The sequence below is a fragment of the Mya arenaria genome, chromosome 10 (genome assembly GCF_026914265.1).
Source record: "Mya arenaria isolate MELC-2E11 chromosome 10, ASM2691426v1".
Classification (NCBI taxonomy): domain Eukaryota; kingdom Metazoa; phylum Mollusca; class Bivalvia; order Myida; family Myidae; genus Mya; species Mya arenaria.
Window position 1 is genome coordinate 33929727 of NC_069131.1, and position 72089 is coordinate 34001815.

General features: G+C 34.6%; 4 protein-coding genes across 5 annotated transcripts; all 4 read right to left on the reverse strand.

Moving 5' to 3' along the window:
* Positions 1-13226: 13226 nt before the first annotated feature.
* Positions 13227-20985, reverse strand: LOC128205792 (multiple epidermal growth factor-like domains protein 11). 2 transcript variants are annotated; one of them, XM_052907753.1, is made up of 6 exons: positions 20828-20985; positions 18441-18480; positions 15654-17435; positions 15394-15505; positions 15048-15124; positions 13227-14211 (listed from the first exon to the last, which is right to left on the reverse strand). In XM_052907753.1, exons 1-6 carry the CDS (start codon positions 20840-20842, stop codon positions 14093-14095), a joined length of 2145 nt encoding a protein of 714 aa, XP_052763713.1. In that variant the 5' UTR covers positions 20843-20985; the 3' UTR covers positions 13227-14092. The 2 variants fall into 2 exon arrangements, with proteins under 2 accessions (XP_052763713.1, XP_052763714.1); XM_052907754.1 differs by lacking the exon at positions 15654-17435.
* A 5818-nt stretch (positions 20986-26803) lies between these two features.
* Positions 26804-29683, reverse strand: LOC128204620 (multiple epidermal growth factor-like domains protein 10; the record flags this gene model as incomplete). The annotated part of the gene is made up of 4 exons (XM_052906022.1): positions 26804-27139; positions 27458-27535; positions 27840-27896; positions 28045-29683. Coding segments are annotated over 4 exons (1932 nt in total), but the record flags the coding sequence as incomplete, so codon positions are not given.
* On the reverse strand, positions 29562-35535 carry LOC128205797 (scavenger receptor class F member 2-like). The gene is made up of 3 exons (XM_052907760.1): positions 35409-35535; positions 30561-30618; positions 29562-30024 (listed from the first exon to the last, which is right to left on the reverse strand). The coding sequence occupies exons 1-3, from the start codon at positions 35421-35423 to the stop codon at positions 29690-29692; spliced, it is 408 nt and encodes a 135-aa protein (XP_052763720.1). The 5' UTR covers positions 35424-35535; the 3' UTR covers positions 29562-29689.
* A 20312-nt stretch (positions 35536-55847) lies between these two features.
* LOC128205795 (multiple epidermal growth factor-like domains protein 11) lies at positions 55848-59802 on the reverse strand. Its single transcript, XM_052907758.1, has 4 exons — positions 59051-59802; positions 58173-58293; positions 57935-58032; positions 55848-56525 (listed from the first exon to the last, which is right to left on the reverse strand). The coding sequence occupies exons 1-4, from the start codon at positions 59718-59720 to the stop codon at positions 56323-56325; spliced, it is 1092 nt and encodes a 363-aa protein (XP_052763718.1). The 5' UTR covers positions 59721-59802; the 3' UTR covers positions 55848-56322.
* Between the last annotated feature and the right edge of the window lie 12287 nt (positions 59803-72089).

The following is a 72089-nucleotide window of genomic DNA, read 5'->3' on the forward strand; positions in this document are numbered from 1 at the left end:
GCCAAGAATGTGAAACTGTTGCAGAACAAATATTGACACAAATAAAGTTTTGTAAATTCACGAGCTCGTCTAGAGACGATGCATAGATAGCATTGTGTCAATGATTAAGTGCCAAAGTTTTCCTCGAATTCAGTCGCCTTAAACCGGATGAGCAATGGATCGAACAGTTTACTGGTTTTCCGCTGCTATCCCTAGAGGACACATTTTGAGTCAAGGCTTTTAAAGTGGCACTGAAGTACATTAAGATCATGTATGAATGCAGATACAACAAATTAATAACTCCCGTGAATAGGACCTAGACCTTCCCATTTCGTCGTTATGGTTCTTTTTTACTAACACGGTATAAATTCAAAAGTTGAACATGAAATAGCATATATGTAAAAAATAAATAACAATAAAGAAAGGTAAATGAAATTATAAAACTTTGTTTCATTCAATATATATAAATTTATTTATAGATGCATAGTTATAATAGAATTTTATTCATTGTGTTATATTTAAGTTATATTATCCTTGTTACCTGATATATTAGTTTGATGTTTAAGATTCATGTAAAGTTTTGTTATATATGTCTCTTTGTATTATGTTCTCATTATAATGTATCATGTCTCTTCATATCGGAAGAAGTACAAAACCTCTCTTCCTCTCCATATTACTTGTTTAAATGTTATCGACAAAAGCACGAGTTCTCATAAAGGTCGAAAATACAATGAAGTGTTGCCTCTACCTATAAAACATGTGTAAAGGCTACGTCATTTGTAAAGGTAATAAGATGCAACCCACACATGCATTTAAAAACAAATTTGATTCTTACAGGGTGCGCCTTCAGTTCGAGTTCTTCAATTTTCTTTGAAACGTAACAGATATCCATACTGGTACATAATTGTTTAGACTAACGACGCGGATTTTGTCATTAAGTGTTTTTGGCATTAACACAAAAACAACAAAATAATAATTTTGTCTTAACTCAGTTTGGGACAATTGATTGTCTCTAAAAGAATGTCTTTTAAGAAGAAAAGTTCGTCAGTGCTTTGTTTTACGGAGATTTACAGTAAAGATAATTTAGACTATGCCGCCTTGTATTTCTGTTAAGCGTGCACCTAGGATTTAAGCTCTATGTGCACAGAGAAGCACAACTGGAGTAACCTAAAAAATACGGTATTTGTTCAACCGTCGATGCTTTTTGAAAATCAAAAACCACCAGATGTTTAAATTACAATGGTCGAACTCTTCGGGTATGTTTTATCAATACCGTTGTCAAACAGACGTCTAATACCTTAATTAGGATTAATGCGGCAATTGTTCTAGAGCGAAATGAATATTAAGATAATCTAGAAAGTGATACTATTCTGACCAGCAACATAGTCAGGGTTGTTCGTGAAAAAAGGGAATAATCTTATTCTAATAAACACTGTTAAAATCTTACAATTAACAATACCACCAACTTGGTACACTGCGAATATTCTACAACAACTCGCAATAAATTGATTACCAGTGTGTGAATCAAAGCGAGTCCTTTTGCCTCTTGTTGTAACACAGGCCTACTTGACCTTGGCCTCATCGGCCTCACCCTCGTTGGTCAGATGTCGAGTGCAATGTAAATCCAAGGTCTTCCATTTCAGCATTACAAATGAAAAAGAATTCCATTATTTTTTTCCTCATCCGCATGTATTAATTGACAATCTCAATCTGACCAAGACAAGTAGATTGCTGTATTGCAGTTTCATGTACAAAACTTTTTTGCGTGCGTTTATATCCTATTTTTGGCTAACCGTCAATTCGTTACGTAGAAACAGAATTTATAAGAAACACTCCTAAACGATATAATGACATGCCAAATTACTGTAATACAACAGGAATGACGGCATAATAATCAGCCGTATATAAATGGGTTTTTGTCTCATTTGAAAAGCCGTTCTGTTGTTCCAATGCATTCGCTCTGCCACAAACAGCGTTTGGCATATGGCACCTGTATGTTGGCGAATTGATGACAGTCTAAAAAATCAATGATGTGAGTGACATCATTAGGAACATCCTTATGAGGTCAACAAATATAAGCGACAATTTCCTTTGCTCAGAGTCATTATACAAAATTAAACAGGGAACTTAAGCATACTTGTGTAAACTATGTGTACTGTCTAAGGTCACAAATTATAATAGTTTTTGTTTTGTACATTGGTAACGTGACGTTTAGTGCCTGCAGTAACTGTAGATTTGATGTAAGTTCACCATAACGTATAATAATATCTGCTGGTTTTCAGTTTTATTCATAAAATATATGAGTTGTTAAACTTTAAATCATTCTGATAGAACGGAAAAAAAAGGTAAGGAAATCTGAATACTCAAATTCAGTACTTGACGTATATACCTTAATTAATATGAATAATCACTTTGTAAACTCTGAAAAGGACTGCTCGGTTTCGCTTTGCCTTTTCCATACAATTTATATATCATGGAATCTCATATTTCGGATTCTGTAGGATAGTTCTCCTACATGATTTTATAGCATATTACAACAAAGGTTATCACTTAATGTAGCCATAAACAGAATATTAACGAAATTGAAGGGATATACGATAAAAAACATATCGTAACAGGAAAGTAATAGATACTATAACAAAACATGTTAACCATAATATAGTAGCTCATTATCCAACTAAGTGTGTTACCATGACACTATGTTTAACATTTTCCACCCATATCATTCTCCACAAAATGCGAACATATCCAAGTTGTTTTCGACATGTGTTCTGTGTTAAAATGTTTCAACTTTAAATGTCTTAAAACCGTTTTAAACAATCCATTTTGACCAAAGGTAATCAGGAACAGTAAAAAGCTGGTACGCATATTACTTATTGTAATGCTGATAATTATGTCTATTTCAATAAAGTGTTTACTTAAAAGTTTGAACATTTAGAATATGTCAAGTTGAAATTTGTTCACTCGTTTCGAGAAATCGCATTGAGAGAAATTAGTATTTGTACAGTCCAGACTCGCCTTTCCACGTCGGATATGTCGGTTTTCCGGTTGTGTCGACTTTTCTTCCGGTCCCGAATTTATTCCTTATTATTCTATATAAAATAAATCTGTTTGTGTCGATTTGTTTATCTCGACTTTTTCGCTATGTCGACCTCGTTTTTCAGTCCCTGTGGTCGAATTTCACACATTTCCTATGTTCTTTATGTCGAACTGTAGATCGAGTTGTAGGTGTGAAAATATTCATGACGGTTTGCGGCATGTCGCAAAATACCATGCGTGTCAATATAACAAACTGTCATAATTGGAGGATACAAAAAAGTAATTGGTAAATGCGAATAATTAAAGTTGTCTGTTTATGTTTTTGATTAAAGATACATTTATTGCTCAAGCTCTTTTTAGTAGTGTATAAAACACAGTCACTTGATTGCTTTTTGAGAATGTGCTATATTGCTGTGTCGATAATAAACGAAACACGAATGTGCTATTTTATAAAAGTTCTTGTCATATGTCCAATACCTGTACAAGTTAATGCGATTGTGGTTTTATATATGTACGTTTGTGTGAACCATAAACGTAAAAGAAATAAATTTGACACAAATAATTCTTCTTTTGTTTCACTTTATTATTCAATAATAAGTTTGCTGTTTTCACGACGGAAATATGTAACAAGACCGTTCAATTGTGGATGTAAACATCGGACATCAATCTAATTTAAACGTGTTGGGATTAGTGATATTGTTTTGTAATTCGGATGAGTCGACTTTTCGTTATCTCGACTTTTTCACTAGGTACCGAAAAAGTCGACCTAAGGAGTTTCGACTGTATTTGTATTTTATGAATTATAATGAAACAGCTTGCATTGACAGTTATGTGGATAGGATATCATATCCCCACCTAAGGTAGCAATGCATGCATTTCGTTTATTACAGCTCTAAAAAGAACGCAGAGATTGAAAGAGAAGTATAAACATATTCAATTACTGAAGTTACCTGTTTTAACATTGAACGAGATTGCGCATGGTTGAATAAGGAAGTTATGTTTCATTCAGATTATACATCAGGAGGTTAAACTGAATGGACGTTTTTGTTTGAACAGACTTATTTACATCAATGTAGCTAGCGTTGATACAATCGGCTTGCCCAACTTTTATTTTTAACCTCGTTTTAACATCTGAAATAACACAATGAAGGATTATAATAAATTTTGACAATTCAACATAGTAAACTTACAAATAAAACAACGTTCATTTTATTCTTATCAATATACTAGTGGTTCCCAAAAATATCAGGGAGTCTATTCTTATGACCCTACTGATCAATGCATATATTCGGTTTGTCGTCTGCATCATAATTCAGTGTTAACTCACCTGTTTCTTTAAAATGGTACTACCCCTGATAATCTACTTATTTTACACATGAATCTTGATAACCTTTTGTTAAACATGTATTATAATAGCCGCTTACCATACTGTTTCACATGCCCCTGGTATGGAAGTTAAACCCTTGATCTTAATAACTAAGAGTAAATTAAGTTCATGATCAAAATCAAATACCCATATTAAGCTTAACAAAATAATGTAACTGAATTTAACTGGGGTCAATTAATTTGCTTCTCAATAATTCGGTTGTTGACCGCCAAGGAAGGACTGTCCGAGTCCTTATGGAACTTCTTATTAATAAAAAGCTTCAATAAAAGATATGACCAGATGTACCAAATGATGACTGCATTAACGATTGGACACAAATGATAAACTAATCATTATTAATATTAAAAGAATGGTTTACTGCCATGGCATTAAACCATTGTAAATAACAGTATCATTAAGTAGGGATTATAAACACTGTACCTTGTTTTATGAATCGTTTTATTTCTCTGGTATTGGTTTAGTTTTCGGCTTCTCTTGCTTTTTATCATATTTCTGTCTAGGCGGTAATATATCTGCCGTTTCTTATTGAAAGCATTAATCTTTGGTGTAGCAATAAGTAAAGCATTTCGTACGAAGAGCTTGGGTGTTGAGTGAGTGAGTATGTGAGTGAGTGAATGAGTGAGTGAGTGGGTGGGTGAGTAGGTTGGGTTGGGTCGGTTGAGTGAGTGAGTGAGTGAGTGAGTGAGTGAGTGAGTGAGTGAGTGAGTGAGTGAGTGAGTGAGTGAGTGAGTGAGTGAGTGAGTGAGTGAGTGAGTGAGTGAGTGAGTGAGTGAGTGAGTGAGTGAGTGAGTGAGTGAGTGAGTGAGTGAGTGAGTGAGTGAGTGAGTGAGTGAGTGAGTGAGTGAGTGAGTGAGTGAGTGAGTGAGTGAGTGAGTGAGTGAGTGAGTGAGTGAGTGAGTGAGTGAGTGAGTGAGTGAGTGAGTGAGTGAGTGAGTGAGTGAGTGAGTGAGTGAGTGAGTGAGTGAGTGAGTGAGTGAGTGAGTGAGTGAGTGAGTGAGTGAGTGAGTGAGTGAGTGAGTGAGTGAGTGAGTGAGTGAGTGAGTGAGTGAGTGAGTGAGTGAGTGAGTGAGTGAGTGAGTGAGTGAGTGAGTGAGTGAGTGAGTGAGTGAGTGAGTGAGTGAGCGAGTGAGCGAGTGAGTTTTGGGTGAGGGAGCGGACAAGTTTGACCTTATGACTATAGTAGCTAGTTTATGTCGTCACTGTTTTCATATACCTATTTTGGGCGGTACTACTGTTTGTCTTGTATGTAATGTGTTCTGCTGTATTAATTCTTTGTTTGTTGCTTTTAACTTGTACTGCTACAAAAATTGTGTTAATGATGGGACAAGTACGTTGTTCATTTTACTAGTTTAAGCCCGTGTCTTGTGTCCTCATGTTTTACTGATCGTTCCAAATAAAAATAATGACCGACATTAACTTTCATTTCTTTACGATTTAGGATTTGCTGTATATTTATTTATGACTTGAATATCTTTGATACAAAAATGTTATCCCCAGTACCTTCATTCAATGGACTTCATACTTCGCACAATTGTTCAAAGCTATAACACAATTTGGTTGTATAAATCCATAATATCCTAAATATAAATTATGGCCATTAATTGACTTAGGACATATTGTTTTTAAAATTCACCATCATTGATTAATTTATTTCTAAGGAAAAGCGGCGAATAGTTGAATAAGAAAACCTTTACTATTGTTTTTTTTAAGTATGTCAAGGCCACACGTTTCCGGGCGCAAACTACATTTACAGTGCATTTTGTTTTATTGATGTCCAGCCAAGATTGATAACTCGGTGTGATATGCAAAATAAAAGTATGCTTGCAACAACCCTATCTTCTAATGCGCTGAATAAAGACTTTTCTTTCGTGCAACAATAACACTTAACTTGAGTTGTTTCTGTAGCTTTTCGCATAAATATTAAGAGCAACAACAACAACAACACTGTTCATTAACGTTCCACAACAAAGTCCTTAAGTCTTCGAGGAACTATTCAAAACGTTTGTATCGGTTTACATTTACTGTCATTCAATACCATTCGCTTTTAACCCTCGTGAAACTACGAAGCAATTTTAAGTAATTACCGTTTAAATGTGCGCAATTTCAAAAGCGTTTTGCACAGATTTTTGTGAAAGGCATCATGGTGTTCCAATATCTTAAGTTGTATTCAAGTACAAAAATGACATAGTAGACTGATATGTTAAGAGATTAGCTTTCATTCTATTAAAATTTAATTCTCATATGTTAATTAAGAATACTTATATTGCCTCTGCCAGATTAACCATGATATTTAAGCTAATGTTTGATCAAAACGTTAAATAGTATGCCCTACATTAGGCAGTGTTAACAAAGGCAAAATAACGATGAACATGTGTAACGGCGATAACCAAGACTAACAGTCAGCAAACTATGTGTGTTCCTGTTATATCGTACAGCATATTCTGCTATCGGGGAACCTTTATTAAGGATAGTATATCATAAGCGTACCCGAAAACCTAAAATCTTTAACTAATTCGTACATAAGATTTCGTTATTTCAGCATTGGTTAGCCATTTTGTTTGTATGCTACGTGAACGGAGTTTTGCCGATTCCTTCGTTATCAATTTGAATACATCAGGTGAAATCACAAACAAGGATATTTTTCAACATCTAGCTGAATGTATTAACGGTAGAATAGTAGTTGCTAGAGGTGACTGTCGACCAATCGTTTAATATAATAAAAAACAAATACTACGAAGAAGCTGTCAAAATAGTATTTCTTTTCGATTTTTAGACAAACACATATTTTTTCGTAGATCCGTCCTAATCTTTATAACGTAACATGACCAATGAAAACAATAATACACGTCTTTTGAGGCATATATCTCACAACATGAGAAGAAACAAAAATATTTAATTGTTTATACATTACTTATCAATAATATTACAAACTGTACAATCATTTCAATCTTAATTTCATCATTAAAAGCAGAGGGATAAACTTGTTTTAACATTGACTATAAATGATGACTATAGTTGAAGACTGTATCTATGATCTGTATGACATTGACTATAAATGATGACTATAGTTGAAGACTGTATCTATATGATCTGTTTGACATTGACTATAAATGATGACTATAGTTGAAGACTATATCTATATGATTTGTATGATCTAATACCAATGTTATAAAGCCAAATGGCCATGCAAGACTTATTTGAAATCTGGTCCTTTGATTAAAACATGTTGTTTATACTTTTGGTTTGTTTATGAATTTATGATGATAACTATATGTTTAAAGGGACTGTGTCACAGATTGGCACCACAAATCCTTTTTTTCTGCAACGAATCTCAGGACAATAATGTAATAGAATGTGTTACGCTTTGATATCATAATTGTAAAAAAGTACCAAAATGTAAAAAAAAAATGTGTCGGAGACCGGGTTCGAACCCGCGTCGCCAAAATTCAAGTCAAGCGTCAAACTCACTGAGCTACATAGGCTAACCGGGTGACATAATTAAGCTATACACCTACCTCGGTAATATCACGTGATAACACCGCCTAGTCAATCACGCATAAGGAATGAATTCTACCTGTTAGACATACCCAGTAATCTTTTTTAATTGAAAAATACGAAATAACTGCTAATCTTAAATAAAATTTAATTAAGTGGTACGTCAGTTAGTAAGTTTCAATGCATTGTACACATCGATGCCAAGTTTATGTCCGTTTTCGACAATTTTCTTTTTTTCGCTATTTTATCATACGTGAGACAGCCCCTTTAATGTTTAATTGCATAATTTTAGTACTATTGGCAACCTCTATTAAATCTCATTGGCTTCTGCAGATTAATCCGGTTAATATTAAGAAACAATAAAAGATAAAAATTGAGTATGAGGTCTGTGTTTGTTGTCGTTGGAGTAGATTTAAGGATGTTACACTGATTGTGCACTTCCCTTAGATGTATTTAATAGTACAGCCCTGAAATGAATGATACATAAAACGCCGAATAAGATATCTTACGTCTAAGGATTTCAGCTGAAATTTGATATTTCTTTTCTTTTCATTTAGTTTTATGTACCCTGCAGTCGCGTGTATGTATTTCATTGTCCTTGGAGTTAATAAGGCTACGCCCTTGGTGGGTTTATTGCAATTATCAGTCAATAAACTTTGGACACTATAAAATACAATGTCATTCTATAGACACAAATTGAAGATGCGTCTACGCTTTGGATAAAAACAGTCAACTGTTAGAAAATGTATTTACAACTTTTAGTACTCAGTTCATAAACAAGAAGCATAAAATAATCAAAATGATACATATGATCATGCATTTAAAGTTAGCAACAGGAAAGTTTGTCGCATTCAGTTATCCACTCGCTCGTAATTCATGTTGCTTGTTTGAAGTTCAGTGTACGTTTCTTCTTGTACTCCAGCCGTCTTATTTTGTCGGTCGCTCAATTGTTGATAGTGCCGTTCCTGCTCTGAAATACACAGAATACATGAATCATTATTGTTGATTGAAATAAAACTTTAATTCGATGTTATCACAATCAGTAAAAGTGTACATATCAATATAATTCATGCTGTAGCATATAATTGACTCTATTATTCAATGATATTTATTCATTTAGCATAATTGGATATCATAGAAATCAGTTTGATACTCAGACGCTTATTGAAACACAGTAAATGTATTTCAATCCAGTTTGTGTAGTTTCACATAATCAGGGATACACCTTTGCTGTTCGCGTTAATTCAGTAAGATAAACATAAACAAAGTCAAAGTTTAGCATTATAATTGAACATGCTTTAAAATGTTCAGATTATTATACAATTAAACACTAAGTCTTTATTTCACTTTTACCTTCTATTATAAACGGATTAGGGTTACGGAATCGAATTTGGCTGCCACTTTCAGATTGTTTCTTTGTTTTTTTCTCCTTTCATGCAAAGAAAATGGAAGTATGTCATTTCATAACATTCCTTTTAAATATTAATGTACTTCTCCTGGACTTGTTCACTTAACTATTAAGTACAGTGATTTCATGTAAAAAACAAACATATACAAAAAGTACGAAACGTATAAAACATCAAACATCTTTACTGAATCCTTAACAGTATACTGAATAGACCTTTGTATGCACAGAACAATTCCGATAATCACAACTACTGTGCTCGCACCACCGACAGCTCCTCCAATTATCCCAGCAGCCGATGAATCGCATGTATTCGTCGTTGTTGCTAAAATTACGATGTGATATTTTAGTAAACGTATCAGGTAGTTCTGTGTGAATGTAAACATCTTATAAAGCATCTAAATAACTTTAAAATCGCACACATTCAAAGTGACAAGTTTAAAAAACAGTTGCACGTTAAACTCAACTGTCAACATGCGTTTACCATTTACACAGATGACCCCGTTGTATCCTTCAATGCACCCATGTAAACATCTACCATAAATGTCACATCTTGTATTGTTTGGTACGGATGCGCATGTGGAGGGGCATACTAAATCGCATTTGTCGGCGTAAAAGTTGCGAATACAACCTTGAAGGCACCGACCTGATTTAGCATCACACTTTCTGTTGACACAGGTTTCACAACATTGCACTGCACATACACCATCTGTGTTTGGGAAGAGCCCGCCTTTACATTGCATACATAAATGCTCATTCTGACTACATTTTGAACATTCGTTATCGTAATCTGTACATAAATCAGCACAGTCTATACCGGTATATCCGTCCTCACAGCCATTCAAGCACTGGTTTTCTGACGAGCATTGTTTATTTTTACAAAGTGTGTAACATTCACAACATGCACCATTAAAAGTGTAGAACGTGTCATTCTGACATGCCGTACAAGACGAGCTATCAATGCAGTACTTAATGTTACATTTACAATCTTTGCTTCGCAATGCAAATCCATTTGTGCACTCATTACACACTCCATTGTTTAGTTCACAACGGCAGTTTGGAATACATTTACAACCATGCCCGCTAAATCCACCGAAACAGGATGTGCAGTGTGAAGAATTTAGCTGAGAGCATGTTTTACAAATACCATCATATATCTCATTGCAAGCGGGGGCGGTAAATCCATCCATACAACCATCCGTACAAAAGCCATTATATTTTTCACAACGTGACCCAAAACAATTAGCCGAGCAGTTGTTTGAGCAGTCTAAACCAAAATAACCTTCTTTACACGCTAAACAGTTTTCTATTGAAGAGCAAGTATAACAACGATCCGGACAAAATGAGTTGCAATAAATTCCAAAGTAGCCGTCGTTGGTGGGTGGGTGGGTGGGTGGGTGGGTGGTCGAGTGAGTGAGTGAGTGAGTGAGTGAGTGAGTGAGTGAGTGAGTGAGTGAGTGAGTGAGTGAGTGAGTGAGTGAGTGAGTGAGTGAGTGAGTGAGTGAGTGAGTGAGTGAGTGAGTGAGTGAGTGAGTGAGTGAGTGAGTGAGTGAGTGAGTGAGTGAGTGAGTGAGTGAGTGAGTGAGTGAGTGAGTGAGTGAGTGAGTGAGTGAGTGAGTGAGTGAGTGAGTGAGTGAGTGAGTGAGTGAGTGAGTGAGTGAGTGAGTGAGTGAGTGAGTGAGTGAGTGAGTGAGTGAGTGAGTGAGTGAGTGAGTGAGTGAGTGAGTGAGTGAGTGAGTGAGTGAGTGAGTGAGTGAGTGAGTGAGTGAGTGAGTGAGTGAGTGAGTGAGTGAGTGAGTGAGTGAGTGAGTGAGTGAGTGAGTGAGTGAGTGAGTGAGTGAGTGAGTGAGTGAGTGAGTGAGTGAGTGAGTGAGTGAGTGAGTGAGTGAGTGAGTGAGTGAGTGAGTGAGTGAGTGAGTGAGTGAGTGAGTGAGTGAGTGAGTGAGTGAGTGAGTGAGTGAGTGAGTGAGTGAGTGAGGAAAAGAGTGAGGGAAAGAGTGAGGGAAAGAGTGAGGGAAAAAGTGAGGGAGCAAGCAAGATCGAGCTGATGGCTTTAGTAGCTAGTATAATCCGTCAGTGTTTTCATATACCGTTTTAAGATGGTACCGATAAATCTATCCAAAGGCTGGTTGGTTATCTTGTATGTGATGTGTTTTGCTGTATTAATTCTTTTTTTGTGGCTTTAAACTTGTACTGCTACCAAGTTTGTGTTAATGATGGGACAAGTGCGATTTTATACCCATTTTACTAGTTTAAGCCCAAGCAGACTCGTGTTCCAGTGACCTCAAGTTTTACTGACCGTTCCAAATACAAGTCATGGCCGACATTAACTTACATTTTCTTACGATTTAGGGCCTGCTGTATATTAACTTATGCCACTAATAATCAATACAAGTTAATGCTATACTCCACACAATTGTTCACAGTTATAGTTCAATTGCGTCACATAGTTCCATAGATACCCGATATCAAAATTACTGCTCTTGTTCGATTAAGCAAGTTTTGCTAAAGGGCAAATGAGTGTTATACTCATATCTCCAGTACCATCCATTCAATGGACTTCATACTTCACACATTTGTTCAAAGCTATAAGACAATAAGGTTGTATAACTCCTTAGTATCCTTAATATAAATTATGGCCCTTGATTGACTTAGGAAATATCTTTTTAAATTCACCATCATTGATTCATTTTTTTCTAAGGAAAGGCAGCGAAAAGTTGAATAAGACAACCTTTTTCATTATTATTGGTTTGCATTTTTATTATTGGTGTTTTGTTGAGGCCCCCAATTCCGATCTTAAACTACACTTCCAGTGTATTTATTTGATTGATGTCCAGCCAAGATTTATTACTCGGTTGATGATACGCTTGCAACAACCATATCTTTTAATGGAATAAAGACATTTGTTTCGTGCAACAACAAAAACACTTCACTTGAGAGCAACAACAACAACAACAACAACACTGTTCATTTGCGTGTCACAGCAAAGTCACATAGTCTTCTAGGGACTATTTAAAACGTTTGTATCTGTTTACATTTCCTTTCATTTAATACCATTCCCTTTTATCCGTCGATAAAGAACGAAGCAAATTTTAGTAATTACCGTTTAATTGTGCGCAATTTCGAAAGCCTTTTGCACAACGTTTAGTGAACGGCAACATATTGTTTCAATATCTTAAGTTGTATTAAAGTACAAAAATGACATACTACACTGATATTTAAAGAGATTAGCTTTTATTCTAATAATATGCAGTTCTCATATGGTAATTAAGAATATAATGTTACTAATACACTAATGAGCTGATTTCATATTGGCCCAGTCTTTGTCCGAGGTTAGCTGTATTTGGATGAGCTCCACATTAGGCACTATTAAAAAAGAGCAAAATAACGACGGACATGTGTAACGGCAATAACCGCCAAAAATGCTCTGCGTTCGTTTAAGACAAACAGTCTGCGAACTATGCGTGTTCCTGTGATATCGTAGAGCATATACTGCTATCGGGGAATCTAATCTAAAACTTCTTTTAAACAGAGTAAGTTATCAGCGTACATACATCCTTAAAACATGAACTTATACGTAATTAAGGTATCGTTCAATTTTCATTGGTGAGCCGTTTTGTAAGTATGCTACGTGAAAGGATTTTTGTGATTCCTTTATAATCATTTTGAATACATCAACACTGTGTTGTAAGTTGTTACTTTGCTAAAATAAAGGTGGAATTACGAACTGGGATCTTTGACAACATCTAGTTGAATGTATCAAAAGGACTCAACAGTTTATCACCTTATTTTTATTTGTAATAATGTACACACACACGTCTACCTAAGAACGGCTCACTTGTCAGTTTAACGGTATCACCGTCGTTGCGGTAGGTGTCCGTCGACCGATCTTTAGATATAGTCAACAACAAATACTACGCCGAAACTGTCAAAATTATTTTTTGATTTTTATCAAAACACTTATACGCGTAGGACTTTCTTAATCTGTATAACCTGACATGACCAATAAAAACAATAATACACTTATGTTTATTGAGGCATATATCTCACAACATGAAAAGAAACATATATATTGTTTGTTTATACATTACTTAGCGGAGGGATACATTTCTTTTAATATAACTCATTCACTCACTCACTAAAATACATATATAATATAAACCCAATGACATGTCAGAATGATTCAAAATCGATGAAACACTTTTTTAAAAACATATGATAATAACATGTTTTATTTGATTTTGTATCGAGACGTAACGTTTCACGTAATTAAATCAAGAAATACATAAGGAACACATATCAATGTTGTTTATTCTATTACTTTGTTAAGGATGTTATGATACGAACTTAATGCTAAATGTTCAATTGTAATGTTTTCATTAAATTATCAACCTCTATTGGATATCATTCTACAGATTAATCCGCTGAATTTTTAGAAACGATGAAATTAAAATTGCGTATTATGCATGCGTTTGTTGTCGTTGGAGTCGAGTTAAGAATTTAATATTAATTGACAACGTCTTATTGATGCATTGAATAGTACAAATTGCATTAATTGATATAAAAAAAAACGCCAAATAAGAATTCTTAAGTCTAATGGTTACAGTTGAAATTTGATATGTATGTTTTGTTTTCCTCGATTTGCAAATAAAACTATAAAAACAGTCAAATGTTAGAAAATGTAATTACAACTTTTAGGACTCAGTTCATACACACGAAACATAAAATATTCAAACAAAACATATGATCATTAACTAAAGGTTAGCAACGAGGGAATGTTGTCACGTTTAGCTATCCACCTGCTCGTATTCCGTGTTGTTTGTTTCAAGTTCAGTGTACGTTTCTTCTTGTGATCCTGCCGTCTTATATGGTCGTTCGCTCAATTGTTGATAGTGCCTTTCCTGCTCTGAAATACACAGAAAACATGAATCAATGTTCTTGATTTAAAGATAACTTTTATATGATGTGAACACAATCAGTATAATTTTATGTTTTGTTAGGTTTTAAGATAGTGATCATGTTTGGATTCAAATTCACACCTTCTTTTGAGCGATTCTCTATTTAACAGGTCATTTGTTTAAGCTAGAGTTACGACTACAAAGAAATCTATAAGCCTTGATTAAATGTAATGAGGGCTAGGAGGCGGTATTTGAAGATAGTCCGAGTAAATTGAGTTTTAGTGGTCATTTAGTCATTCAGCTTCGGACAATCAAACTGATCAAAAGTAGATGTTTTATAGATATTGTACAAGTCTAGAGTGTTTTTCTTTATTTAAATATTTTTTAAACATGGTCCAGATGAAATGTTATTGGTTATTTGTGGACGCAATAAACACAACCTTACAATATATAAAAGATTGATTAATATTGGACATGCTATTGCCTATAATTGACTGTATTGTGTAATGATATTTATTTGTAAGAATAATGGGATATCATATAAATCAGTTTGATTATTAGACACTTATTCAAACACAGTAAATGTATTTCAAATAAGTTTGTGTACTTTTGTAAGTCAAGGTTATAATATCTTTAAGATAAGTAAATAAAGTGGCAATAAAGACACCACACTAATCAACTCTTAAATATAAGTTAAGTGTTATAACTTCACATTATCATGGAAACACTTTTATTGTTCGCATTAATAAAGTAACTTAGGTTTACATAAACAAAACCAACTCTAATAAACATGCTTTAAAATGATCATATTATAATACTATTAAACACTTTATTACACTTATACCTTCTATAATGAACGGATGAGGGTCACGGAATTGAAGTTGGCTTCCACTTTCAGATTGTTTCTTTTGTTCTTTTCTCCTTCCATGCAAAGAAAATGAAAGTATGTAATTCAGTAACATTCCTTTGAAATAATCATGTACTTTTAATGATCTTATTTTCGTCAATAATCCGGATACAATCTAAAGTGCGCTACAATACAGACTAATTAATATCATAAAGATGCTCTTGAAATGACATTTTACATAAAGTTCAATGCTTTCTTGTTTAAATGAAGCATATACAAAAAGTATCAAGCGTTTTAGATATCAAACATCTATACTGTTTACTTAACACTATATTGAACAGACCTTTGTATGTACAGAACAATTCCAATAATCACAAATATAATTGTGCTTGCACCACCGACAGCTCCTCCGGTTATCCAAGCAGCAGATGAATTGCCTGTATTCGCCTTTGTGGCTGAAATTACGATGTGTTATTTGAATTAACAAGCAGATAGTTCTGTTTTTAACATTTTAAAATGCATCAAAATAACTTTAACACTGCAGGTATTCAAAAAGATATGTCGGACAAACAGTTTTAAACAAAACCAATATCATTCATTTACAATTAATACAAGTCACCCCTTTGTATCCTTCAATACACCCATGTAAACATCTTCCATAGTTGTCACATCTTGTTTTGTTTGGTACGGATGCGCATGTCGAGGGGCATATTATATCGCATTTGTCGGCGTAAAAGTTGCGAATACAACCTTGAAGGCACATGCCTGTTTTAGCATCACACACTTTGTTGACACAGGTTTCACTACATGGTCTCGCACATACACCATCTGTGTTTGGGGTGAGCCCGCTTTTACACTGGACACAGAAATTCTCAGTCTGACTACATTTTGTACAATCGGTATCGTAATCTGTACATAAATCTGCACAGTCTACACCGGTATATCCATCCTCACAGCCGTTCAAGCAGTGGTTCTCTGACATGCACTGTTTACTTTTGCAATGTGTGCTACATTCACAACATGTACCCTCAAATGAATACAACGTGTTATTCTGGCACGATGTACAAAGAGAGCTGTTCAAACAGTAATTCTTATTACATTTACATTCTTTGCCTTCCACTTCAAATCCATTTATGCACTCATTACAGACTTCACTGTTGACTTCACATTTACAGTTCGGAATACATTTACAACCAGGTCCGCTAAATCCACCGAAGCATGATGTGCAGTGTGTAGAATTTGCCTGGGAGCATGTTTTACAAATGTCATCACATCTGTCATTGCAAGTGGCGGCTGTAAATCCATTCAAACAACCTTCTGTACAAAAACCATCACCTTTTTCGCAACGAGATTTTAAACAACTAGCCGAGCACTGGTATGAGCAGTTTAAACCATAAAACCCTTCTTTGCATGCGAAACAGTTTTCAATAGAAGAACAGTTATAACAGCTATCCGGGCATGGCAAGTTGCAACTACTTCCGAAATAACCATCCTCACACATATTGCATAGTGATCCTTTGTAACTGAATTCACAATCGCATGTGCCATAATTTCTGTCACAGGTGTTGTTTATACAACCTCCTCCACACTGATTTTGACATAATTCGCCATAATGTCCTACAACACAAGTTTCACATTTGCTTCCAGAAAAGTTTTGAATACACTGGCAGGTTCCATCTTTCATGCAAGTAGTATCGATACAACCATTTGAACACGGGGTGGTGCAGTCATAACCATAATGACCAAATTTACATTCTTCGCAGGTGTTTCCAGAATACTCCGGGATACACGTACAAACGCCGTTATTTTCACAATTGTCCCTACAACCCACGGAACACCGTTTTGAACAAAAAGTACTGAAGTCAAAATATCCAGGTTTGCAAGAAATACAATCCGTTGCATTTTTGCATCCGCATTTCTCGTGAACGCAGTTTTTTTCACACAATGCCCCGTATTTCCCGTGAACGCAGACATCACATGTATCCCCTTCAAAATAAGCTATACAATTTAAGCATGACCCGTCGTTATTGCATGTACCTCCATAACAACCTTTTGAACAGGCTAAAGTGCAGAACTGATCTTTTTGGTAAAATCCATCGAGGCAAAAATCGCAATCTGTTTGTCCACACGCGCAGTTTGGGTAAATGCAATTACTCAAACAATTGTTTTGAATTCCATGAAATCCAGGTTTACATGTAAGGCATTCACCATCAGCTTGCTTGCAAGTCTGACAGTTTTGAGGACATGTGTTCATACAACGAGCTTGATGGTACCCGTCCTTGCATCCATCCAGGCATACATTATACCAGCCGTTTACTCCAACTTCAACCCCAATGCCACAATTATCGTGTAAACAGCACTTGCAATACCCAGAGCAGCCATTTCCTGAAGGCAATCATACCAACTATTTTCTGTTATGGTCAAATAATGATATACTAATGGAGTATTGTTACATAAACTGGCGGTAAATATAAACTGTGCACGAGGAACAACACCGACTGATCTCACATGCATTAACATATAATTGTTCAATAATTGTTGGGTTTCAACGTCTTGGAGCGTTCATGGAAACAGGATCGTACGATGGGTTTTAAACTAATTGATAAATACTAAACCTCACACATGTCCTTATATTTATCGAAACGATGTATACATTTTTATATATATATGTAATTAAATTGCAGCAAACAAAGACCTCACAAACAACAAACACTGAAGGCAAGGGAAAACCCGTGTTTAAATAAGTACAAATGTGATAAGCTGTCCATTGATAGATATACGTATACGGCGAGAAACAGTCATTTAAAACATTCAGGACTTACCTTAGGTGCTAAAACTAGTTTATTTTTTCTCATATCCCTTAATATATTACCAGTATTATATATTAATTTATCTTAAATTCAAGACAGTTTGCATTGAATTATTGACACTTTAGCCAAAGGCAAATTTGAAATTCTTAGGTAACGTCTTGGAACAGTAATTGAAAACTAAAATTCAACTGGGTGCTTAAACTAGTTTATTAGTTCTCCAAATTAGCTCCAAAAATGTTGTCAGTTATATTATTTACGATGAGTTGACAGTCATTGAATTATTGAAAATTGCCAAATGCAAATTTGATATCCTTATGTACCGCCTTTAAACGGTATTTGAAATACTGTATATATAACGGGGTGCTTAAAATATTATTAGTCTCAAATTTAAAAAGAAGGTATTGCCAGTTATATAAATTACGATGAATTGACCTCAGTTTTCATTGAATTTATAAGACTTGAGTTAAATGCAATATCCATTTACTTATGGCTGCAAACCAGATTGAAGTGTCACTATCACTAAATCGTTGCAAGGTGGAAATATCGAAAGCGACAGTGAAACAACATATTTTACTAGTACCTTCCCAAATTTGACACAGGACGAGGAACGTGAGAGTCGTCTGAAAACATAAAACAACATGTTATTCTACGCTCTTCCACTATATTAATTATTTCGCAAGGGGGTGGAGAAAGTAAAATCATTTCCAACTATTGACACGATGTGTTTAAGATTAACCTTGGCGATGGTAAAACAAGTATTTCCTGCATGTTTTGGCAAGTTAAATAGATAAGCAAAGTTTACTAAGAGAGATCATATCAGTGCTTTGTTAAAACTTTATTTTTGATGTTGCAGCAAAATGTTTCATTTCGTTAATATGTATTTTCTGTTCATGGCGCTAAAATTTAAAATAAGGATCTATAAGATTGTTCAATTTTTCTTGGTGAAGACATATATTTTAATATTACAGTCTACAGATTTAAATCATTTCGTTACTCAGGCTTTAACTGAAACCTAGCTCACGAAACACGCACTTCAGTGGACTTGTTGTACCCCTGGTTTCATGCCCCATATAGAAGAGATCGACCCATTGATCCACATAGTGGTATAATCTTTTTTGTGAACTCCGACATATTTTAAATAAAACGATTGGGTCTCAAATTCATTGACGTAGATTCAAATTGGTTTGAACAAGGTATAAGCAACGTTTAACGCATAAGCTTCTTCAATTTGGCACATGTTTAAAATGTCCAGACATGAACACTGCTGTGTTTACTGAATAAATAGGTCTTTGTCAACAAGTGATTAACTATGTGACCTTTGTATTGATTGCAAGGCTATTTGGTTTTTTGACTCTCGACCCAAATATAGCTAAAACATCTGAAGCTTAAAAAGGGCTGTACTCCGTATGATAAAATAGCGAAAAAAGGTCGAAAACTGACATAAACTTGGCATCGATGTGTACAATGCATTGAAACTCACTAACTGAAGTACCACATAGTTACTATTTTTTTTAAGTTGAGCAGTTATTTCGTATTTTTCCATTAAACAAGATTACTGGGTACGTCTACCAGGTAGAATTCATTACTTATACGTGATTGGCTTGTCGGTGTTATCACGTGATATTACCGAGGTAGGTGTATAGCTCAATTATGTCACCCCAAAAGAGTAAGCCCAGTGGATACGACGCTGGACTGCAATTTTGGCGACACGGTTCGAACCCGGTCTCCGAAACAATTTCATTTTTACATTTTGGTACTTTTTTACAATTATGATATCAAAGCGTAACACATTCTATCAGGTAATTGTCCTGTGATTTGTTACAGGTGCCAATCCGGTGTACAATAATGCTCGAATTGCGATATTTGTGATTTGTAACTGCCTTAACTGACAGGCATTTACGCGATTCCTCTACTAAAATGCGTTATAGCATAGCATTTTTGGCTTTTTTTTATCCCAAAAGGAATCTGCAAAGCCCCGGGCTCTTCTAATCTTAACAAATAAAAAGAATTTCATTCAATACAGTTGGAATGATAATACATCTACGTCTACAAACAGATCTGATGTCAGGCAATACATCTTTGAAGTGCATTCTATATAAAAATGCAAGCAGAAAAAATTGCCAATCAGGGATAAGTTTTGAAAAGGTAAACACTTTATGCTGAGGGAGGGTTATGTAAGAAACTTAATAAAGGGTTTTTCAACGGTAGAAGTCGTTTGAACTATGTTGCTTAAGATATCTGACGGACGGACAACAGGCCGCAAAATGACCGCACAAAAGCTAAGCATGAACATTTTGTGTTCCGATGAGCTTATTTGTTTTAAGATAATGTTATAACTTTTTGGCAAAGAGATATAAGCGAGAAAATGAGAGAAAAATGTGCTTGGGTTGATAATTTCGTTTTTTGACCGTTTTCTGTCGTAGGTATCGAATTTTAAACATACCCATTATATGTTTCACTAACAAAGATGATTTGATAATTATGAAGACCAATAACGCGCTAAAAATTGTTGTGAATATTTAAACAAATGATTTAATTACAAACGGCACTGTACATTTGCAAACTAGAAATTAACGAAATGAAACGCTACAGCATGGCAACTTCGTGCTATTTTAAACACTCAAGAATAAATGTAAAACCCTAAATAAAGAAATTCGTATTGCCTATGAAGTGAGATACACAAAGTCAAGTACACGGAAGTATAGACAATTTCAGTAACATGTGCTATTAATTTAAGTTTGCTTATCGAATATCGTTGCATACATGATCATATTTAGTATTTGTTTCGTCAGACGGAAATTTTGCTACCAAAAGAGGTATTTGTAGATCAGTCGTGAATGTTATAATGATCCTGCTGAAGCAACGTTCGAAGAACGTATGAAATCAAACTTATCGTGAATATCACTTTCACAATAATAAATCAAAATTTATTGAATATAGTGTATTTAACAAAGTAATGTTACATACCAAAGTAAATTCCATTTTTGTAAATTATGTATCAAGCTTTCCATAAAACAGCAGCTTATTGCGTGACGAGGAAATTAAACTTGAAACAAAATACCGTTGCTTCACAAGTGGCAAAATCGAATTTTGAAGCTGTACTTTGTATTCAGGAAGTTTATGAGGATAACATTCATACCCGGGCGTTATAAATTGAAGTTTAAATTGAAATATATGCTCGTTGTATACCTGGGTATGGTTTGCATTGTCAAAGGGCATCTAATAAAGTACATTCGCTACCACATTAGCTTACTTACTCAATATTAGTTCATGTAGAGTTTATACTTAAAAATATAGGCAAACTGTCTATGTTACTTAGATTATTCCATCATCAATTATCTCATTTTTAGTTTGCAAATGCACCCGTAATAACCAAAACATCTCAAATATAGATACATGTAGTACGTTTTGAAAATGTACATACATATTTCAAACTATGCAACACATTTTGATTATTAAATGCAAATTTCTTAAATGAATGCACTTATTTTGGGACCAATGCACATTAAGTGTTATTCATATGCTTACCTTTTCATACCACATGTAATGTCAAGTCTTTCACTTCGTAGAAGGTAAATTAACTTAAAAAGTATATATTTCTGTTTATTTTATTTAAATTTAAAGTTTTGATGGGAGTTGAACCTACGATGAAGTGATTAGGATTCCAGTGCGCTAAACTGTATAACCATTCCTGCTTTAAACGTTTTATGACTTCATTTGGCATGGATTTTAACAACAAAGATATTTTGGCAAAGTCGTTTTGTTTTTTGGTTAAGTGTCTGCCTATGTGGATTTATCTGCCTGCTTGTGTCATGTAGATTGTAAGATAAGGAAATAAACACCTGTGCACATATTAACGTGAAATGACCCAGTATATCAATAACAGAATAAGATTATGAAGGCAGAGAGTTCAGGACATGAGTACATGTATTTGTCATCTCAGTTAAAAGATATAAAACATTGCATTCTTTCTTTATAACTACACATATGAAGGGATAAACTTTTTTGCAATTATTTGAAGAACTAATGATATAGAGATGTATGAGATCTTATCCAAAAGCTAATAAGCCAAGTCTTGAGTGTCCATAGGAAGTGCTTGTGTGTCAGTATGTACTAATAATGTGCTTTGAGTAGTCTTTGTACCCTGAGTATTCTTGTGAAGTCCTACTAATTTTGAGGTAGGCTTTGGAAATTTTGGAATAGTCTGCGGTGTTCTTTAGTAGTACTGGAGTGTCACTGAGTAGATGTGTAACGTTATTGGGAAGTTCTTGAATGACCCTGTGTAGTCATGGGATGTCATTGAGCAGACAGGGTTTTCCTTGAGTAGTCCTGGAGTGACCTTGGGTTGTTTAAGGTGTTCTTGGGTAGTTCTGGAGGGCCCTTTGGTATATCTTGTGTGTCATTGTGTACCTTTAAGGTATTTTTGAGAATTCTTCGGGTGCCTTTGAGTATTCACAAGTCCTTGGGTAGTCCTGGTGGGGCATTTGGTAGTTTTAAAGTGTTTTGGGGTGGCTTTGTTTAGTTCTATAGCTTATTTGTGTTCTTAAGATGTGCATTTTTTGTAGCCCATGTGTGTCTTTGTGTACTCTTGGAGTATTTTTGTCCCTGGTCGTCCTAGGTTGTCTTTGGGTAGTTCTGCGGTGTCTTTGCGTTGCTGTTGGATGTATTTGTGTAGTTTTAGAGGGTCTTAGTGCACTTTTTAAAGGTTTTGTTCGATTCCTTTGGGTATCCTTTGGGTAATCCTGGGTTGCCCTTTTGTAGTAATGGGGGTTCTTTGGAAGTCACGGATTGTCCTTGTGTAATTGTCATGTTTTTATTGGTAGTCCTAGGGTTTACTTTGGTGGTAATGGGTTTTCCTTCGGTAATCATGGAGTGTATTTTGGCAGTTGTTAGGTGTCATTGTTCAATTTTAATGTGTTCTTGGATAGTTTTTGTGTGTCCTTTAAGAAGTGTTACTTGAATACGCATCTGCGTCATTTTATAGACATATTTCTCTTTCTGCAAACACCACTTGGCCGTTTCAGACAAGTTTTAAAATAACTAAAAAATGATCTCATTTTTCTTATTGTAATAGAGATCCATTAACTCTTACGCCAATATCTCTCTTGATAAAATTTTATTTTAGATGGCAATTATTTATAAATTTGTTTCATTTGAATATACTATTTTTTTTATAACGCCATACCAAACAAAGTATGGTGAAACTAATAATATATATGGCAACTGTGATTATATTCTTTTAGTGTCAAACGGACAGTACCGAGTAACATCCCATCTGCAACATCTTCAGCCATATTTCGTTCGATAAGAGTAACCACGCTATCCACGAATTATATACTTAACATGCCGATAGTGTCACCATAAGTCATGTATCGGTGGTTTAGTTATGTGACTATCCATTAAGATGGCTGCAAAGATTCGATTCCCATATCAACACTTCTAACCTTATTCAGGACGGTTGTTAAATTGTGTTCACTTGTGTCATTGTTATTCTCGAACGTGTAAGAACCATAGGTAGCTTTTACCGGAGGTACATCCTGTCTGTCCCTCAAACAAATAAGAATGAACCTTCGCTACTGATTGAAAATCTAGTGAGATTAGTTGTGCTTCCAAATGGATGCCATAATATCATAAATTCATAATGAAACTTGTCATAAATATTTCAATATAAGTGTTCTCAAATGAACTAAATCGTGGCGAAATCTAGAAATTAAGTATAATATACGATAATTATGTTTCATGTATGTTTCAATATGCTGTATGTGCATAATATAGACTCAAGCTTGGTTTTGAAACATGTCTGATAAAATAATTCCGTATCTTATTGGATATTTTATTGTCAAAAGAAAAGAATCTACCGATGCCTTAGGAGATATTGAACTATAATGCAAGATCAAGAAATGCAGTCACAAACTCGGAGATGTGAAGGTAGAAGGAAACTTGGTCATGATCTTTTTTCAAATATTTCTATCAGGTTTTCATTTCGTTTGTTTCTGGATTGAACTATATATAAGTGTCCATTCTTTTTTACATCTTAATATTAAGGTATATTGATTACGATTAAATACATAGTATAATATATATTCCTTTGACTGTGTGCACGTTAGGGTCATATTCAAGTGTTTTTGACACATGGTTTTGTGAAGGCAGCATAGTACATTATATACTGAATATAAGAATTTCGTTAGGGTCATATTCAAGTGTCTTTGGCACGTGATTTTGTGAAGGCAGCATGGTACATTATATACTGAATACAAGAATTTCCCTTTTTTCTGTCAAAACGATAATACTGAAATACTCAAATCGTAACTATTTTACACCTTGTCAATGGATCATGCAATTTAAATCAATGTTTCATTGAACCCGTAACTTAAAATAGCATGACCAACGTTTCGCATTTAACAAAGGAACAAAATGAATGGACAAGGTATTACTCATAACGACGCACAAGTTCAGTTTCTGCTTAGTATGCCACAAGCAAAGTTTTAATTTATACTCATCCCGACTCAAAATAAAAATATTATTTGTCCAATTTTTAGACAATCAAAAAACAAGGACAAATAAATGACATAAAAGACTACAATCGCAATCAATCAAATGAGTGCATACATACTTTGAGCATCAATATAAATTAATGTAAAAATTATTCAGTTTAAAAAAAACACACAAACAAACCAAACGCAAGCCGTTTCATATCGTACGTACCGTGGCACAGAGGTTACATGTGTAAATTTTATTTATCTCGTGCGCACGAGATACTAAGTTGTGAGCACGAGATACTAAGTCGTGAGCACGAAATACTAAGTCGTGCGCACGAGTTACAAAGTCGTGAGCACGAGATACTAAGTCGTAAGCACGAAATACCCAAGTCGTGCGCACGAGATACTATGTCGTGCGTAAGAGTTACAAAGTCGCACGCACGAGATAATTAAGTCGTTCGCACGACATAATTAGCCAATCAGAATACAATTTTCACAGGTATGTTTTTTTGAAAACGGCTGATTGCTGAAACGATATTATTCTACTTTATTTCAATGCAGGGTTGACGTTTAGAGAAATTCGGCTAGGCGATCAGCATAATATACACATATCACATTTACATAGAGCATTACGGGGATGAATGTTGCGACGACGAATCTATGGTGACCCTCTGTACTGTGGTTGACTTTATTAGCAATGCAATTGATCATTCTGGACCTCTGCATGGATACTGAGTCATGCGTCAACGTTGCATTGTCAATGATTTACGGGCTCGGGCCAACGATGATGGTACTATCCTTCGTATATACGACCCTCGGGGTGAATTAAATTTGACAGTATAAAGCTAACACCTCTAAAATTTTACCATAAAGTTTCCGAAACATATATTGAAATTACTATTAGCTTCTGACGTGTAATGGTGGTGGTGGTGGCCGGTTTGCTCATTTGGGCGTGTGGAGGACGTATACATATTATGATTTGAAATCAAACATAGAGCGTATACATTGTATTTCATTTCAAGGCCAGTGATTTCATTAAACAATGATGCGAAATCTAGTGTTGGATATTTACACAATATAGGTGTGATCAGAGATTAACAGAACTTCCCCTATTAATGTGCTGATTAGTCAGCAACACCACTTCTATCGTTAAAATACCTTTCATTTGATCCTCCGGAGAGTCGCACACTAATCAAGTTGTGTATATGTTTAATTCATCATGCCAAATATCTTAATAGGTGACACCATGCTGACAACACAACTTGATTACTGTGCGACTTATTATCTTGTAAATAGCATTTTGATTGGCTAATTATATCGTGCGCAAGACTTAATTACTCGTGCGCACGACTTGGTAACTCGTGCGCACGACTTAAGTATCTCGTGCGAACGGCATACTGAGTCGTGCGCACGAGATAAACAAAAACATACGAATGTCATCTTTATGCAACCGTACGTACGGGATGAAATATTATGTCTAGTTTAAACATGATTTTTGCGATAACCATTCGAAATTAATCGAATATATATCGAGGAGGGTTATTTTAGGATAGTATACAGCAGCTATTGATCTAGTCGTTAGTGTCTATATATTCAATTGTCGGCAGTTTACGAATTGTGTGCAATAGTTACAGTTTGTGAATGGATTACATTGCACGTTGATAATTGTTAGTTTCTATTTGAAAAAAAACACACCTTTTATTGTAAAAATTCTTATCAGGTATACTAATTTTTTAAGTAATATACATCGTGTATCACTATAATATCGTTAAACATACTTCAAGCGAGAATCTAAATTGCAAAAGCAAGCTATTGTAAGTGATCGATAGCCTTAACTGAACGAATGGCAGCCGTACGCCTCCTGCACTGGCGCACGTCTCCAGTATATATCCGAAAACACCCACTCGTATTAAGAGTAAGCTGAATTCCAATGATGAATTGGAGTCGGGTTATTTTGTGCAAGGAAAAGGGAAACGTGATTTATTGTTTAAATTGAATAATCTTGCATTCATCATTGAAGAGCCATTGGATTAGAAAGCTTCGTGAGTTCTGTGTTGTTAACAGATATTAAGTTGCGATAAAAGTGGAATAACCAACCCGGATATTGTTTCAACATTAAGTGAAATGTATAAAAAACACTTTAAATTTAGTTTAAATTTGGTAACAATGAAATTAAATTTATCTTGAGAATGTATAAGATGCTGTTTGTGTCTATTTAAAATTGTCATAATTGAAGGTGATGTATTAATGTTCTTCATATTACGTACACTTATGAATATATTGCAAAATAATTTAAGTTTAAATCTTAACTTAAAATAGATCGTTTCTGGTGTTTTCGCGAGTAGCATGTAGGGGAAACAATATTACTGTGGTCGTGATTTGTTTGTTGCAATATTCAATATTCAATCAACAAATTTAGTACAATAAAAGCTTTAAAATCATCCATCACCTTTCCCAATCGAATATATAAGGAAAGTTAAAACATTTAGACTTGAATACTTTTATATGATAATACTAGTTATTTGTCAGTAAAGGTCATTGATATTGTAAATAATTATCTTAGATACGACTGAACGGAATTGATCAAATAATCCAAAATGGTATAAAACTAAGAGAATTAGCAAGAGGAAGCAAAGTCTCATTTAAATATCCAAAAGCTCGTAGTCCATGATGTTTGTTTGCAGTTCAATGTATGCTTCATCTTGTACTCCTGTCGTCGTATTATGTCGGTCACTCAATTGCTGTACTCTTGCCGTTGTGTTATGTCGGTCGCTCAATTGTTGATAGTGCGTTTCTTGATCTGAAATAAACATGATACATGTTTCAATGGCAGTGTCCTTAATTTCACCTCGAAGATGTGAATACATTTTTTTAAAGTTTTTTAAATCGATGTTCGTGTATGGATTCAACCTTTTTTGTCTCGAATTTCTACATAACTAAACAAACCAAATCTTTCATATCAGTTGAGTGTTAAAACTCATAAATATATGTACACATTTGCTTTTTACGTCAATTAAGTAAGGTTTATGTGAAAACAAACACAATTGTATTCGATATCAATAAACAGCTGTTAAATTATTAATATAATAATACTACAGAATACTTTATTCCTTTATACCTTCAATGGTAAACGGATTCGGGTTACGGGATGCACGTTGGCTTTCACTTTCAGGCGTTGTTTTTATGAAGTTTTCTCCTTAAAGACAATGTATTTGTTAAAATGGATTTTTGTTTCTTTTTTAAAATACTATTATAACTTAACAAATGTCTCGTCTGTTAAATATTCTGGATATTACTTGAAGTTTGCTACATGTCATGAATAGAAATATCGACAAGATACTCTTCAAAATGATATTTCATATAAGGTGCAATGCTATTTTGTGTAGAGAATGGATATTAAATTGTCTACAGCATTTTCAAAACAGTGTATTGAACAGACCTTTTAATGTACAGAAACACAACGATGACAATAACCACAGATACAATTGTAATTGCCTCACCAACAGTTCCCCCGATTAACCGTCCAACTGATGCATCGGATTTAGGCGTCGATGTTGCTGAAATTTGTTTTAAAATAAAGGTGTTTTAAATTGATATACGAGTGTAAATGTCAAATTCATGAATACTTATAATATTGCATGCAGTTATGGTTGTAATCTTGACAGGCAGTCGCCCTATCTAAGCAAAACAGTATTAAGTGTTTACCACTTGCACAGGTGATCCCTTTGTAACCTTCCGTGCAACCATGTAGACATCGACCGTAGTTGTCACATCGTGTTTTGTTGGGTTCAGATGCGCATGTCGAGGGACACACTAAATCGCATTTATCGGCGTAAAAGTTGCGAACGCAACCTTGGAGACACCGGCCTGTTGTATCATCACATAATTTGTTGACACAGGTTTCACTACATTGTATAGCACAGTAATCTCCAAAGCTGATTAAAGAGTTGTTTACACACTGTGTACATGTTCCATTTTCCTGCAGACAGGATGTGCAAGAAGGGTGGCATGAATGGTTGTAGTTTTGTCCCCAGTACCGCTCATTGCAACCTTGAAGACACTGGCCTGTATTAACATCACACTCTTTGTTAAAACAGGTATCATTGCATTGTCTTGCACATACACTTTCTGTGTTCGGTGAGAACCCGATTTCACAATTAACACAGAAATGCTCAATCTGACTACATTTCCTACAACTGGTATCGTAATCTTTACATAAATCTGCACAGTCTTCACCGGTGTATCCGTCTTCACAGCCATTCAAGCAATGGGTTTCTGACGAGCATTGTTTATTTTTGCAATGCGTGTGACACTCACAGCATGTACCATTATAAGTATAAAACGTATTATTCTGGCACGATGTACAATGCGAGTTATTCAAACAGTAATTTCTGTTACATTTGCAATCCTTGCTATTTATTTCAAATCCATCTGTGCACTCATTACACACATAACTGTTTAATTCACACTGACAGTTTGGAATACATTTACAAGAAGGTCCGCTTAATCCACCAAAACATGATGTGCAGTGTGAATAATTTGTCTGGGAGCATGTTTTACAAATGACATCACATTTATCACTGCAAGTTGCACCTGTAAACCCATCCAAGCAACCATCTGTACAAAAACCATAACTTTTTTCGCAACGAGAATCTAAACAATTAGCCGAGCACTGGTATGAGCAGTTTAAACCATAAAATCCTTCTTTGCATATGAAACAGTTTTCAATAGAAGAACAATTATAACAGCTACCCGAGCATGACAAGTTGCAACTACTTCCGAAATAACCATCCTTACACATATTGCATAGTGATCCTTTGTAACTGAATTCACATTCGCATGTGCCATAATATCTGTCACAGGTGTTGTTTATACAACCTCCTCCACACTGATATTGACATAATTCGCCATAATGTCCTACAACACAAGTTTCACATTTGCTTCCAGAAAAGTTTTGAATACACTGGCAGGTTCCATCTTTCTTGCAAGTGGTATCGATACAACCATTTGAACACGGGGTGGTGCAGTTATCACCATAGTAACCAAGTTTACATTCTTCGCAGGTGCTTCCAGAATACTGTGGGATACACGTACAAACGCCGTTATTTTCACAATTGTCCCTACAACCCACGGAACACCGTTTTGAACAAAAAGTATTGATGTCAAAATATCTAGGTTTGCAAGAAATACAATCCGTTGCATTTTTGCATCCGCATTTCTCGTTTACGCAGTTTTTTTCACACAATTCTCCGTATTTCCCGTGAACGCAGACATCACATTTATCCCCTTCAAAATTAGCTATACAATTTAAGCATGACCCGTCGTTATTGCATTTACCTCCATAACAACCTTATGAACAGGCTAAAGTGCAGAACCGATCTCTTTTGTAAAATCCATCGAGGCAAAAATCGCAATCTGTTCGTCCACATGCGCAGTTTGGGTAACTGCAATTATTCAAAAAATCGTTTTGAATTCCATAAAATCCAGGTTTACATGTAAGGCATTCACCATGAGCTTGCTTGCAAGTCTGACAGTTTTGAGGACATGTTTTCATACAACGAGCTTGATGGTACCCGTCCTTGCATCCATCCAGGCATACATTATACCAGCCCTTTACTCCAACTTCAACCCCAATGCCAAATTTGTCGTTTAAACAGCACGTGCATACCCCAGAGCAGCCATCTCCTGAAGGCAATCATATCAACTATTTTCTGTTATTGTCAAATAATAATAGACTAATGGAGTATTGTTACATAAACTGGCGGTAAATATAAACTGTGCATGAGGACATTTTTTGTCTAAAACTTAAGCCATTTTCAAGGTATTTTACGATTTGAGTGAGTTCATTTTTAAGAAATCGTTCATCGGAAATGATCTAGTAGCACCAGACATTTAGTCATTCTGTGTTAATATCCACAGGTACGTACGTATTTCATCAACTGTATATCTCCGGTATAGTTTGTCCGATTTTTTCGAACGCTCATAGAGATATTGGGAAATTAAAAATAACCCGTAATGCTGAAGTAATTTCTCGATATGTATCCTCTATTTGCTAACCTCAAGCGTACATCAATTGTAACTTTGAAATAAATACAAACTGTGAAAATTGTGCACTCATTATTGTACAACTGTCTTTCGATTGTTGGAATAAAACTTATAAGAATAATAAGAAAGTAACAATCGTCAAAATTAAAATCAAAATGCTAATATTGAACGCTTACCTTTCCCAACTTGACACAGAACGAGAAACAATACTATTGAAGCCATATGGACAGTTTCCTGGAAAAATAGAAATGACTTTTTCTGGTTAATTTGACGAAAGTTTATACATTTATTTTAGATAGCATGTTTATCTACTGCCTTGAATTATGTTAATTTGTTCTTTTATCCTGGTATTGTTTGAATTCTCCTGAGGTAAAACAATTTCCTAAATTAAACTTCTGAAATTTTCCCTGCCAAACCAAGATTTTCCAGACCGTCATGTTTTTCACCTTTGCTTTTTTATTTTCTAGCACTTGATTCTGATTCACTAAACTTCTGGTTTGTGATTTTTGAAGATTCTCACTTGACCTGCTGGATCTACTTTATCTTCTAGTATGTTAACGTTTTCCTCGTATTTTTGTATTCCACATTTAGGACACTTAATTAAATAAAATATATATTTGCTACTTTCCACTGTTTTTTTCTTCAAACGAAATGTATCTTTATAAGCCTTGCCCGAATGCTGAGTACACAATGCGAACGGTAGTCTCAAGTATTGCACTGCGAGACGTAGAATCAAGAAAGAAGTGTAACTTCGGGAGCAATTATGAGGCAAAAAGGGAGATGCTGAGATTATCTCGAGTTAAGAGTACGGAATACATTTTGGTCACTTTTGTGGGAATGCAATGGTTATAGAGCTATCAATAGATCTGCGATCTGCATATTATAAAAATCATTTATGAATACGTCTTCACATGCATAAGAATTCGATACAAAACATACAACAGTGTGTACAATTATATGTTCATTTATATACAACTACCATTGGAATTAAAACTCATTTTGGACATAATTAAACATGTCAGGAAATGCATTGTATTTTATCGGACTCCAATACTTCTGGTTGTCGGAAATATAAATTACAAATTTGCACCGCTCGAGGTAAATCAATGAATGAAAGAGATGCATGCGTACGATTTTTTTGTTTACTCGTCAGCTAGAAGAAAGTACATACAATTTGCTTTTGATGGAAATTTAATAAGTGTTTGCGTAATCAACCGTAGGTTTTAAAGTGATAAAGGAGGAACATTTTCAATAATTGCTTTAAACAATGTATATACTTTCATAATTTTCGATAAATATCGAGTCTTATAAATGAAATAACAACAGTAAAAATATAAACATGATATTTTTTTGCAAACTAAGATTGAAACTATAACCTTTAAGAACTACCTTAAAATATATTGCAGTTATTTTCCCTTGACCGAAACTACACACGAATTTGTTTTTTAAAGTTGCGTAAATTGAATAAAAGATATAACAATTTACCGTTTATTAAAAAAACGGTTATCTTTTGTTTCAAGCGTTCTCTTGAACTTTAAGGCTGAATGTTCGATCATATACGAGGGCATAGTCAGAGTTTCGTGGAAAAGCTTGATAAAATAAAAGCATATCTGTATCCGAAACAGGAAATATGGAAGCAGGTGGTCGCGCATTCCTCCGCAGTTGCTAAAATTACCCAAGGCAATATCTTGTTTTGTTGACAACTCACATTGAAACCAATAAAACGGCGCGAATGTTTGCACATTTCACGTAACGTAAATAACGTGTGATGACGTGAAGTTTTAAGTCAGTGCGTTTGTTTGTTTATTTCAAAGGAAGCATTTTAGACTAAACGGTATATTTAAATTTGGTTTAAAATGACGCCAGATGACAGATTGAAAAAACCGGCAGTGATACAGTTCTGTGTAAACCTAAGAAACACTCCATCGCAAACTCTTAAATTGATGAATGAAGCATCGAGTGAATCTCCAATAAAGCGAATGCTCGTATACAAGTGACACAAGCGGCTCAGTGAGGGGCGGGACAGCATTTGTGACGACGTGAGGTCTGCGCGACCGGTTTCACAAACTACGGAGAGTGACGTCGATGCCGTGAAAAACATCGTTGACGCTGATCGTCGAGTCACTCTTCATGAAATATGCAAGATGTTGGACATGAGTTATGGGTCGGAACGGAGGATAATGCAAGACAGTTTGAGTGAGTGCGCGTTGGGTTCCACGGCTGCTGACAGAAGATGAGATGAGCAAAATAATACGGAATTCACGCCGATTCTTAGCTCTGTACGAAAAGGAAGGAAACCGTTTTCTTGCGATGAAACCTGGCTGTTCCATTACGACCCTGAGACAAAACAGCAAAGCAGTCAATAGAAGACTACCGGTTTCCCGTCTCCGAAGAAGGCACGATGATCCCGCTCGATAGGAAAGCATATGTTCATTGTCTTCTTTGATGTGCACGGTGTTATTTTACTCCATGCAGTTCCGCAGGGCCAATATGTGACGGGTGCTAACTATTCTACGGTAAAGTGATATAAAACAAAATTATTTTTATCAATATTTAGTTCTTGATTAAATCTGTATAAAACAATGTTTAAAAAAGTTTATGATTAAAACTATGGGATTGAATAATTTTTAGTTTTAATTATGATATTTGATGACGTACGCACAACGCGACAAATGCATTATGTTAGAAGCCTCAGTTATGTTCTGCATTTAAGGTTTTGAGGCGTGACTTGTACAGGGCGATGGCATTAAAGAGACCATAGGCGTTGCATGATGGGTGGATTCTTCACCAGGATAATGCACCAGCGCATAGATCGGAGGAGGCCCAATCTACCGCGACAATCCAGCTTGAAGCGGAGATCCTTCCCCACTCCCCTTATTCGCTGGACCTAGCACCATGCGATTTTGCCCTATTTCCGAAACTCAAATATTAACTGAAAGGTAAACGCTTCAATGACTTTCAGGAATTACAGAGTAAAGCTCAGACACGCCTGTATTCTTACAAGTCAGAGTGGTGCAGTGACATTTACCGGCAGTGGGTAGCGAGACATCGACGTTGTATTGCGGCGAACGGCTCTTACTTTGAGAAGTTATGACGTTGACGTCAGATTCTGACGTTTGAACTGCGGGGGCTATACTGACCTCATGTTAATGAAAAAAACTGTAGTTTCCTTTATATTATATGTATCAGTTTGATTTGTCATTTACAGCTGAAATATATTTTATAGCGTTCGTTGAAAAATGTTAAAATGTGTTGATTGTATTAAGCAATTACACGAACTTCTGGCTATACCCTCGTACAAGAACATTACAGACGAAAACAACTGTTCGATTATCAATACGATTGTATATCATCGTTAAAATGTCTAACTGTTTGGCCTTGTTGTACGTGATACGAACTTTACGGAATGTTCACACACCAATTAACAGATTAACTGATGATTTTTATACCCTTCCCACGCCTCAAAATACGTTAACAACCTAACGTAGTCTGAACCTTTTACCTGGAAAACAACATGTCTTTATGCAAATAAGACTTGTTTCTGACAGTGACGGATGACTGAATACCTATGAAAAAAACACTCAGAAAAATGTTTTTATCCAGTATTATCCGCAATAGATTTGTTCATTGAATAAATGACGGCGACATAATTTGGTCATGTATTCGTGCCCTGTTTAATTTGAAATTGATTTCGCGCATTACTTTATCATTTGGAACATAGATGCTTTAATAAATGATCATTTATTTATGATCATAAAGGTTTGCACTAAAAAAACGAGTGATTAATAAACTATATCTAATAACTTTTTCTCCACGAACCGAAAATAGCTATAATTCTGCGAGTGGTTCGTCCTATTGTAAGCAGAATACGCATGTTTATAACAGACATAGTTATATTGCCAAAATTGTGCAATGCCGATCATTATCAATGTAAAGTGAGCAATATTAATTATGCAACCTAATGGTTTAGGTATACAGGCCTTCATCGGTTTTGACCACAAGATACACATATCCAATTATAATTTAGATCATTTGCAAATAATGTTAGTATTATAATTGTTGGAAGGAAAATGGTTTTAACGTAAGCATAAAAATGATAAGTGCAAAAATAGCCAATTCATTTTCATAGATTGATATGAAATGTTCATCATCATGTCAATGATCTGTATCATTGTTTAGCTATGTTCAATATGTATTTCCGGTTAAGGAAACCTCAGTTTTTTTAATTCGAACTACTAATATTGTGAACCTTCGACTTCACATTCCGGATGAAAACGATAGCAAATAGACTTTTAAGCGCCTCAAAAACCTTGACATGTCTACACTCCAATAAAACAAAACGATGTGACGCGAATATGATACAGACGACTCATTTGTTTTTGTTAGAAACAGCACCTAGTAAACAGGAAGTTTACCTGCAGTTGCAGTACATTGCAGTGCATTTAAATGTTTAAACATCTAACATTGTTTGACATACAAACAAACAAAACAATACAACCATCTGTTATTGATCGTGTGTTTGATATCTATATGTTATCCTACTACTCGATACACGTTTTTACAACTCTTTATTTTGCCAAAACGTTCTTAAGCGACGAAGATTCGCGTAACTCATTTTTTTTACATAAAACGTGTTCATATGTTCGTCTGCGTGATCTAATGGGGTATTGATGGCCTGAGCGAATGAATGCGACGTATCTGAACGACAAACCATGATGTACGTGCCGTTAGATCACGCAAAAGAACAACATAACAAATATTTCCTTAATATAGCAAATGTGTATAAAACATGTATGCTTGAATTATGAACATGTTTAAATCTATGTGCAAGTACTTTATACACATGAGAATGAATTCTTAGCAAATTTTGTAGTTTCATGAGTTTAAAAATAAAAGGTTGACATATTACGACAAGTCTTTGCTAGACCAACTTTATGAACAAAAATGAATATGGAACATCTACAAAAGGATATTAAATTTCAATTATTATTAGTAATGTTCTATCATAAAATGATGTAACGTACCGTAGTGAATTCCATTTTTTGTTATGCATCAACCTAACCGTATACAGACAGCCAGTATTTGATATTGAACAGGAAGAAAATATAAGAAAATAGAGGCTGTCTATATAGGGTAGGCAATCAAGTTTTGTGATAATCCTGTGTGTTTACAGGAAGTTATTTATGTTTATATTGATACTGCGGCGCATATGAAGTTGAATTTAAAGCTGTACTCCCTATTTTTGCCAGTGGTTTTGATTATATTCACGAAAAAAGAAATATGAACTGGCGAAGTGTCGGAGAATGTTGAAACATTGCGCAAAAGTAAATTGCGTGTTATCATAATGTAATTATGTATGTACTTCACAAAACCCTGTCTGTTTTGGGATACAAAACCAAACAGCAACGTTAACTGAATTCAGGGCTGATCTCCGTCTATAGACAGCCCGCGCGTCTTAATGTGTTTGTGTGTGTGTACGTACGTGCGTGCATGCATGCGTGCGTGCGTGCGCATGTGTGCGTTACTGTGTAAACATTTATAACAAAATATAATTTATTTACAATATAAAGGGATACAGTTTAACATCTGATAATTTAAACATTAACTTGAAATTAAATGTAAAACCAATACTACTTGAAGTGCAATAATAGCAAGTAACCGAAGCATTTCATGTTAATTAAGCCGGTGCAGAAAATATGTCTTCTAAATGTTAATAGATACATATAAGCATAATTATTATAGTTTTGAATGTTTAGTGCATTTGAAATTACAAACGTATATTTTGCATCCTAGTGTATTCTATTTTGTTAATAGTGCTACAGCAATGTAAAAATAGTTCGCTTTGGAAATTATGAAATATCATAAGAAATTTAAACTTTTTGATAAAATGTAGTCAACAACATATTCTAACTCATTCATAGCGTACTGTATAGTTATGTTTTAAAGTCAATCACACTCTAACTTGAAATACTTAAAGGATATTAAAGGACAATTTGCAAAAGTGCCCCCAATATGGCATGACAAACGTTGCAATATTATATCGTTGATAAATATTGTCTATTTTTATATATTTATTCGATGTCGTGAAATATTTATTGTAAAACAAAAATATGTATTCAATGCGACCAAATATTCATTCAATAATTTAATATATCCATTCAATCCCAAAAAATATTTTGTGTAAATCAAAAATATTGTTTTGTATAGAACAAAAATATTTATTGAAGACGACCAAATAATCATTCAATATTTTTAATATATTCATTCAATACCAATAAATAATTATGTTAAACAAAAATATATGTTTATGAAAAACAAAATATTTCTTTAAAGTTACATAATAATCATTCAATAGTTTCAATGTTTTTATCAAGTGCAGTAATGTCAGGTGCGTCCATGTTTCCCGGTTCATTGTTTTGAGTGGAAAACGTCCTCGATTCGGTGAGTATTACCACTGTTTTCTATATGTTTCAACAATAATTTTTAGAAACGACCTTGTGCACCGAATGAAGAGCAATTGCTCGTTTAAGAAGACGCTTGTTTTAGATCAAAATAATGTCTGTATTAAAATATCTCATGAAAACAATGCACGTTCTTACTAGGCTTCCCGACTCACTCAATGCATTTTTTGCTTCAAAATAACTATTTAATACCGCTCTCTTGCGTACAAACCCCACCCGATGCTTTGTTTTGGACAATAACAGTATTGCTATTGTTTTCCGAATGCAGACAGCCAATTTTGGAGTTAAATCGGCTCATTTACGAAAATGCTTGCTGGTTCATTCTGTACATTTTTAGAACCTAGGTTCATCCCAAATCTGGAAGATCTATGGCACACTGTATTTACCCGAAATACCAGTCGTTTTGTTTTAGTTTTTCACAAAAATTAATTTTGTTAATTATTTAATTAATTAAGAGGGTGTACAGATATATAATTTATATTTTCAGGTAATAAAAGATGAAACGAAAGAAGAGATCAAACCTGAATCTAAATAGACAAAAAACAAGACGCTTAAAGTTAGTCCATATAAACGACATAATAAATGAACTTTGCAGATCTATATCACCACAGTTTAGGCAAAAGATGGTCAGCAGCGTGAAACGATCGTTACCAAGATCACCAAGCACAAGAACATTCACACCCACAAAACCACCATGTCGGAAACGCATTCGACGATTGTTGTTTGACAAGGAACCAGGTACTCATTTGAATATAAGTGTGCCACATAAATTGACATAAACTAGCTAGATAGTTTTTTTCTGTAAAGAAATTCAGGACAATTATTTAAAGAAATGTTTTACTCTTTCATATCATAATTGTAAAAAAAAATAGAGTCAAAGACCGGGTTGGAACCAGTGTCGCCAAAAATGGCAGTCCAGCGTTGTATCCACTGTGCTACGAAGGCTAACTTTCTTTTAAACGGTTGGAATATTTAAGCTATAAACCTAACTTGGTTATATCACGTGATGATATCGACTAGCCAATCACGTATTACGGGAATGAATTCCACTAGGTAGACATACCTAGTAATATTTTTTATTGAAAAAAACACACGAAAAAACTGCGAAAAAATAAAATAATTTTGAACTATGTGGTACTTCTGTTAGTAAGTTTCAATGCATTGTACAAATCGATACGAAGTTTATGTCAGGTTTCGACAATTTTCTCTTCTGTTTTTTTCGCTATTTCATCATACGGAGTACAGCCCCTTTAAAAATTGCTTATGTAATAATGTAAGGTAAACTTGTGGATTATTTAAAACTACCTTTTTAGGAAATAGCAACGAGAAGGAACTAAGAGTTTACCTTAAAGAGCGTGCTATATGTTTACTTTGGCAATCGAAATAAAAAGGGAGACAACCTGCAGGAAACAGTCAGCAATTTAAGGCCTTAAATGTTGTACGTTACACATTAGTTGATAAAACTGTTTTATGTAAAGACATAACCGTGTCTCGACTTACTATATAACCTCCAAAAATAATGACAGTTCTACTTTAAGTAGAGAGTCCTGTCTGTGTGTGTATACCACATGATAAATAACGTCATAACCGCTACGTCCGAAAACAAAATTTTGCTTCGAATGAAGACTTTAAACAAAGATAACTTTCCTATTTCATCACCATTTTAAATTAAATATAACACAGTCTACGCCGCTAACTGAGCGCCGCCTTCGGTCGTTTACCAGTCTTTGATTGAGAGTTTAGTTTCTTAAAACACTTCGACAAAACGTTTTACAATACGGCCGTCTGATGGAGCACTGTCAAAACATTATTTTGGAAACAGGTTTGTCGAAGTGTTTGTTGAAACTAATCACCTTATCAAACTCCGGTAATACAACGAAGGCGGGGCTCCTTGGGTGGCATAGACTGCCCTTTGTTTAATTTAAAATGGTGTAGTGATTGAAAAGTTTTCTTCGATTTAAATCGACGTAGCATATTTGACGTAAATTATCACGCGGTACACACACTCTGGCTGTACAAAAGTACATATACATGAATTTAAAAAAAAAATCGACGCCTTTTATTCGTTATTTTAATGTGCCATAGATCTTCTAGATTTGGGATGAACCTAGGTTCTAAAAATGAACAGAATGAACCAGCAAGCATTTTCGTAAATGAGCCGATTTAACTCCAAAATTGGCTGTCTGCATTCGGAAAACAATAGCAATACTGTTATTGTCCAAAACAAAGCATCGGGTGGGGTTTATACGCAAGAGAGCGGTATTAAATAGTTGTTTTGAAGCAAAAAATGCATTAAGTGAGTCGGGAAGCCTAGTAAGAACGTGCATTGTTTTCATGAGATATTTTAATACAGACATTATTTTGATCTAAAACAAGCGTCTTCGTAAACGAGCAATTGCTCTTCATTCGGTGCACAAGTTCGTTTCTAAAAATTATTGTTGAAACATATAGAAAACGGTGGTAATACTCACCGAATCGAGGACGTTTTCCACTCAAAACAATGAACCGGGAAGCATGGATGCACCTGACATTACTGCCCTTGTTATTCAATCCTTTAAAAATAATTGTTCAACAATTTGCATCATGGGAAACTTGCGTTTTTGTTACGCATGTTTTCATTGGTTGACTTCAAAACAATATGGCAGCGCCCAGGTAAGGCATGACCGAAAATTGTAAGAATGTTGTATTGTTGTTTTATGCTGATAAAGTAGATATTTGTATGTGATTAAGCGTAAGGACAGCGTTATAGTATTTTGTTCACGTAAGAAAAGTGATGGTAGTCGACTTGCAATGAATACCAGTACACAAGTCGTCGAATGTCGGTTTCCTTTCCCCACCCACACTGCCACAGGTATCTGTTTCGTTTGCAGGTCTACACATTTGTATAGCTGCACACCCACAGGGTGAAACGGTTTCCTATCCCAGCACAAGTACTGGACTATCTTTGGGCTTGGCTACACTTAGATCACACCAAAGGTGCTCGTCACATTGCATGGATACAGTTTTTTTATAAAAAAAAATTTTTTTTTTCGATTTTAATTATTATTTATTTTGGTCAAAATAGTGAATATATGTCATTTAAAATATTATTCCACAATTTTTCATGAAAGAAAATTAGTATTATATATAAATATAAGGTAAACATGTGCAAAAAATCATCAATTCCAAACGGACCTTATCAATAGAGCATAGTTCCTAAAATAACTGAGATAATCTAATAATTTTTACTGTTCTGATAAGGTAGGATTCCCATCTACAAGAAAAATATAACTTTTATGCTAGTAAGACTGACCTTTACGGCATTTTCCAACAAAATGCACCGACGAGAAACTGAAATTCGCCATTGCGAAAGAACCGGTAGGTTGAAAAACAACTGATTTTACCCCCTAAAATACGTTAAGAAAAGACTGATATGCAAACTTTCCGTATGCATTACAAAGAAAAGCTTAAAATATCATTCCTACCGTTATAAACTCGTTGAATAAGACGCGTATTTATCCAAATCGAACGTTTTTTGTTGCAGTATTAACTCTACTGTTGCCTGTAGATAAACAGCTTTACTTATAAAGGATGGATAATCTTGATACAGTCCACTCAATATAATTATTTGTTAACAAACATTAATCAGATGAGTCCAATACACCCAAATAGGTGTTTCAGATTGAAATAGCTTACAACGTGTGTATTTAATTTCTTTGATGTAATCTTTACAGTAAAGTGCCAATGGCAAGAGTACCTAAATAAGTTCAGTCTACTTAATTTATTCAAAAAAATAAATGCTGCAATATAAAAAATGATAATTTAATGATAATTTATATCTGCTTTCCGTATTATCAGTCATACCACTTTTTTCCCGCGTTTCATGGTTTCATGTTATCTTGGCCGGACTGTTCTTGCATAAAGAGCAAAATGTCCTGGGATTAGCATTTTGTACCCTGACTGGCAAATACATTCACTGTTGTATAAGTAGAACAGTCCTGTAAGTGATGGTTTTAGCATTTTCCTGTCTACTCGTAATTGCATATAGATCAATGTATTTTGTACTATGTTCTGCTTTCCTGTTTGGAAAAGACTCGTACTTAGCAGATTAAATTTAGCAACACATATTTGGGAATTGTTACATATGCATGATTATTATGGCCTAATGATTGTACTTTAAGCAAATACAAGCCCTTGATCCAAACTGTATCAATAATAACGAGTGTTGTAACCGAAACAAAACTTTGTGAAACACATTTGTTGCAAACTCGCAATGTTATCAATAACTTAATTGACAATGGACACCTCCCATTGTTAAGCACTATAAATTACATTTAGTATACATGGTCAAACTTTGGTTGATTGCACAGCCCCCAAAATAAGATAACTTAATAATATTATTGATAATTTAGATGGTTTTTTATTGGTTCCCCACATGCTCGGACACCTGTCAATTATGTATGCGCAAGTGCATAAGCATGTTTTATACTTGTTTGGCAGATTTGTGGTCTAGTGGTATAACACATGACTGTCATTCCAGGGATTGCAGGTTTGATTCCCTGCCTCATCACTTATATTAGTAATTGTCTTCAGAGAGGGACATTAAATGGCCAGGGTCCCCTGCGACAATGATATTCACTGGCGCATGTTGAAGAACCAGGGTAGCTCTAACCAGGGTTACATTCTGTCTGTGCACTGTGATCCAAACACCTAGTAATATGACTAATACTCTCACTTAACAAATGTGCCTCACCAGAGTATGATTACAAACAAACCCAACAACTTACAACACTTGTTGATGCAAAGAACAGTTATATATTTTACATCAGGAGTCTTTAAGATGTCTATAAATCTGTCAATACAGGCTCTTGAAGAATAGCTTGAAATATAGAGTTTCAAATTAACCTGCCTTTAATAATATAAATGCACTCTGCTTACTTGAGTTTAGAGCTGTTCATACATAGTTTAAGTATTCTCTTGTACTTGATTCCAACCATTTTTCATTGACATTTGAATGAAGTCTTGAGTGGTGTGACAGTTTATATATATATATATTTTTTTTTTAATTAATTTTATAATGCTAGTTGCTAAATTTATTTTACATCTTCTTTACAAAGAAAAGCGATGGCTACTTAAGAAGCATATGCATTGAGTGGAACCCATTTTGAATATCACATGATAGTTTGATTAGAAAACATTAATGGTTCTTTGATAGTATTAGGCCTGCTAACGATGTAGTGTAGTGGGTGTATTAATCACTTTCATTGCTAGCTTTAGTTTCACTTAGCATATTGCTCTCTGTTATTCTACTGACTTTTAAGACTGGTAGTGGGGAAAATATTTTCACACTTAAGTTCACCTCAGCACCATAAAATTATTTCTGCTACACATGATGAATGATATAGGTCAAAATACATTAAGTAATGAGACAACCTTTACTGGTATCATCTTTCAGGCTTATTAAAAAGTCATAGTCTTTCCTGTAATTATATATATGCTTTAAAAGCAGAACACAATTCAAACATAGTTTCAAGTAAGTTTTTGGAACACAGTATTCACACAAGGACAGATTAGGGTAACACAGTGCATGTATATCTAAATTATATATGCATCTCCTTCAGACTCGCTGTTTAGATGATTCATCAGATGATGAACTACCTGACATCAACACTCCCGATACCATAACAACTGCTGCCAAATTGGCTGGTACCATGAAAACGTCTGACTCAACTTCTGCTACCATGACAGCTACTAGCCTATTTGCTGGAACCACAGCTTCAGCTGGTGTACCATCCATTGTTACCTCAACAACTAACAATCATCCCGCTTCACCAGTGACAACTGCTGATGGTTAAGATACAACTGCTGATGGTTTAGATACAGGAACCCCAGACCTAGAGGTAATTGATTGCACAGCATATCAGTATTATTAGCTCCACAACTCAGATGATAGGGAAGCCTTGCCTTGTATCTGAAAAAAATGTTAAATGCCCCCCCCCCCGATTGTCAGAACTTTACCAGGTTGGCTTCCATACACTTTCACAGGTGTTATTTTGGCAATTTGGAACTCTTCTTTGACTTATAATCAATGTACATCAATGAAATTTGAACAGTATGGCATGATAAATTTGCAATATTAACAATATTTGATAGGCTATGGTAGCTGAAGCTGTCTCGCAGACTTTGTCATTGTCAGTGATATGCCTGAAGGAAGAAATAGATTAAGGTTAAGAAATTATTGATACATCATTCCTTGCCCTATGAATATTGCAGGTAACATTTTACCCACGTCATTATAACCCTGGAAGATTGAGTCTCCGGCAGCAGCGGGATAAATGTACTCCATGCTGGTACTGAAATTAAATTATTTAAGAAGAATTTACAGCTACAAAGTCAAAGCCTGACATGTGAACATACTTTGTTGTGTGAAGGAATGTCTTCTAGAGTTTTTCATACATTGCTACTTTGTACTAATTTAACAATAAATATTGTAGTTGTATATTAACAAGTATTTATTGCAATCACTGTGCATTAAGCTGTACTACTATACTGTTAAATCATTATTTTCATCTGCATTAACCCTTTACTCCATGGATACATCCATGCTATCTGATTAGGATATACACTGTTTGCCTTTAGATTCATTGGGTTATTTCTGACCAAGAAGTGAACACTGTAGATCCAGATCAGACGGCACAGATGTGCCGGCTGATCTGGATCTACACTGGTCGTCCATGTGATAAAAGCGTATCCATGGAGTAAGACATGTCACACGCAGTCTTGGTAACTGTTGGAATGGGATAAAATATATATTTATTATTTTGCCATATAGTTATTTAAAATTAACCTCTTCTTGTTTATTTGTAGACAGCACATGTATTCATGTATTTTCAGCAGTAACAGCAGCAAGAGTGTGATTGAAATTTGTGACAGTGAAGATGAAGAAATGTCCAGAGCAATAGAAGCGAGTCTGAATGAAATTCAGTCATTAAGGTAAATTTACACATTTTGTACAACCAAAAGATACGCTGAAATATTTCCTAAATCAGTGTCAAGATGCCTTAGCCAAAGGTCAGAGTTGCAGTATGCCATTTAAAAAGCACTATTCATCTTAATTGGCTTTGTTGCACTTCATCTTCTATTACAAAATGCAGGTTTGCAGAGCAGTTGAAAATAGGGGTACATTGTTGGGATCTGCATCGAACAGCCTAGTTAAAGTTTTGCATGATATGTCATTTTTTCAGTATCTACTAGGTCAGTATCTGTGAAGCTCACCTAATAGGTCTGCTGATCCAAGTTTTGTCACTTGTTTTGTAATACTACGAAAATTATTGCACTTTTTACTGAGAATGTTTAGTTTAAGTTTGGTCCATCTTTCATCTGTTAACAAAGCACTTTTTAACAAAATTAAATAGAAGTCAAAGTTTTGATCAGATATTCTTGAAATAACCCTTGTAAGGCACTGTTACCTGTCCCAAATGTACATATATGTAATTAGATTTTCTTTCCAGGAAAGAAAAAAATACAACTTCCATAGAATAGGTTCTCAAGGAGTACCGGGATGGAGCTGTTAAAAAGGATGTGAGGACTGATGTTATAGTTTTTCGCAGCAGAGTTCTAGAAAGCTCATTCAGGGCAATAACAAGGAAGTCATTCAACCCTAACGGACAACTCTACGTTAAATTCAGCGGGGAAATGGGGGAATATTATGGAGGCCCTCTGCGGGAATTCTTTAGGTAAAAAAGACTAGGAATCTGTTGCATTGCACAAATAAACTACTTTCAGACTAGGGCGGTTAGAATATTTTTATACAGATTTCTCTTGACTTTAACACATACAAATGTTCTTGTAGGTGTTGACTGACCCTATAATTTTAGGCATGAAATCAGAAACAAAGATTTCAGTTTTAGCTCGTCTGTTTTTCGAAGAAAAAAGTCAGGCTATTGTGGTCACCGTGGCATAGCTGTCGTTGTCTGAGTCATGCAAAAACTTCAACCTTGATCTTAATTTAAAAAACGTTTAAGATATTACAAAGAAACTCGGTACACATGTTGATAGTGACAATATGCACATGTATATCAAAAACAACTTAATTTTTGGAAATTAAAAGCCATTTTTGATATTCAAATGAAGCTTGGTACACATGTTGTCAGAGACAATATACACATGTCTAGGGTTGGGCATAACTCTGACATAACTAATTATCAAGTTATTCTTGTTTTTATACCCCAAGGGCTTGGTGGTGGGGTCTATAAAGGAATCACCTTGTCTACTTTTCTCCATAACTCCAACTGTTTTGAGTTATTGACTTCAAACTTCATACACAGATTGATTGTGTTGCGGTAATGTGCAGTGCAAAGAATCATTCTGTATTTGGTATTTTTAGAGTTAATGCCCTTTGATTATATTTATACTTAATTTTTTACTCATCTCTGTAACATTAATGTTTTTGATGTATTGACTTCAAACTTCATACACAGATTGATTGTATTGAGGAGATGTGCACTGCCCTTTGATTATTTTTATACTTAAATTTTACTTTTCTCAAAAACTCTGAATGGTATTTTTAGAGTTTTTGCCCTTTGATTATTTTTATACTTATTTTTTGTGGGGACAAGCTCATTTTTCTCCATGACTCCAAAAAAATTACTATGCTTTTAATGACTAAAAAGAAAATTCAATGCCTGAGTTCACAGAGTTATGGTCCTTCTAAATTTAAATATCGTATGATATAGGACCATTCAATTCATTTCTATTAAAAAAGTTGGTGAGGTTTGGGGTATTCATGGCATCCAGTGTTAGCCCTATTTTGACTAAGAAAAAAAAAACGGACGAAAAGAAATGGACGAGCGTTGGAGTTTGCTCTGTGGCATCCTTGTTAAGATACAAGCATAGTGGTGCATATTATAAGCATTTTTATTGGTTGAATTTTATTAGAGTTATGGTCCTTTAATCATCAAAAATAGGCTAATTTGGGCAGGTCTGCACTTGTTTTCCCTCACAGCATGGCTCTTTTGTTTCAATATCAATCTACATGCAATATTGCAGTGTGAGGAGACCTAGTGTATTTCTAAATTTCATAATAATGCATAGATATTTTGGATGCATTTGTGTTTGTTTTCGTGCAGTGTTTCAATTTATATTTTTCGAAAGTTTGTAGAATTTCTTCTCATTCCTTATTTTACTTCATTTTATATCTGTTCAACTAAAAGACCAATAATTTATTTTTTACCCAAAGGCTTTCCTTGAAGGAATTAATGAATTCCTCATTATTTGATGGGCAAGAAGGCCAAAAGTATTTCTCACACGATGTAACAAGTTTGGATGAAGGAAAGTACAGACTAGCAGGAAGATTGGTAACATTGTCACTTGCACAAGATGGTCCAGGTTTACATAGTCTTAGTACTACCCTGTATGATCTCATGACAGGCTTGGACCCAGATATGTCATCGGCCAGTGTTCCAGAAGATATACAACATATGATTACACAGGTAAATATTAAATGTGTTGTTTAATCCAGCTTTTAACTTGATACAAGTTGGCACAAACAAAGGAGGAATTGAAATACAGTTCTTCAGATGTTACTTTTTTTATTTACTTGAGCACAAAATCTCTGCTTACCAGTGATGAAAGACTGCTGAGAAAAGATCAGATCGCAGAACTTGTTCGTTCGAAGACAAAAAATAAAAAAAAGTTGTCAAAACGTTCAATATGTGAGAGTGCAGCTTTAACATCAGAAATCACAATAAATGAGAAAAAAACAGATATCATGCATGTCAGAAAATAAATTACATAAAAAGCTGTTTAATTTCTGATAAAAATAGGATAGAAACTCTATCCCTAAACTATGACAAAAACAGTGCTATTACTTTGATATAAAGTCTTCTTAAGCATATATGTACAATGTTTTTGTCCTGAGTAATATCCCAAAATATATCATTATATAAATATTTACCCGAATGTTGACAATATGTACTGTCACACTGGAATCCATGCAATATTTATATTATTATACCGAACACAGTTACATTTATATACATATATAAGATTTTTACCATAACACAACTTTCAAGTGTAATCAATTTATTCTGTAATTATTGTTTGTTCACATTTAATAGCTGTCATTTTGATGCAAATGTCGTTTAGAAATAAGGCAAACACCGGTTGTAACCAGATTCACAATACATTTTAATAAGCGTTTACCATCTCAGAATTGGGGAAACTAAAAAATGCCTATTTTTAGAAGCGCATGCTATGTGGCGTGAGACCACAGTTATTTTTAATATATGTTTCATTTAGACACTAACCTGGCTTCTTACTTTAAAACAGTCCCAATTGAAAAACAAGTAACTGGCTGCTGTAGAACAATCCAAGACACAAAATTTAATAATAAGAAAACATAGTGTGGACTATTGCGTTTTCTCACAAAATTGAGTAGTAAGACATGACCCTGAGGTCAAGACGGAATAAGGCTACAAACAACCAATTTACAAAGTTCCACAGGCAAGGATTTTTCCAATTTTTACACTGAAAACTATCAGTTTTTGCAATACATTTTTTCAGAAACAGACTTCAAAACTCCTATAATTCATCTTAAGGCTATATGCAACACATACTGAAAGTTTGGCAATGATATATTAAACACTAATGAGACAAGTATTAGCACCTGTGGTATTTTCATAAAAAAGCAGAAACAGCCATTTCCCTCAAATGGTAAGCCGCAAACCTTTGAAGAGCCATTATTTCCTTATGCATTGGAATAATTTGACAAAGTAAAGTTTTCATTGTAGCTTTAATTAGTGTATATAGAACAGACCACAAAAAAATGGCCTGCCTACTCTTTTAAGATTTTTTTCTAAGCAAAATAAGGTTTTTCCACTTCATCGGCTTAGTGTTTTATATAAAAAATGACATAGAGCCAAATTGAAATGCTTCAACTTGTCAAAATTTTGCTTTTCTGGTCCACTTATATACAAAGGTAACAGAACTGTTCAGTTTAACAAAAGAAATTTAGTAATCATGTGTTATAGACAGTCTAAACACCACCATATGCCAAATTGTTTGCTTCTGGGACAAATGGCGCAACAAAGGAAATGGAAAAAACCCACCAAAACTGAAAGATTCATGACAACTGTTAGTGTTTTCATTATTGAGGTGGCTACATGATGTAGAAAATGCAGAGATAGCATTATTATGCCCATTTTTAAAAACTTTTTACTTTAAGTATCTGTTTTGAAGGCTAGATTTGGCATTAAATTCAGAGTACAGCACTTCACCATTGTCTATAAGTTGCTTATTTACTATAAATCTCACTCTTTGGAATCATTTACACACAAACAAGTACTACAGAGCTGCATCTCCTGGATTCAGATTGCAGGACTACCGCCGGGGGAAAAAGCCGCAGCTAACTGGAGCTTATTGGCACATCATGATCTGCAAGCAAGACACAAAAGCAATGTTTTACACTAATAAAACTATCTGCCACTACTGTTAAAGTTTGAAAAAGGCCTGTAAACACTCGTTTGAGGCACACACAATATTTTATGTAGTCATAAATGTGATAAATATGCAGAAAAGTTCATGAATTCAAGGGTTTTCAGGACAAATTTAATGAAATATATAGTCTTTTGGACATTTTGCAATCAGTTTTTAACAACTCAAAGTTTAATCTCATCTTATTGAGTACCCAGATGCAATTTGAAAGCATTAAAACCAGACATGCTTAGAATTTCTTCTTACTTCAACTTGGAGACGGTATTCCTTTCTCGGAAATCCTTGCCGAGAGCCGGTATGGAAAACCACACGAGACCACATTTTGACCAGCACTGGTTCTTGTCCTTGAAAATTCCTCTGTGGCTACAGCAACCAGGCTGGCTAATGAAATAAGCAATAAATTAGGGGTTTTAAGACATTTATAATGTATTAAGGTTGTTTTTTAATGCATGAAGGGAAAAGGCTCTAATCTTTATGAAAGCGGCTCACTTTTTATTTCTTTTGCCTTGAGAAATGTCAAGTTTTTGAATGTATAAGCTGAATAAATGAATGAATTATTTGAATATATATGAATGATTGATAGAACTGATTAATGAATTAATGAAATGTGGCATTATTTCTTTAAAATGGTGATCTCATTGTGTTGTTGTGATTGTTGAAGTAGATGTTTTCTTGTCCATAAACTGAAAATCATATGCACACTAATGCTTCAGTCAATTGTACCCACGCCCCCCCCCCCCAGGTCCAGGGGTTTACCGGAGAAAAGGGCCATGTTTTAACTTTCCAGGTGGCCCCGCAGGGCCAAGTGACCACGGTGGTTTTGCCATAGCGCCAAATTTAGCGGAGGTGCGAGGGCATTTGGCCGGGGTTTAACCATCAGTTCGTCCCCGCAGGGCGGGGATTTTACTCCGGGTAGGCTGGACTGAAAGTCACAGTCCCGGCTATTCCCCGGACCAGGGGGTGGGGCGTGGTTACAATTGACTGGTGCAAAAATAAAACATCATTCTGCATAAAATGTGTAGTAAGTTTTGATTAATTGCTTATAGAATTTGCAATTAATGTAATGTTTGCTTAAAAGAGCAAACAAAATGTGCGAATAGATGCACAATACAGACCAAAGACTAATACAAGTCAGCAGTTTCATTAGAAAATAATATTATTATCAAAGCCGCACCAGAAATGATTGACAAACAACATGAAAGAAATTAATTTCGGAATGGAACAAACAGTATCAATGGGCTTATATGACCAAACTTACTCACTTTATACTTCAGTTTAGAAACAATTTTCCATTATATGATCTTGAAGTGTTATCAAATTTTAGCATGTTGGCATGTTGGCATACACCAAGTAAAGCTCGGCGGGGTGGCAGGCGGGCTGTCTGGCTGTTTCATCATCATTTCCTCCCGGGTCTGTTTAAAATAAGAAAGGAAAATAACACAACACCTACCCAAACATACAATCATTGACACCCTTATAGTATATACAACATACTCAATTAACACATCTCTGGCCTACCAGTTTAAATTGATGGGATCCAATATTTATTTGAGAGCTGGCTGAAATTTTAAACAGTAAAAAATATCTCAATATGTTTGAAACAGTGAAAGATTGTTTTTATTGTTTATAAATGACTATAAATCACCACAAAGCATATATAATAAAAATGTTTTGAATTTTGCTATGTCTATGCTTTACTTATAATATTAGAGCTGGCATTGTAAATGTCTTGTTAATTTTACATAAACAATATCCCTTTTTAAGTAATTCATATAGGCTGTGTTTTAAGAACAAATTGAGAAGAAAATATTTCTCGACCATATTCTATCTCAAGTCGAAACAGCTGTTTGGAAGAGTAAATTGCACACTGCATGAAGAAAAATCACTGATCTACAAGCAATTGTTAAAAACTTCTGAAAAATATTGCAAAAACCGCCACTGTTTTTGTGCTGAACTGATGACCCCGCATTTTCTGATTAAATGCTCCCCTGTAAATCAAATTATGAATTACTAAACATTTGATTTCATTGTTTGTGCTGAAGTGGTTTTTCTGTTATTTCATTCATACATCTTTATCGCTTAAAGTATTCGCGAGTTATCTGCCCCACTCCGCCATGACAAAAATATTAATTCAATAAACATTTTTAATTTTTAAACTGGACATAATTACACTCAGGTTACCCACAATTGTGGCAGCAGTAAAAGAGCAGGAGTGCCTACATGTCGGCCTAAATGGTTAAAGGGACTGTGTTACAGATCGATGCCAAATTTATGATATTTTTCGACAATTTTCTTTTTTTTTTCGCTATTTTATCATCTGTGAGACAGCCCCTTTAATTGACGGACGAGTCTAGTCTGTGTGAGATGGAACCAGCTGCCCGTTTAACTCAGTTGGCAAGAGCGCCGTGGTAGTGTTCTTGTGGTCGTGAGTTTGAGCCCCACACCAGGCTCACTTTTCTTCTCAGGTTTACCATAATCATGCACAATGATTTTCAATGAAAAACGAATGTTTTTTTAGATTTAGTTTTCACAACTAAAGTTTTAACATTTTTATTCAATACTTTAATTTAACAATAGAATAAACGAAGTACACAATCGCACAGTTAACAGTTAGTTTGGCATCTATAGTGATGAGTCATAAATTATGACTTGAAGGTCATATCGATTGATGATGTGGATATCGATTGCATCAACTTAGCTTGTTTATTACGTAAAAACCAACGTTATGTCATTATGGTGTCCAAACAGCAACGTATGAACGATTGAACTTACAATAACAAGCATAATTCTTAGTTCAACTCACCGTGAAAACAACGTTAAATCCGTGTAATTGAATCATGATATTGATATATGCAAATCATTGTTTACATCAACTGTCGTAAAATGTGCAGAAATACATTTATCTTAATTATTTAGATATCCGGTTTAGACGGTAATTTTTAAGATGTGGGGTAAAAAAACAATTGTAATGACAAACCCTGTTCGGTTTGTATTATTATTGCAGAGTTATGAAATATAATTTCCGGTCAAAAGAAGTACTCTTTAGACGTGTATTCATAATATGTTTTCTCCACTCCTTTTATGGAAGTGACGAAGGTGAATTGTACATGTACCTCGGGTATTTCCGTATTGATTTTCATTGGTCAACGGAGGTCAAACCCCGCCCTAAACATGTACAATTTGCTTGCCGGCATGCACGCGCTTTATATGAACAATGTATGACGAGCTTTTCTGGTTCTCATTTTCACGGTTCAGTGGTGCCCAAATTTTTTAATGCCTATCACTCAGGCAAAAAAGAAGTAGTCCCTTGCATACACGTACAAACCGTAAGAGGACTTGTACAGACAAATGCTTCGCGTTTATCTTCAAGCCCGTAATGACTCTCACTTTATAGTTTTCTCTCTCGCACATTGCGTAAAAAAGCCTGAAGCGTTCTCCACCATTATGTCCATCCCAGGACATATTAAAGACGGTTCGTTAAATCAACTTAAGTAGAGGGTAACAAATGAAAGGTAAAAACAAAAGACCAACACGATTGGTGTCGAAAATGACATGATGAGTTATTAGTGATTTTTTACAATATCTTTCAACATCTAGTCCCTTTGACTCCACACATTTTTACCAGCCCAACTGCGTCCAAGCTCCGATAATGACACCAATCACGCAAATTATTACTTAAAACTCTTGTCATTCGAAATCATTTTATCAGTTACACCAACAGATGGAATATTAGTTCATTTCTTCTCTGATTCATTGAAACTCATATTAGGGTATGATAGACACTGAAGAGTAATCGTTGATTACTGTTTTTGATAACAAGATTAAGTCCGTCTCTAAGTTGTTGTGTAGGTATCCGTTATGTTACTTTCCACCGAACGTCGCATTAAAAAATGACTTTGTTCCCAATTGCACGCTATGAATCGTACAGGGTAACCGGGATGCACGCATGATATTATTATCCGATATTTAAATCATGGTTTATACGTACATCATATTGAGAGTACCATTTACATTTACTTCCTATTATCATGAACACGCCGCCTCTCTTTATATATAGAGAGAGAGATTAGAGAGGCAAAATAAATAGCTATTACTTTGGAGAGTACCATTTACATTTAGAATGGATTACATGTTATATAATCACAGAGCATAAACTGATGGATTTATAGAAATGTGAATACGTAAATTATATTTGACATTCAAAACATATTTTGTAAATAAAATAAATGTAATTAATGTAATACAGGAAATATAGTTAAAGTGACACTCTTATTCAAAATCAATACATACACATAAACAACAAAAACAACTTTTTAGTGATAAACTTTTAGGTACTTACTGAATTAGCTGAAAAATATAAACTGATTGGTGAGTGCTAAAATATTAACTGTGATGTACTATCGTCGATAAAAGAAGAAGAAAGTTTATTCAAGGAAGTATAACACAATATATATATTTGCAATAGGCCAACATGACCCGTGATCAAATTCATCAAATATAATGGCTTACGTGTACAAATACAAATAGCGAATATGTAAACTATAAACAAGTGTAATTGTATCAAATAAATCCCAACTGTACCTCAATAGTTTGATATACATATCATAAATAAATAAATGAACTAAACTATGAAATAATATATTTGTATCATTTTATTAACAACAGCATCTATAGAATTTGATAAACATATAAAAGACACCTGACTTATGCACTATAGCCATGCATTTAAATAACTAAACGGAACCAAAACTATAAAACTTCTTGCAAAATAACTCAAATAATGCATAATTTCGTAATGACGTTTGAAATATTCTGTCTTTACTATAATGTCTAAATAAAACAATAATACAACCTGCATATGATTTGTATTAAATGTGAAATTTAATTATTTTACAAAATGTACTACTAATGAATTATATTATTTTAAGTACATACGTGTCTAACTTTAATGAATGCTCTACAAAAGCGATCATTTCTAGGAATATTTGTCCATCTTCCAGTCTCAACCGAGAGCCGGTGTGATGACAGTCGTTATTTTATATTTATTAATGTGTACATTCTCGAAATAAGACTGAAACTCAAAATTTGCAAACACTTAATAGAACGACGCTCTGGTTGAGTTTTCTAATCTGCCGTGCCAGTTTTTGATAAAGATATCCTTTTTTCCCACCTCATATAAGTAGATCCAATAATTTAACCATGCTAGATATTCTTATCTTGCCCACGGGCGAAGATAAAATGCCCGTAGGGAACTCCTTTTTGATGGTCACCACATTGTAATTACCTCACTTGTTGAAGACTGTCGTCAGTAGCATCAAAGAAATCTTGTCTTATGGTAATATTTAAAATGCTGATTAATAATTGCTCCCTTCAAATGTCACCATAAAACAGTTTTCACGCACCATTCAAGAAATAATGCTTCATTCTCCTTAGAACTATTTAAAAATACCGATTTGACTATTAACATAAACTGGATCACTGCGCGGATATCCTTGACAACCACGAGCTATTGCATATCCATACGCAATTATTTTCACTAAGCACAAAAGAGTTCCAGCAAAAAATACATTTTTACTTAATTTTGTTTGACTGAGGTGGGAGAAAAAGTATCTACCATAGCCGCCCGTGTAAGATAGGTTCATCCCGACCCTCGCGCAGGATGTTTTTCGGAAACTCGGTAAACCTCGTTTCCGCAAAACACCCTACGCGCAGGTCGGAATGAACCTATCTTACACTCTCGGCCATGGAAGATACTTATAATCTCAACGCTGAAAAATACTGATAAATGTTTTTGCGTTGCCTACCCCTTGGGCAATACAGACTTCATGAAAACCATAATTACACAACATATTTTTAACATTTACTGCCCAATTAATTTTTCCTATTTTCAATTTCATTTAACATCGTTTTATGATGGATTCATACTAATGATTGCATAAGTATTACAATATAAACTACCCGGACACTACAAGCATCCTCGATCTTAACAGCTTGTTAAAGGTGTCAGTGGTCAAAGCCTGCCCCCAATATCACGAAAATACTTAAGTCAAATCTCAAACTCAGTCTCAACACATTTTATCACATAATATTACAATTTATTAAAAATCATATATGTTTTTTTAGTTTTATAAGCGTGTTCTATCATAGAATATGCTGATAAAAGCCTTTGGTCGAATTCCAAGGTAAATATATTCTACTGTCAAAAATGTATTTGCGTATGATTCTGTATTCTTTATAAAATACTCAAGTATATTTATGCTCTAGAATTAGTTTTCTTTGAAATATTGATAAAATCTTTTTATCAACACATTCTATGAGAAAATACGTTTTCGAAAAGTAAAAAACATGCACGATTTTGAATCATACTATGCTTTTATAAGGTTAAATGAGTTGAGACTGAGTTTGAGATTTGACTTAAGTATTTTCGTGATATTGGGGCCAGGTCTACATTTAATGATAAACATATGGCAAATGACACATACTATTTTCCAAACAAGTTACATCATCCTGTTTTCGTTTCACTTTAAGTGACGATAGTATCCCAAATGATCGGACCCAACAAAAAGACAAATCTAAGAAAATCCGATGTTATAGATATTTTGGGTTCAATACAATTTTTATCGGGTGTTTTCATGAGATGTAAGACGTACTGAAAATTATGTTGAAATAGGTAGGCAAATGCCGAGCAACATTTTGTAATAAACGTATGCAGTGTTTTAGATCGTGTTGGAGCAATTGCAAAACAGAAAACGTGGGGGGGGGGGCAGAAGGACAGCATGACATGATTTTGACAATGAGGGATTAGCAAAGGTGTATTATATATATTTGTATTTTTTAATAATCTTTCAAAACTGAAAGGTGAAAACATATAAGACATTTATCATAACAAGTTGAGTCTATTAGTTGTTTTGTTGATTATTAGTTTTTGTCATTGAAGTTGGGAAACAGCAGATAATCCATGCCGCACCTTCTCCTGCAGGGCAAAGTTAAAAAATAATATTACATACGGAGGCTAGTTCTATACAATTTTTTCAACATTGTCTTAAGCATACGGCGTTATTTTAATTAAAAAAACGCGAAATTCACAAATATTAACTAGACCATCATTTTTTTTCTTCTTTAAATTCTAAATAACAAAATCAAAATTTCAGCTAGATGTTTATTATTTACACGAAAATATGGTCAAAACTATCACTATGACATTATATTATGCAAATAGATTAGAACCCGTGTTATAATCAATGTAAAAGAAAGTACCCAGCAAGCAAAGAAGCGAACTTGTTGCTATATGTACAAATTTGGCAGCAAGACAGTGACTGCATCTGAGTTATGAGCTACGGAATCTAGTGCATCGTTTTTGAGTTTTGTGCAGCTATGACGTCGACGACACTCTCGATGTCGACGTAGACGCCAAGGCCGTGACAAAACATCGAGTTTGTCTTTGATAAACAGAAGAAAAAATAAAATGAAAATCAATTTCAATAATTCCCTTTTATTAATGGTGGGATGAATCGTAGCTTCACAATAAAAATAAGAATGGCAATACAATATTGGTATACAATATGTAGGTGTTTTCTGAAAGTTGTAGTTGAAGGGGACCAGATAAAAGTCTGCTAAAGATGACCATTAATATATAATGGAAAGTATATCTTCTAAATTTTAGGAAGATCATTAAGTACATATGTATATAAACACATTAGGTTGCCTTTTGGTGACACAATAGATATAAGTTAATTTTGCTGTCCCTTTATTCTGTTTCTTTATCTCTAAACTTCTTGAGAAGTGATAATACCTGCACCTGTGTTAAACAATCAGTTTATTCAGCTTGTGGTTTTAGGCGACGTTAGTTCTTTGGAGGTTTTGTAAACAAGTTCCGTTAACAATAAGTTTGTTCACAGCTGGTGATTTTTGTTGACGTTTAGTCTTTGTTGTTATTGTAGTCTAGCATTTTTAAACACTAAATCGATCATAGTAGAATATGCTGAAATAGAAAGTGCCAGTGTTGTTATTTCCTGAGCATCGTGTTAGCGTATAAGTGAATCCCTGGATTTCTTATTGAAATATCCAATTCACAATCAGGGCTGACACCTTCTGTAGCTCCAGCTTGTCCCGTTGTAAACAGTCCGGTGTAGGTATCACTCCTATCACTTTCCTCCGTGTGGGTGGTTTTTAATGTTTCGTATGGTCCTCGCTCATGTTTTTCAACTCCTAAAACATATAAAGACTGTCCGTTCAATCTAAAAACTTCAATGTTTCATTTCAATTTTTATAAAATGGTGTTATGGTACAGAGCCTAAAATATGTCTTCTAACTTATTTGAAAGCAATCGGTTAAAGGTCTAACACACCCTAAACAATAACCACGCAACATTACAATGCCACAAACATTGATTGCGTTGCCATAATAAAACATATCAATTATTATCGCCTGACAACGGTCAGTTAAACCTGACTTCCCCGGGTAATAGTCTTGTCAAAGCTTCAAACAAACGTTTTGAATGCATTCATTGATTTCAGTTTAAAAGTCTATTATGTTATCCCTGAAAACGTTGCGTCGTTAAATCTATAACAAAGCAGTTTTTATCAAAAAGTGGCATTAAAGAAAAAAAACATCAGATAGCGAGTTCCTTTTTGTAAAATCTAGAAGACGAAAATAACTCTATATCGATCAACTGCAGTAAGTGATTTTTATTGTTTAATTTTGTTCTGTCAAATTGGAATAACTTGTAAGATTATAACTTTTATCAACATATTTTTAACGTAACGGCTCTATTTAATTTGTTGTTTATCGTTGGTCATATTTATTGGCTTCTGTTCATAACGGCACGTACATTTAACGATAACGGTAATAGTATATTTACAGCGTACTTCGTAGTATGTATCATAAGTCAAGGGTTCTTAACAATTGCAAAGCAATAAAAACGCATTCGATATATATTTCGAGAAGTTCAGTATTTCATAAAAATACATATGCCGAATATTGCTTTTACACGCTGAACTGAGTAATTGTTTTAAAAAATGTTTAATCTAGTATATGTCAAATTGGAATAACTTGTTTGATGACCTTTTTATCAACGTATTTTTCGCAACACCTCTATTCAATTTAATGTTCAACGTTTGTCATATTTATTGGTTTCTGTTCATAACAATGCGTACATTTAACGCTAACGGTAGCAGTATATTTACAGCGTACTTCGTAATATGTATCATAAGTCGAGCGTTCTTAACAATTGCAAGGAACAAAAACGCATTCGATATATATTTTGAAAAGTTCAACGTTTCATAAAAAAAATCATATCGTTTTTAGTTACAAAATAAGTAGCAAGGCCTACTTCTCTACACTAAGATTTTCTCAGTACATTTTTCCACATAACAGATATTCAGATAAACAACACATGTTCATATAAATTTAACTATTTTACTATAAAAACACCTTCGCTTGATATTTAATTTTATGTTTTTGAGATGGAAGAAACTGATGACGGTATAACTCGTTGCCCAATCCCTTTGCAAGTGTGATAATAGTTTAGTTGTTTCAAATGCTATACAAGTTATCATTTGCAACTCAGTCGATGAAATAAATATATTTCGATAACGATAACTTTACTAATACATTACCATTGTTCGACACTGCAGCAAACACAACTGGCTGAGATGTAGGTATTTCGCCACTGATTTGTTCTGCATCTCTTGGCTTATTGCAGCATAATTTGCTCCTTTGAAGATAAAACCACGAAACAATGAAACTAACCATTCAGAAAAAAAAAATATATATACTAAACTATTTTGCTAAATACAAGACATACCAAATTGTATTATGAATAGTGTTCGGTATTTATAAGTATTTACAAAATACCTTTGTTTGCTTAGGATGAAAAAAACGACAACAGCAATCACTACAAGAACAGCACCAACTACACCACCAACAGCCGCCCCAAAGTTTGGTCCATCTGTCTCTGAATGTTCATCGTTTAGAGCTGAAGGTATATGTAATTGAACATTTTTGTTTTTCATGTGAAAAAACATTCTAATTGAATTACACATCAAAACATGAAGATTAATTAGTAAAAGAATAGTAAAAAAACTTCTACGTATGACTTAATGAGACTAATTCCAAGCTAGGGATGGTGTGCAGAATATTAACAGCAATAATACACACAATGACGACTAGCTGGACGCTACCATTACGAAGGATGAAGTTAAATGTGTTATTTAGCAGTTAAAGTCAGAAAGGCGCCTGGTCTTGATATGCTTATTGTACAAATCATATATACTATACAATTATTTTTACTTATAATATTGATTTCAGGCATTTGTAATGAATAACAAAATTGATATGACAATAACTATACTGTTGAAAATCAATGTCTAATAAAAGTGTTAATAATTAAAAATATATATATATATAATTATTTAAAATCTTATCAATATAACATAATTTTTTTATTAATTGAAACATGTATGCATATTTATCTCATGGCTATGTATTATAAAGTATTGTACCAACGGCATGTTTGTCTACACATACTTAAACATCCGTGCATTTTGTCAGAAATTAAATCAAATGTATAATCTTTCAATTCGTTATTCTACAATGCTTACTTGGCCGGTATTCACGAATAAATGGGGATTAAGTTTAGGTTTGAGAATAATATCGTATGTCAAGGTTGTTTGAGCCGAAATAATACGTCATTTTTTTGAAGAAAGATAAATAACACCACTGGCAGAACTTACATGTACTCAAACAGTCGTGACCGTACCTCCCGTCTACACAAACGTCACATGTGTCCCCTTTGTAATATTCTTTACAATCACAATTTCCATTGATTGAAGTGCAATCATCGAGTACACATCCAGGATTACATGGCTCAGAACAGCTCAATCCGTACCGACCCTCAATACAAGAGTCACATTTTTCGCCTCTGTAATTTGTATTACAGTTGCATGTTCCATCACGTGAACTGCAGGCTCTCCCCTCACAACCCTGGCTGCATTGTAAAGAGCAGTTTGCTCCATACAGACCATCTTCACACGAATCACATGTGTTTCCTGTATAATTCGATTTACAGCGAAAACACGTTCCATTATTGTAACATATATTGCTAGCGCATCCAGAAGAACAATTCTTGTCACATTTACTGTCCAATCCATATGATCCGTCTTTGCAAGAAAGACAGTTGGTAATGTTGGTACATCTGCATGTTAGAGAAATGCACTGCAATTCACAGTTTTGTCTTCTGTCCCAATATCCAATTTCGCACCCCTCACAGGCTCGTTCGGACGAGCAAAAACAATGACGATAAGTGCAGTTATAACTACAGCTATCCCCATGTTTTCCAGGAAGACAAAGCCCACAAATAGCATTAATAAAATATAAAATAATTGCAAATATATAAATTACCATTATGGTTTGTATTAATGACCAAGTTAAATATAAGGATATCAAACCATGCTATTTAATACTCCAACTTAATTCCGATCTAACATGTTCCTCATTTATAAGCATACTGTACACTTCTTCATTTGATATTTGAAACCAACTCTTTTGTTATGCCTGATCAGGAAGTAAAACGAATACTGAAAGCCCTCCCAATAGAACAGGGTTATGTCAAATATGTCAGATAAATAAGTATTTTATGTGGTGATGTAAACCTTTATTCACTACAATAGTATAAAACACCGACAACTGCTGAAAAATAAATGTTTTGTATCCGTTGAAGGGTAAAGATGAGTGAGTGAGTGAGTGAGTGAGTGAGTGAGTGAGTGAGTGAGTGAGTGAGTGAGTGAGTGAGTGAGTGAGTGAGTGAGTGAGTGAGTGAGTGAGTGAGTGAGTGAGTGAGTGAGTGAGTGAGTGAGTGAGTGAGTGAGTGAGTGAGTGAGTGAGTGAGTGAGTGAGTGAGTGAGTGAGTGAGTGAGTGAGTGAGTGAGTGAGTGAGTGAGTGAGTGAGTGAGTGACGGAGCGAGCCTGTCTGAGATGATTGCTATAGTAGCTGGTTTAAGCCGTCAGTGTTTTCATATACCGTATAAAGGCGGCACGGAAATATTTATCTCGTTTATCTTGTATGTAATGTGTTTTGCTGTATTAATTCTTTGTTTGTGGCTTTTAACTTGTAATGCTAACACTTTTGTGTTCATGATGGGACAGGTGCGATGTTATATCCATTTAACTAGTTTAAGCCCCAGTAGTCTCATGTTCCAGTAACCCCATGTTTTACTGACCGTTTCAAATACAAATAATGTCACATAATAACACCATTTTAGATTAGTGAGCCATGGACTGTAATCGAAGATTTTTCACCGACAGGAAAACAAATTTAATTTCTTCCAATAAAAACACCATTTTCTCTCATTGTTTCCAACTCAAGTATTGTATGATATTGACATGTCATTGCTGCTTTTTAAAACGGGATCAAACCTCAATGCAGTCAATCAACGTGCAAGACTGCCCTCTATAAATATCTTCTAAACAAATTCAAGTCCACGTACATTTGTTTGTGTATTGTAATCACGTGACTAGTGAAAATATTCATTGGCGTTTAACAATTATGAATATGTATGTCAAGGTGTTTTTTTCGTCATTTGCTAAACAACAATTTACCAACGGCAATATGGTTCACAAAAGCTAGAATATCAAAACATGCCTATTGGAAACTGATACAAGAAATATTTCAACTTAAAACAGGACAATGTTCTCCAATATGGTTCAAAGAAGAAAAGCAAGCCTAAAACCATAACGCTTCCATGATATTTACAATGCAATGTTTATAATCTCAAAAGAAATATTATTGTCTTGTGAATTAATTGATAAAGGTTATGCAAAAATGAACATATAGTCATGTTTCTATGTCATTGCAGCACAGTGGCTGTCATAGTTCCACAGTTAGAAGTCCCAGCCTTGGCCTGCCATAATCTGTCCCTCTGGGTATCCCTACGTACGTTGTAATACACAGGGGTATCGGATCCGTAAAACTGTTACTGCAAGAACTTATTTGTTTTCATTTCTTTTTAATACTTACTATCAGAATGCATGACTGAATTTTAAAATATCCAATCATAATGCTAGCTCCATAATAAGCTGGTATATCAAAACTTGCCTATTGGAAACTGTTAACTCCCATAACACATTCATATGCTCCATTAATTAACCTGTATAAACAAAAAATGTTTACTTGTTTTGTACAAATATCTAATACATCCCTAATGCTCGTGTACAAAAACAATGGAATACATGTAGACATCAAAAAGCACAAAATAATTGCAAAAGTAAAAATAACCATCATGGTGATAGTTTATGCATGTTAATTAAAATTATAAGGAGATAAATTTCAATATTATTTAATCCCAAACATAAAACCGATCTGTTTTAATCTGTATTGAATAGACTACAGTAGATTTCCACTACTTCATTTGATATTTGAAACCAAACGTTTTATTATGAATGACGAGGAAATAAAATAAAAAGGATTACTGAAAGTCTTCCCAAAACAACTTTATTGGGTTTATGTTGGATTATTTTGAATACACTCCTACGCACAGGGTAAAGAAGGTAGAAAATTCAGCTCTCTAAATACTTATAAAATAATGCTCACCATGAGCCAATTTCTGACCACTGTACGCAAGAGTATATACGTATTTATCACATGATTACCCTTGTTTTCCGTGTAATATACAGATTACAAATATTTTTATCTTATGTGTAAGATAACCTATCAGACATTTCTATTGGCCAGACTAATCACACGCAACCTATATATCCCTCCGCATTGTTTGCAAACAAAATGGTTTAAATGCCAACAAATACTTACCGTAATAATGAAGCTGTAAGACTTCTGGGAGAGAAATGGCTAACGAATCATAGTGTCAGAAAGCATCTTGTACAAAAACATTCTGATAACAATGTTCCGCCAACCAGATAATGCAGATTACTAGTCACAGGATTATCCAGACAGTCAACAAATACAGCCACAATAGTGACAAACACCACAAGAACATTTCAAACATCTCCATCTTGACCAACACAAGCAATATGCAATCATTGCCATTTGCTTGCCAATTTAATCAGCTGTTGGTTACCGAAAACACAAATACGAATTCCGCAGCACAGACATCTCATTACACATCCCATGGCGGCTAGAACATCATGTTCTATGGAAACATTCCTGGTGGAAATTAACTTTTTCAACATCAACATTCATGCAGTACAGAGTAAGGCTTCGCAGTTATCATCTGCATGTTGTGAAACACCATGTACACCAAGAAAAAGCTGCAAAATCATCGTAGAAAGCGACAGAAAATAACTTTTAAATCCGTGCACACAGTAAAACTTGACAGACCAATGTAGGTCACATACACCTCGTCCATGAATGTTATTAGTAAGCTCGCCAGAGGCTCGCTTACTAACAAATTTCATGAACTCGTTTAATAAAATCTTGTATTAAATGACACCTCGTGTCAGATCCTAAATGTGTGTTATGTAATCAACTTTTCTTCAATACAATCGTGTAAATGCCAGCAACGTTAAAAAAGAGGTATATTATGTTCCCATTCAATGGTAGAGCCATGTTATATGTAGAATTACGATGAATCTTTATAACGAACCCAGTAACTTACAATTGACGAAGACCCTGCTTAAGGGCACAATGTCAAAGCCAAACAAGCAATGCGGTTACAAATGGACCCTTTAGTGGAAATTGGTTTACGGATTCCTTTACATTATTGACACTTTTATTAGAGATGAAGATTCTCAAACATAACATTTTCATACAAAATAACTTCACTGAATGATATACTTTTCAATCATTTGAATGCATTGAGATCAAACAATGTAAATTTCAGCTATAACATTTAGTATGTAACTACAATATACTGAGAACTACGCATAAATATCGTCATTTGAATAGGTTGTTGTAGTCGTTTGTATTGAAGAGAAATATTTACCTCAATGCAGTAGTATAACATATTTTTTTTACCACATTCTTTGTTTTGTCCTTGTTGAAAAGTAGTATTGAGACAAGCCCCGATGATGGAATCATGCGAATGGTTGCATAGATATTACATTATAAACAACACGGACACACCAAGCATCCTCGATCTTAAATGCTAGTTAAAGGAGACAGTGGTTAAAGCCTGGTCTACATTAAACGATAAACACATGACAACAGACACATATTATGATCCAAACTAGTTACACTATCCTTTCTCCGTTTCACTTTCAGTGACGATTATGTCCGGAATGATTGTACTCAACAACTACATCTTAGGAACAAGGCAACTCTAAGATAATCCGATATCATAGATGGTTTTGGTTCAATAAATTTTTGATCGGATGTGTTTATGAGATATGAGATGTTCTGAAAATTATGTTGAAATGGGTAGGCAACTGTCAGTGTTGTAATTTCCTGATCATCGTGTTAGCGTATAAGTGAATCTCTGGATTTCTTATTGGAATATCCAATTCACTAGAATCAGGGCTGGTACCTTCTGTAGCTCCAGCTTGTCCCGTTGTAAACAGCCCGGTGTAGGTATCACTCCTATCACTTTCCTCCGTGTGGGTGGTTTTTAATGCTTCGTATGGTCTTCGCTCACCTTCTTCAACTCCTACAACATATAAAGACCGTCCGTTCAATCTAAAAACTTCAATGTTTCATTTTAATCCTTATAAAATGGTGTTATGGTACAGAGCCTAAAATTAGTCTTCTAACTTATTTGAATGCAATCGGTTAAAGGTCTAACATACCCTAAACAATAACCACGCAACATTACAATGCCACAAACATTGATTGCGTTGCCAAAATAAAACATTATCAATTATTATCGCCTGACAACGGTCAGTTAAACCTGACTTCCCCGGGTAATAGTCTTGTCAAAGCTTCAAACAAACGTTTTGAATGCATTCATTGATTTCAGTTTAAAAGTCTATTATGTTATCCCTGAAAACGTTGCGTCGTTAAATATATAACAAAGCAGTTTTTATCAAAAAGTGGCATATGTATAAGAAAAAAACATCAGATAGCGATTTTCTTTTTGTAAAATCTAGAGGACGAAAATAACTCTATATCGATCAACTGCAGTAAGTGATTTTTATTGTTTAATTTTGTTCTGTCAAATTGGAATAACTTGTAAGATTATAACTTTTATCAACATATTTTTAACGTAACGACTCTATTTAATTTGTTGTTTATCGTTGGTCATATTTATTGGCTTCTGTTCATAACGGCGTGTACATTTAACGATAACGGTAATAGTATATTTACAGCGTACTTCGTAGTATGTATCATAGTCAAGAATTCTTAACAATTGCAAAGCAATAAAAACGCATTCGATATATATTTCGATAAGTTCTGTATTTCATAAAAATACATATGCCGAATATTGCTTTTAAACGCTGAAATGAGTAATTGATTTAAAAAATGTTTAATCTAGTATATGTCAAATTGGAATAACTTGTTTGATGACCTTTTTATCAACGTATTTTTCGCAACAACTCTATTTAATTTAATGTTCAACGTTTGTCATATTTATTGGTTTCTGTTCATAACAGTGCGTACATTTAACGCTAACTGTAGCAGTATATTTACAGCGTACTTCGTAATATGTATCATAAGTCGAGCGTTCTTTGCAAAGAAACAAAAACGCATTCGATATATATTTTGAAAAGTTCAACGTTTCATAAAAAATCATATCGTTTTTAGTTCCAAAATAAGTAGCAAGAGCCTACTTCTCTACACTTAGATTTTCTCAGTACATTTTTCCACATAACAGATATTCAGATAAACAACACATGTTCATATAAATTTAACTATTTTACTATAAAAACACCTTCGCTTGATATTTAATTTTATGTTTTTGAGATGGAAGAAACTGATGACTGTATAACTCGTTGCCCAATCCCTTTGCAAGTGTGATAATAGTTTAGTTGTTTCAAATGCTATACAAGTTATCATTTGCAACTCAGTCGATGAAATAAATATATTTCGATAACGATAACTTTACTAATACATTACCATTGTTCGACACTGCAGCAAACACAACTGGCTGAGATGTAGGTATTTCGCCACCTATTTGTTCTGCATCTCTTGGCTTATTGCAGCATAATTCGCTCCTTTGAAGATAAAACCATGAAACAATGAAACTAACCATTCAGAAAAAAATATATATATACTAAACTATTTTGCTAAATACAAGACATACCAAATTGTATTATGAATAGTGTTCGGTATTTATAAGTATTTACAAAATACCTTTGTTTGCTTAGGATGAAAAAAACGACAACAGCAATCACTACAAGAACAGCACCAACTACACCGCCAACAGCCGCCCCAAAGTTTGGTCCATCTGTCTCTGAATGTTCATCGTTTAGAGCTGAAGGTATATGTAATTGAACATTTTTGTTTTTCATGTGAAAAAACATTCTAATTGAATTACACATCAAAACATGAAGATTAATTAGTAAAAGAATAGTAAAAAAACTTCTACGTATGACTTAATGAGACTAATTCCAAGCTAGGGATGGTGTGCAGAATATTAACAGCAATAATACACACAATGACGACTAGCTGGACGCTACCATTACGAAGGATGAAGTTAAATGTGTTATTTAGCAGTTAAAGTCAGAAAAGCGCCTGGTCTTGATATGCTTATTGTACAAATCATATATACTATACAATTATTTTTACTTATAATATTGATTTCAGGCATTTGTAATGAATAACAAAATTGATATGCCAATAACTATACTGTTGAAAATCAATGTCTAATAAAAGTGTTAATAATTAAAAAATATATATATATAATTATTTAAAATCTTATCAATATAACATAAAGTTTTTATTAATTGAAACATATATGCATATTTATCTCATGGCTATATATTATAAAGTATTGTACCAACGACATGTTTGTCTACACATACTTAAACATCCGTGCATTTTGTCAGAAATTAAATCAAATGTATAATCTTTCAATTCGTTATTCTACAATGCGTACTTGGCCGGTATTCACGAATAAATGGGGATTAAGTTTGGGTTTGAGAATAATATCGTATGTCAAGGTTGTTTGAGCCGAAATAATACGTCATTTTTTTGAAGAAAGATAAATAACACCACTGGCAGAACTTACATGTACTCAAACAGTCGTGACCGTACCTCCCGTCTACACAAACGTCACATGTGTCCCCTTTGTAATATTCTTTACAATCACAATTTCCATTGATTGAAGTGCAATCATCGAGTACACATCCAGGACTACATGGCTCAGAACAGCTCAATCCGTACCGACCCTCAATACAAGAGTCACATTTTTCACCTCTGTAATTTGTATTACAGTTGCATGTTCCATCACGTGAACTGCAGGCTCTCCCCTCACAACCCTGGCTGCATTGTAAAGAGCAGTTTGCTCCATACAGACCATCTTCACACGAATCACATGTGTTTCCTGTATAATTCGATTTACAGCGAAAACACGTTCCATTATTGTAACATATATTGCTAGCGCATCCAGAAGAACAATTCTTGTCACATTTACTGTCCAATCCATAAGATCCGTCTTTGCAAGAAAGACAGTTGGTAATGTTGGTACATCTGCATGTTAGAGAAATGCACTGCAATTCACAGTTTTGTCTTCTGTCCCAATATCCAATTTCGCACCCCTCACAGGCTCGTTCGGACGAGCAAAAACAATGACGATAAGTGCAGTTATAACTACAGCTATCACCATGTTTTCCAGGAAGACAAAGCCCACAAATAGCATTAATAAAATATAAAATAATTGCAAATATATAAATTACCATTATGGTTTGTATTAATGACCAAGTTAAATATAAGGATATCAAACCATGCTATTTAATACTCCAACTTAATTCCGATCTTACATGTTCCTCATTTATAAGCATACTGTACACTTCTTCATTTGATATTTGAAACCAACTCTTTTGTTATGCCTGATCAGGAGTGAGTGAGTGAGTGGGTGGGTGGGTGGGTGGGTGGGTGGGTGGGTGGGTGGGTGGGTGGGTGGGTGGGTGGGTGAGTGGGTGAGTGAGTGAGTGAGTGAGTGAGTGAGTGAGTGAGTGAGTGAGTGAGTGAGTGAGTGAGTGAGTGAGTGAGTGAGTGAGTGAGTGAGTGAGTGAGTGAGTGAGTGAGTGAGTGAGTGAGTGAGTGAGTGAGTGAGTGAGTGAGTGAGTGAGTGAGTGAGTGAGTGAGTGAGTGAGTGAGTGAGTGAGTGAGTGAGCCTGTCTGAGATGATTGCTATAGTAGCTAGTTTAAGCCGTCAGTGTTTTCATATACCGTATAAAGGCGGCACGGAAATATTTATCTCGTTTATCTTGTATGTAATGTGTTTTGCTGTATTAATTCTTTGTTTGTGGCTTTTAACTTGTAATGCTAACACTTTTGTGTTCATGATGGGACAGGTGCGATGTTATATCCATTTAACTAGTTTAAGCCCCAGTAGTCTCATGTTCCAGTAACCCCATGTTTTACTGACCGTTTCAAATACAAATAATGGGCGATATTAATTTTCATTTTTTTACGATTTAGGGCCTGCTGTATGTTTACTTATGCATCGCATACCGTTGATACAAATAAATGTTCTACTCCACACAATTGTTCACAGTTATAGCTCTATTGCGTCACATAGTTCCATATCATCCCAGATACAAATTATGGCTCTTGTTCCATAAAGTAAGTTTTGCTAAAGGGCAACTGAGAGTAATACTCATATTCCAGTACCATCCATTCAATGGACTTCATACTGCACAATTGTTCAAAGGCATAACACAATAAGAATGGAATAAGGACTTGTTTCGTGCAACAACAAAAGCACTTTACTTGAGAGCAACAACAACAACAACATTGTTCTTTGCGTGCCACAACAAAGTCACTAAGTCTTCTAGGAACTATTCAAAACGTTTGTATCGGTTTACATTTACTGTCATTCAATACCATTTGCTTTCATCCATCTATAAACAACGAAGCAATTTTTGGTAATTACAGTTTGATTGTGCGCAATTTCAAAAGCGTTTTGCACAAAGTTTCGTGAACGCCAACATAGTGTTCCAATATCTTAAGTTGTATTCAAGTACAAAAATGACACAATACACTGATATTTTAGGAGTCCCATTAGATTTTATTCTATCAATATTCAATTCTCATATGTAAATTAAGAATACTTAATATTGCATCTGCCAGATTCACCATGAGATTTAACCTTATGTTCGATCGAAACGTAAACTATAATGTCCTTCATTTAGCAGTGTTAACAAAGGTAAAATATCGACGGGCATGTGTCACGGCGATAACGTTCAGAAAATGATCTGCATTCATTTAAAGCTAACACTCCGCGAACTATGTGTGTTCCTGTTATATCGAAGAGCATATTCTGCTAGCGGGGAACCAAAACATTTTTAAGGATAGTGTAATATAAGCGTACCCGTAAACCTAAAAACTTGATCTAATTCTTACTTAAGATATCGTTAATATAGCATTGGTTAGCCATTTATTAGTATGCTATGTGAAAGGAGTTTTGCTGATTCCTTCGTTATCATTTTGAATACATCAATTATTATACTGTGTTGTAAGTAGTTACTTTGTTTAATTTAAGGTGGAATCACGAGCTAGGATCTTTGTCAACATCTAGCTGAATGTATCAAAAGGACTGATCAATGAATCTCTTTATTCCAATTTGACAGAATGTACACACGCACGTTCACCTATGCACATTTATGTCATCGGACCCTGGAGATTCCGATGTATCGTGGAATGATGACTTTAAAAACTCAGACTTTTATCACTGAAGTGGAAGTTTCCACCCATTTATGTAAATACGCTATGTTAATACGCTACACTATTCTACAGTTCATTAATAATCAATCCCTGTTGTACAGTTTGTCTGCCCTTCCGTTGTCGTTCATGCGCTCGAAAATCTCCAGGAAATGGTGACGGCAAAGCCAACGATCTATCCTGGAGAATGTCAAGAGCGCTTTCAGGCTCAGTGGTTATTCCGACCAAATTTGAAGGTCTCCAGCCGCCCAATGTGGACAGGATAATGTACATTATGTGCAGATACTGCTGACCATGCCTGCCACATCCGCCTCATGTGAGCGCTCCTTTAGTTCCATGAGGCGTATCAAGACATACCTTCACTCTATAATAACCGGCGGAGGCTATCCTCACTTAGACCAGAGTTTTTTTTATCCCCCGCCTTGAAATGGCGAGGGGATATAGTAATGGTAGGCGCGATTCTGTGCGTGTGTGTGTGCGTGCGTGTGTGTGTGCGTCCGTCCGTCCCATATTCATTTCTTTGCATCTCCTCTTACATTTCTCATGCGATTTCTACCAAACTTTCACAGATTGATGATCATAAAGTGAAGCAGCGCATATTGTCGAGTTTTTGAGATTCGACCATTTTTGAAAGAGTTGTAGCCTTTTGTTTATTTTACATTTAAAATTGGTTTCTTCGCAATTCCTCTTACGTTTTTCATGCGATTTCTACCAAACTTTCACAGATTGATGATCATAACGTGAAGCAGTGTGCATATTGTCGGGCTTTCGCGATTAGGCAATTTTTGAAAGAGTTATTGCCCTTTGCTTATTTTACATCTAAAATTGGTTTCTTCGCAAATCATCTAACGTTTTTCATGCAATTTCTACCAAACTTTCACAGATTGATGACTATATAATGAAGCAGCGGAGATTGTCGGGATTTCGCGATTCGGCCCTTTTTAAAAGAGTTTTTGCCCTTTGCTTATTTTACATTAAAATTGGTTTCTACACAACCACTCTTACGTTTTTCATGCAATTTCTACCAAACTTTCACAGATTAATGACTATATATTGACGCAGCGCAAATTGTCTGGCTTTCGCGATTCGACCATATTTGAAAGAGTTCTTGCCCTTTCTTTATTTTACTTTAATATTTGGTTTCTTCGCAACTACTCTTACGTTTATGACTATAGTGTGACACAGTGCATATTGTCAGGCTTTTGCAATTTGACCTTTTTTGAAAGAGTTATTGCCCTTTCTTAATTTTATGCATTTCTTATGTTCCTGAGAAACTACCCTTACCATTGATTGGCTTTCGTTACAAAAAATGTCCCCATGAGGCGGGGGATATAGCTGTCTGTGACCACTCTTGTTATTTTTCGTTTTACGGGAAATTTCTCAAAAAAAGGGCCAGGAGGAGGGAATAAAAAAACGAAAAAGATGTCGAAAATGAGCGTCGAGAAAAATAAATAAAAATAAGATGGATTTTTCGTATTTTTTTCTTTTTATCGGAAACATTTATAGAATGTATGTTTTGAAGTTGTGCACACTTGTACTTCATACTGCCTGTTGCATAATAGATCTGTATAATAAAGTCAAACAAAGATGTCATTTTCAAGAAGCTACAATAATGCAGCAGTCAATTGTAACCACCCCACCCCCAGGCCCGGAGAATAGAGGAGATTTTGACTTTCAGTCAAGCCAATCCTTGGTAAAACCACGCCCTGCGAAGACAAGCTTCTGGTCAAATCCCCGCCAAAATTCCCCCCGCACTCCGAGGTAAGGTTTATTCACCACTATTTTCGGTGCAAAAACAAAACCACCGCATTCACTCGGTAAAAACACGGACGTTTTTCTCGTTATCCCCTATATAGCCCCGGACCTGGGGGGCCTAGTAACAATTGACTGGTGCATAATGCATGTTTAAGGAACTTTTGGATATTCATTTTACTCCCTAAACGCCACAAGTCAACAGATTCACACCAATGTAAATATATTCTTCAACTGTAACTCCACACTATTTAACACTGCACTTTTAAATAAAAATGACACATAAATGATTATATATGAATGATTTAAATATGAGCATCTATACTTTTGTAGTGCTTTTAATAGTCAATGAAACTTGCACTGGCAAAAAATAAGGCATCTAGCACATTGTTTGTGTCTAAAATGTTGATTGATTCTATTGTGGGTAAAAATATTGAGGTAAACAACACATCTAAAAAAAGTAAATGTCTTATATACAAGAAAAGAAACGAGGTATGTAACTCAAACTTACCAGGTTTCACAGTAGTCATTTTTTTTTAGTTTCTTAATCAACATACAAACAATCAATTTTAAAAAGGGTGACATGAAAAGAGGAGCCAATGCCCATTAAAATGGTATGCGATATGTTGGTATAACTTTATTGTCTGTAGCGTGAGAATTATCAGACCGTGAGATTTGCAAGATCTTACAGATTTCACTTTACGGTGTGAAAAATGTAAGTCGTGAGAAATGTAAGACCGCTGCATCCAATGCACTTAGGATGGTGAATTATTATTAAAGACGTATATATTGTATGATGTCTGGACATGTAAGATAATATTAGCATAATTTTTCAAACTAGAAATTTAGAACCAAATATATTTTCTGAAAGCTGGTTGTTTCTTCTTTAAAATGATACCAAAATTTATTAAATTGGTGAAGAATTAAAAAAGTTAGACCCTAGGGCAGTGTTTTTCTTACCTATACCCCTGTAGAGACCTTATAGGGCCAGATTTTATACTCTCCCAGATTGTGCGCGTTAATTTTTTGTTGTTGTGGAATTAGCATTAGGTTAAATAACACTAAATTTCAAACGGAGATCGAAGAAACGGGCGGCGGAAAAAATAAAAATAAAGTTAGGAATTTGAATCTTTTTCTTATTTGGGTTTTGCAATATTTAGGTACGGCGCTCCCGTAAAACGAAAAACAAACAAACTCTGGCCTTAGCGTCCTTCATATTCATCGAGATGTTGAGTTAGACATACATA

Bases quoted from the DNA above. Each gene is read 5' to 3' on its own strand.
- LOC128205795 (XM_052907758.1), bottom strand. From the start codon at position 59,720: ATGGTAATTTATATATTTGCAATTATTTTATATTTTATTAATGCTATT. The intron at 58,033-58,172 runs GTATTTTGTAAA...TTATCTTCAAAG, and splicing joins TTCATCCTAAGCAAACAAAG to GAGCAAATTATGCTGCAATA. The intron at 56,526-57,934 runs GTAATGTATTAG...TATATGTTTTAG, and splicing joins TGCTGCAGTGTCGAACAATG to GAGTTGAAAAACATGAGCGA.
- LOC128205797 (XM_052907760.1), bottom strand. The intron at 30,025-30,560 runs GTAAGCGTTCAA...GATTGCCTTCAG, and splicing joins TCTGTGTCAAGTTGGGAAAG to GAGATGGCTGCTCTGGGGTA.
- LOC128205792 (XM_052907753.1), bottom strand. The intron at 17,436-18,440 runs GTACTAGTAAAA...GATTGCCTTCAG, and splicing joins CCTGTGTCAAATTTGGGAAG to GAAATGGCTGCTCTGGGTAT. The intron at 15,125-15,393 runs GTCTGTTCAATA...TTTGCATGGAAG, and splicing joins ATTGTTCTGTACATACAAAG to GAGAAAAGAACAAAAGAAAC.